We start from the raw sequence: 72089 nt of genomic DNA, 5'->3' as shown, positions 1-72089 counted from the left end.
TTAAAAATTTCGCTCAAATTTGTGTATGAAAATTATACTATGAAATATGTATATCTTGCTCAAAGCTTAGAATTCTCACATTTTTCGTGTATGAAAATTGTATAAAAATGATATGAAATATGTATATAATTGTACAAATTTTGTATAAAGTTCATGTTAGGTTTTTGGCAATTTAATACAAATACAACAATATTTTATACAACTTTCATACAAATTTAATACAATTTTGTATCTCGCTTCAAATTCGGATGAAATTTTTACCCCTTCGAGTACACTTATAGACAGTTGAGTTAATTGCCCTTCGTGAAATTTTTGTTAGCTAATGAGAAAGTTGGATTTTCAGAATTATGGGTGGAACTGATATACAAATACATATCCAGTAACTGATATTCTCTAATAGTAAATGGAGACCCAATATCTCCTTCACTCTTTGTGCTTAGTGCGGAGCTACTCCCGGTAATACTAAATAGCTTACACAATACAAGAAGGTTTAGTAGCTTTTAGATGAATAAGGTCCGGCCTCAAGTGAATCCCTTAGCATTTGCGGATGATCGAATCGTGTTTTCTAGTGAAGGATTTCATAATTAGGGCGGGGCTTTGCCGAAAAGCATGGATGAAAAAGAGAGCTGTTTTTTTTTCCATATCTAAGCAGATTGTGAGAGAGAATGGGAAGGGAAGGGTTGGTTTTTTTTTATTCCCGTATCCGGGCGATTAGAGAGGGAAGGGAAGGACGGAGTTTTTAATTTTTCAAATCCGTTATGTTTTGTAATTAAGTTGGTATGTTTTGTAAATAAGGAAAAGTATCCTTATATTTTGTAATATAGAGTCTTAAGTAGTATTATTAGGTCATTTTCCCATAAAGAAACTGCTGCGAATTGCCCGATTTTGTTTAGCCCACTTTAAATTGAGATTTTCCTGCCCGACTCTAATCGGCCCGCTGGCCTAGCCCATGTGGTTGAACATAAAAGAAAGGGAAAAGGACATATATGGCCGGTCGGCCATAAATAATCCCACCCTCTAGCCCAATTTTTCCCAAATCCAAATTGTAGCAATTAAACTAATCCCATCCATTAGCCAAAACTTAAATAAGATAATTTTCAAATAAAAACCATAACACAAAAATGTTTGAGGCGATTTTTATATATAATATGTGTCATTTGTGTATAAAATATGTATCAGTACCTATCTGTAATGTATAGAAACTGTATGAAATATGAATCACTAAGGTATGTATCATTTTTGTATATAATATGTATCATTTGTGTATATAATGTGTATCGACACGGTGCAAGTAAATCGCCTGTAAAGAATAGAAAATTGTATCATTTTTGTGTATAATATGTATAATTTTTGTATAGAAAGTGTATATATAATTCCAGCATGTGTATATAAACTGTATCAGTCTTGTATAAAAAGTGTACCATACGTATAAAAAATATATAATAGAAACCGTATCATTGTGGTATATGATACGCCCAAATTACACCTTAAATAGTAGGAGTAAGCAGTTGTTGTCAAATATAGAACCCAACTAGGTTGGGGTCGAATCCCACAGAGAATACAGTGAAGAAATATACTTGTTGAGTGTAACGCTCGACTGTTAGTCTATATTTCAAGGGAGAGGGAAATATAATAGTAATTGATTTGATGTTTGTTCAGTAATAACTAAGAAGTGTTGTTACAAGATGTAAACTATTGGAGAAAGGGACTAAGGTTGCGGTTTCAATGGAAAGTAATGCAAGTGGGTATCAATTCAACCTCTTTAAATATCTAGATGCGATTAACGATGGATTACGTAATTTTATCAAAAGTCTTTCAACCAAATTGATAAATATCATTACTAAGCTTTCTCAAGCCTTAGAATGTGGAGAATGTAAACACCCAATATGCTAAAAGTTAGCTATTCTATCTCTAGCTCAAGCTATTAGTGGGTTTAACGACCCAAATCTTGCTATCTAACTCTTTTCCTAACTTCCACTTTCTTTCTCAAGAAAAGCGAAAGTAATTAGGTACAAATAATGTTTGCAACCATCAAGAGACGTTAAAGCATGAAGAGTTGATAGAATGCATCATTAACATATAAATGAAGTATAAATATGAAACCCAATCACATAACTAACACATTTGGTCCCACAGCCTTAGCTAATTGGTTTAGCTAAACGTTTCCATTAAGTAAAAGACAAAGATAAATAATGTAGTCATAATGCTTACAAAGCTTTTATGGAAGAAGACCACAAAATAAAGTGGAAGATTCCTCTTTAAAGCTCCAACAACCAATAATAAATGTTTCCTTCACAAAAAGACAATAATAAGTGCAGAGAGTCCCTTTTTCAAAACCCTAGGAGAGTATTTATATCCACCAAAAACATGCATAAACTTTAGACAAAAATAACCCTGCAGACGCAACATGCGTCTCGCATGTTGTGTCGCAAGACAAACATGCGAGACGCGAAGCATGCTCAACAGCGGCATGTTATGCTCTTGACTTCAGGCTTCCCAGATTTCGTACAAGGTTTGCGTTAACACTGTTGTATCGCAAGTTTAACATGCGAGTCACATGTTGATCTCGCAAATTGCGCAACCTTTCATCTCTCTTCTTCAGTGGCCTGTCATGCTATGCGGTGAAATTGTGGATCCGCAGACATGACATGCAGCTCGTAGGTAGTGCAAAGTGTGTCCTTGGCCTATTTTGCTCTGTTATGCTTTCCAAATATCTTTCCCTACAAAATGACAAAAACATGCTAAAAGTAAAACCAAAAGTGCTTGAAGAGTCACAAAAGCCTAAGGAATCAGTATTGAATGTGCCGTAATTTCACGGCTCATCACCACCCCCAACTTAAACTTTTGCTTGTCCTCAAGCAACTAAGACACAACCGAAACACATGACAGGTGTTCAAGTATTTCAAACATAACACTGGCTACGATGGTGATAGTGATCAGTTACAAGCATGCATTCAAGATATGATTACCCTTCATTCTACTTTTTGCAAAAACAGTGCACATTTTCAGAAGTTGAGCATTAACCAAACGTTTCACTCGGTGGTGCAATGTCATTTGCTTTAAGGAAATGGCCTCGAATGCTAAGTCAAGAAGCAATTCTTTCATCAAGCTTTGTAATCCACATGCCCTCACAAAAGACCAAAGAAAGTCCCAGAACACACATATTCACAACAATGAATGGGACAATAGACGAAAGAGAAGAGAACAACTCACACTCCAAGAATATGTACAAGTACACAAATACGATGCCATAGGCTTGCCCTTTAAGTATTTCTTCACTAATGTAAACACACCTCAATCAAAATCAATTAGGAATTGCGGGTAGCAATAAAGGCTCAAGGTCAAGGTTGGGTTGATTTTGGATAAGAGTGACTTGAGACCTCCCTAAGCAATACCAAAACGCTTCCTTCCCAAAATTTTGCTTATTTTTTTATCTGTTCATGCCACCCATCAGTAATAACCAATTTTTTTTTACAGCAAAGGAGAACTACTACTTACAAATAGACACGCTAATTAATATATATTTTTTTACCTCTTAATCACTTCCACTTCACCAATTTCCATCCGCCACCCCAACTTATGCCTTTTGGCCAACGTTTGCATTTCCGAATCACTTAGGGAGAATTGGTGTCAAATGACGAGTCAATGTGAACCCCGACTTAGGCCTTTTGGCCGACGTTTGTGTTTCCGAATCACTTAGGGAGAATTGGTGTCAAATGACGAGTCAATGTGAACAAAAGGGTAGGACTTGTGATATAGTTGTTACCGAAAGAAAAGGAGTTAAGGTTCAAAGGTTGAATAGGGGAGAACATGCAATGGGTAGGCAATTTAAGGTTTAGTGACGATCCAAGGAAAGCCTAATATCCTCTTTCAAGCAAGGTGTAGTTTAGGATTTCGCCTTGATACACTTTCCGGGCAAGTTCTAGATCACAATTATGTACAAGACTAGAATGATAAAACCTCACACACATAACACATGGATTACTACACTATTTTCTAATTACTTCTCAACCAGGCCTTCGCGGCGAATAGATACTTGTCAGCAAATACTATGTCACCAAGTGAATCATGTCAGCTATGCTATTAGGGGTATATATTATCACACCAAATGAAAATATATATGCTATAAAACTGATCAAACCATCACTATACAAGTCAAGTTGCTTTGCAATACTTTAAACAAAAGCTATAAAATCCTGATTTTCAAAACCCCATAACGACAAAAGCATGAGCTACCGCACCCCCAACAAAAATATATACAATGTCCTCATATGCATCTAATGCAAAAAAAAGGAGGTGAGGATCTTCCTGGGACGCCTTGAGCTTTCGGACGAGCAGCATCAGGAGCATGAATCTAGACAGCAAGGATCACCTCCAATGGTGGAGTGAGGTCAGGCGACCCACTCAATGGCTCCTGAAGGGGATCGGACGTACCAGTCCCACTGGACTGTGCAGGATCATTATCCGTGCCTAGGATCCTAATCTGTTCCTCTATCGACCTCTGCACCCCCACTATTGTGTCTATATCATCTCTATCAACTCCGGCCGCCAAGGCCTCCTTGCGAGCTCTATCTAACCTCCGATTCTCATCATCATCATCACGCTCATGCTCCTCCTCTTTTTCTTCTTCTTCCTCCTCTTCGACTTCCTCAGAAGCAAGGTCTTCCTCTGGCTCAATGGGCTTTTTAGCGAAAAACTCTGCCACTGATGGTAAGATAGGGCCAATATGGGATGGGTCAAACTCCTGACTCGTTGCACGGGCCTATGCCAAATAAGCTCGTATGGAGGGCAGGTCCTCCCCACTACCATCTTCGACTCACTCCGATTGGAGTTCAAGTGACTTCAACCGATCATTCAGTTTATTCTGTTCATTTTTTGCCTCTTCAAGTCTCTTGCAGCCTGTGGTGCCAATGCCAGCTCAATTGCATCCTTGATAAACACAGGCAGCTCAGTCACCAGCTTGTTCACTTTGGCATCCACAAGGCGGATCAATCGCATGCCCTCCCTTGGGATATTGGACCCCGATGCTGAAGCTGAGGGGGTGGCCCTGGAAGTGGAAGGGGCTGTGTCCGTAGCTGCTGCCGGAGCGCCTAAAAGCTCGGGACCCGAGTGGGGGGCAGGAATAGTCGTGCTCTGACTCTGAGTGCCCATAATGTGTGGGTTTAGCTCAGCAACTGATCCCCTCGGTTGCTCAGCCTCTTTTCTCCTTTTGACCCCGGGTTCAAGTATGGTGATGTCAATTGTTTGATCTGCTATTAGAGGTATATCAATCCTTTCTAACTGGGGAACCCCAACTTTCCGACAAAGGGCAGCGATCATGCAAGGAAAGGGCAATGATGTATTTTTATGTTGAGCCCGTTCCTTTATCTCCTACTGGATAATCTCCTCCAAATTCACCGGATACCCTGACATAAGCGAGGCGATTAGGACTGCCTTCTCAATGGAAATCCCAGTGTCATTCTTGAATGGCAGGATTCTGGAGGACACGATGGATAGCCACAACTTAGCTTGAAGGCTGAGGTTACTCTTGTGGATGACAACTGCCGGATCTATCCAGTTTGGTGTCCCAGTAGAAATAACTGACGCTGGCCACTCACGATATTCTGTTGGAACTTCCTTTCATCGAGTATACTCAGAATAAGCAGGTGGCCATTGCCCTCTCAATTCATTTTCCCGGCGCCCACATATGTACAAATTTATTTTCTCGGCTGAACATTCCACCGCAACACCCCGGCCGGCACCCAATTAATGTGGTCAATTGATTTTTTGGATTGAAGACGCCCTCGTTTGCTGTTCAACAAGGCCCCATAATTGCATAGAATTCCCGAACTAATGTTTGGCAGTACTCTCCTGGAGGGTTCAGGAAAGACTCCCACCGCTGGGCTTCCAACTTTTGTACTAATCCGGGATATAACTCCCTTAGCCCATTGCGGCTCACCTGTTTCTCCTCATGGAATCCCCGTGTGAGGTTACCATCCTTCTTAACCTTGCACCACGAGTAGTACAGTGCTTTGGAACCCGCAACAGCAAACCGGATATCATGCTCAGCCTTTCTTTGCCTCCTCGCTGCATCAATATCACTCTCCGGCACCCCCGTTGTTACTCTAGCAGGTTGATGTGCCTGTGGTGCAACCTGAGCTGTAAACGCCCCCGCTTCAGACTGAGGGACGTCGGTCATTGGAGCCTTTCGCTTTCGCGAACTAGCTGCCTACTTATCCGCAGCAGGGGGGTGTCCTTTGATCGGGTGGTTCTCGCCATCCTGCAACCACAACTTCAAACTATCTTTATGATGTTCTGAATTGCAAAATATAAAACCAAAACAGCGGATGTAAAACCAAGCAATGACTTTATGTTAGTGACACCATCTGCGAGCACAACATGCATGATGCATAGCATGACTTGCGTCTCGCATGTAATGTCGCAAAAGGTGACAATAGGATAAAAAATTAACATGCAGTGCTGTCACACTTTGCGGGACAACTGTGACTCCGCATGTCTAACATGCAAGTCGCATGTTGTGTCACAAAGTGTGACAACAAAGTCTCAATCTTATGAAGCTCCTATCACACTTTGCGGAACAACTGGGACTCAGCATGTTGGACATGCGAGTCGCATGTTAGACATACGAGTCGCATGTTGTGACGCAAAGTGTGACAACCATTGTCATCCCCTCTAACTCACGCTATCCAATCCTCTACACACCCATACACAGGACTTGTTCCCTTAAGAGGGTCGTCACACCGTCTATCATTGGGAGAAGCGACGAATTCAAGCGGAAAGAACAACACGGAACAAGTCGACTATTTCCTAAGCAAAAAGGGTCTTTGTGGCATTTCATCGAGCATGAAGTAGGAGACATCAACGCAAGTGAAAATTCAGACACACTAGGTACTCAGACTTCCCCATAACTCCTACCAAGCAAGTAGGCAGGAACAACGCCCATTCTTGGTAGCAACACCAAATATATATCTTTTTTTTTTTTTTTTTTTTACACAACCTCCAGTCAATGATTTCACATGATCATCAAGGTGTCCTTAGCATTCATAACCAATTAACAGGAAGTTTTAGAGTATAACCCATTTTCTTGCCATCTACCATAAGAGTAAAAAAATGTATACCTGAATTTCACAGAGGATGAAAGGATGAAGGCCTTGTTCTACTGACAATCTTTGGGAACACTCACTAAGGACGATTTACAGTGGTGCAGAGGCGAAATCAGTAAATGGAAGAGAGAGGAGAGGAGATGGAACGGCTAAGGGCCTTTTTGAAAATGATCGGATAGCCGTAAGATTTCTTTTTGTTTTAGCCCTTTTAAAAGAAAACTAGCGGGTCGGGTCGGGTCAGTTGACCCGCGTCTCACTTACCTGGTGGCACACTTTGCGACATAGGATGCGTCATGCACATCATGTTTGCGTGACTACAGTTCAAACGCACACCTTGTCAGAGTGTGGCTGGTTCTTTACTCTGGTGGCAACACTTGTGACTTCACATGCGGCTTAGCAGGTTGAATATGCGAAGCTGCAGTGATACCGCATAGTGTGCTCAAGCTGTTTTTAAATCCTTGACTCTTTTCACCCTCCCAACACTTAGGCATATTCTCTTTGTCATTCCTTATGCAACTCCAGTTTACTCCCAAACACTGAAACAACAAAACACACACATAACAAAACACACGCACAAAACAAAACAACAAAATAACAACTTGGGTTGCCTCCCAAGAAGCGCTTGATTTTACGTCACGGCACGACGTTGTTACTTTTCTTTCATGGTTCATTGAGGTAGATCTCCTCAATACTCTTTGTCTCCAACTCATTTAGGAGGCCCAAGTATTGTTTAACTCGCTGCCCATTCACTTTGATACGATTTCCATTTGGACAAGCAATTTCAATCGCTCCATGCGGGAACACTTGTGTTACTTCGAAGGGACCGGACTATTTGGATTTCAATTTTTCGGGAAACAACCGGAGCCTTGAATTGAACAACAATACGCGATCCCCTGGGCTAAATTCTCTTTGCAAGATCTTCTTATCATGGAAGTGTTTCATGCGGACCTTGTAGAGTGAAGAGCTAACATGCACTCTAAATCGAAATTCATCAAGCTCATTAAGTTGTTCCAACCTCAAGTTTGAGGCATCACCCTAATTTAGATTCAACTTTATCAAGGCTCACAATGCCTTATGTTTAAGTTCCATCGGAAAATGACAAGCTTTGCCAAACACCAATTGATATGGAGACATGCCAATTGGTGTCTTGTAAGCCGTTTGGTACGCCCATAGAGCATCATCCAATTTTTTTGACCAATAGGTCCCGTTAGCATTCATTGTTTTGGAAAGTATGCTCTTTATCTCCCTATTTGAAACTTCAACTTGACCACTTGTTTGGGGATGATATGAGGTGAAAACTTTATGCTTGACTCCATACTTCTCAAGAAGAGTCTTGAATAACCGGTTGCAAAAAATGAGAGCTCCCGTCACTAATGATTGCTCTTAGAGTTCCAAACCTTGAGAAAATATACCTCTTTAAGAATGCAGTGAAAATTCTTCCTTCATTGTTAGGGAGTGCGGCGGCTTCCACCCATTTGGACACATAGTCTACCGCCACAAAAATGTACTTTTTATTGTAGGAACTTACAAATGGACCCATAAAATCAATGCCCCAAACATCAAACAATTCAACTTCAAGGATCGGTGTCATTGGTAGCTCATGCCTTCTTGATATGCCCCCATGCCTTTGACATTGATCACACGCTTTTACAAAGTCATGGGCATCTTGATAGATTGTTATCCAATAAAAGCCACTTTGAAGAACCTTAGCCGCCATTCTTGAGCTACTATGATGTCCCCCTCCACAGGTGATGAATGACAAGCCTCAATGATAGGAATCATCTCCACTTCGGGAATGCACCTCCTTATGATATTGTCGGCGCAAACCCGAAATAGATATGGCTCATCCCAATAATATTTCCGGACATCACTCAAGAATTTCTTCTTTTGATGGAAGTTCAAATCATCCGGCATAATGTCACTTGCGTGAAAGTTAGAAAAATCGGCATACCAAGGGATCATGAGCCCGTTTGGATTGGCTTATAAGTTGGCTTATAAGTAAAAGCTGTTTGTTTTTTTTCCGGCTGTACTTAAAGTCATTTTGTGCTTAAAATAAGCTCAAAAAAATAATTGGACCCATTTAACTTAGTTTATCTAAAGATAAGTATACCAAAAAAAAATTGGCACTCCAACTTACCAAGGGATCGTAAGCCAATCCGCTCCATGTCACCCCCGCCATTACTTGCTCATCCGGAAATGACTCATTGATTTCTAGGCCATCTAATGGACGCCCATCTTCTTCAAGACGAGACAAATGGTCTGCGACTTGATTTTCACAACCCTTTCTATCTTTGACTTCAAAGTCAAACTCTTGCAAGAGAAGGACCCAACGTATCAACCTCGGTTTTGCATCTTTCTTTGTCATGAGGTAACGTAGAGTCGCATGATCGGTGTGAACAATCACATGGGTTCCCAACAAGTAAGCCCGAAACTTCTCGAAAGCAAACACAATAGCAAGCAACTCTTGTTCTAGTGTAATTCATTTGGCCACCATTTCGAGTCTTGCTTGCATAGTAAATTGGGTGGAAGATCTTATCACGCTTTTGGCCAAGAACAGCCTCCATGGCAAATCCACTTGCATCACATATCAACTCAAAGGGTTGGAACCAATCCGGAGCAATGATGATAGGAGCCGACGTGAGTCTCTCTTTCAAGCCCTCAAATGCCTTCAAACAAGCATCATCAAATACAAACTTCAACTCTTTCTCTAACAATTTGCATAGAGGATTGGCTATTTTGGAGAAATTCTTGATGAATCTTCTATAAAACCCGGCATGCCCAAGAAAGCTATGAACACCTTTGACAGAGATTGGGGGGGAAGCTTGACAATAACCTCAATTTTAGCTTGATCAACCTCAAGCCCCTTTTTCGAAATCTTGTGTCCCAAGACAATGCCTTCTTTAACCATGAAGTGACACTTCTCCCAGTTTAGAATCAAGTTCGTCTCTTCACATCTTTTCAACACTTGGGCAAGATTCTCCAAGCATTCATCAAAGGAATCCCCTACTACGGAAAAGTCTTCCATGAAGATTTCAATGGACTCCTCAACCATGTCGAAGAAGATAGACATCATGCAACGTTGAAAAGTTGCGGGTATATTACATAACCCAAAGGGCATTCTCTTGAAAGCAAAGGTCCCATAAGGACAAGTGAAAGTGATCTTCTCTTGATCCTCGGGAGCAATGGTGATTTGGTTGTACCCGAAATAGCCATTAAGAAAGCAATAATAGTCCTTTCCCGCAAGCCTACCCAGCATTTGATCCATGAATGGCATTGGGAAATGGTCCATTTTGGTCCACTTGTTCAACTTTCGATAATCCATGCACACCTGCCATCCGGTGACCGTACAAGTGGGAATTAATTCATTTTTAGCATTTGCAACAACAGTGATTCCACCCTTTTTTGGCACGCATTAAACCGGACTAACCCAAGAGCTATCCGATATCGGGTACACAACACCGGCATGTAACCACTTGAGGATTTCGACCTTCACAACAACTTGCATGGGAGGATTTAATGTCCTTTGGTGTTCGACGCTTGGCTCACACTCTTCATCAAGTTAAATTTTATGAGTACAAATACCGGACGGAATCCCTTGGATATCCGCAATACACCACCCATTAGCTTTTTTGTATCTGCTCAAGATCACTAACAACCTTTCTCTTTGCTCCTTCGTCAATCGGGCGGAAATAATCACGGGCAATGTGTTGTTAGGACCAAGAAATTCATACTTCAAGTGTGAAGGAAGCGGTTTGATTTCCAACGTGGGAGGCTCAATAATGGAGGGCTTTACGGAAGGAGTTGCTCGGTTTTCTAAATCAAGATCAAGCTTCTTTGGATTGGAGTGATGTTGACACCCAATTTTGTCCCGCTTTCCCTAGATATTTATTTACTTTTCTAGTATTTTCGGCATTTTTAAACTTTATTATTTATATTTACTATAATTATTAACTCTTATTAATACCGGCATGTCATTATCCTGTCATGGCCACTACGGTCATCATCTTTATTTTGTTACTATTATTACCACTTTATCATTATTATTATTATTATTATTATTATTATTATTATTATTATTATTATTATTGTTATTATTATTAGTATTTGTTATTACTATTACTACCAGTATTATTATTATTCGCATTTTTATCAATTCATCATTTTACCAGCTCATGAACACGCATCGCATTTATCTTCGTGTAATTTAATAATAGCGTTTATTTACTGTTGACTTTCAAAATATTATTGCACGACCATTATGACGTCATATAATTCTATTAGCTAATATTTCAACACGCGCTAGTATATAATTAATTGAAAATAGGTCTTCACTTAAATTCAGAAGCCCAAATTATTTCTTTCATTCATTAACCTCAAATCTAGACCCAATTAGCAGCAATATTTTTGGACCAGCCCATATTTCAGTCCATACCCGGATGAACCGACCCATCCTATTATCTAAACCTACCCAGCCCACCACCCTCACCCGACCTGGCTCGTTTCAAAAAAGAAATGAAACCAGTAGGGTTTCATTCTCTTTACACCGCCGCACCTCACCCCGCTCTCCTCTCTCCTCACTCCTCTCTCTCTCTCTCTCTCTCTCTCTCTCGTCTTTTTCAACGCCAAGAACGGCAAAATCTCAGACGCCTTTCACCTTCCCCAGGCCTTGCATGGCCATTTCGGGGAAGGCAATTAGTGTTTGTACCCTCCTCGCCAATTTTTCAACCGTGAAGAGGTAAGAGTTTTGTTTTCTTCTTCTTTCTTTCTCGCGTGCTTCTGAGAAATCTTAATGGATTTTGTTTGTTTTGAACGCAAATCATTTTTTTATTATGCGTTCCTTTGACTTCGGGTACAAAAATCTTTATGAATATTGTCTCTTCTTCTGATTTTCTGATCGATGACAGAAGGGTTTTTAGCGTTTTGTGTTTGAAAAGGGTTCAATCCCGCCCATTTTTATAAAACCCTAGCAAACCCTAGATTTCCCCCTATAAATAATCGTCTCTGGGTTCGTTTTGAGGGAAGTTTTTTTTTCGGATCGGAAAACCCCCTAAAAAAAGTTAAGAAGTCTGTTTAACCGAGAAATTCCCCTCAAAATTAAAACAAGTTTTTTTTCTTTCAACCGCAAAATCCCCCCTAAACAAAGCACAAGTTTAAGCCACCTGAAAATTCCCTAGAAAGATTAGTTTATTTTAGCAGTGGTAGCATTGTTCGATATCAAAAAAAAAATCTAAATCATATCCTTTGTTTCCGCACTTGGTTCTATTTGGGTTTCGAAGTGTTTCGAGGTATATCGGAAGCTCGTGCCTCAGTTCGCTGCACTCGAAGAAGGTAAATAATTTTCCTTTAGTTTGTTTAATTTCAGTTTTTCTAGTAGTTGAATAGCATTCGTGAGTGCATGTATGTTTTTTTGTTTAGTTACCATGTTTCTGTTTGTTTTCTAGTTAATCCAGTGGCATTTTATAGCTTAATATGTTTGTATCTTGATTAATTTAGCTACAGTTTAGTAGTCAACAGTGTGTGTGTGTGTATGTGCGTGTGTCTATATACATATATATTCATGTTCTGTTTCAGTTTTTTTTTTCTGGTCAATAGTATGCATACCTTAGCGTAATTTAGTGTAAGCTTTAGTAGTACCTATATGCTCATATTTGGATGATTATGTTGATGATGTTTTGGCTTTAATCCATTGGTATGCTTATAATAAAGGCCTGTCTCATTTAGTCATATGACATTATAAGCATGATAGGTTAGATTCCTGTCTATCTTTGAGCATGAATGATAGTCTAAATATAAATGCGTTAAGATGAACAACCAACCTATAAACTACCACTATTTGTTTAGAGCCTAGAAAATTATTAGTATGTGTATTATGTTGGTTGCTTATTTAAAACTAGTATGTGTTAGCATGTGCATCTATGAACATGTGAAGTATGGTGTCATTTCCCTTTTAATGCTAGTAACACTAGTTGGGATCAGTCCCTTGTATCACAAAATGATCTTAGGTCAGTTTTCCAACCTGTTGATCTCTTAACTGTAAAAAAAAAAAATACATATCCATGTTTCATATCAGTGCCTTGTCTTGTTCTTGTCCCGGATATGGTGATATCCATATTGGTTTCTAGTGGGCTTTACTATGTATGGACAGTGCAATATGGTTCTATTTGAAGATCAAATTGAGGTTTAGATATGCATATAGGGATTTCGGATCTGAAATAATTATTCAAATTCTAGGTGGTTTAGTTTGTGTCTCATCTCATTTGTGTTAAGGAAGATTATCCAGCCATCTATTTGTTTGTTTTGTTTGTCGTTAATGCCCCTATGAACATTAGAATACGGCTAGGATTAGTTTTTTAGTCTGGTACAAGTTTATTCATTTGTTGTGACGCGGCATATGATCCTGTCGTGTGTCTCATTTAGCTTTAATTGCAATCTTGTATCGTATCTATACAGTTTGAACCTATCTATGTGAAAGCTTACACTTGGCATGGTTTAGATGGCTAGCTAGCATGATTAATGACATTAAATGATAAAGATTGTCCAACCTGGCCTAATATGGTGTTATTAATGTTTTTGGTTAGTTTATAAACTGTTCCCGAAAAGTCTTGGTATGGGTATGAGTCTATCTTGTTCACTGAGTTTCCAGCATGAATAAAGTGAGGGTCAAATGGTATTAACAAGCCGAAATAGGACTAACAGGAATCTGAATTCAACCTTAGTTAACTTTTTCTGATTAAATATCCTCTCTGCTTAAGAATGATTGAAATGACTATTATGTTGCAACTAGTTGGGATTTAGACTCATTCGTTAACCATAGTCGGCAGAAATGGGCCTGCGGTGCACTGTTTTTTCTCTTAAGGCTCAATCTAAATTCAGCAATGTTACTGCCTAGTCTGTTTGCCAGTTCTCGTGTAGAAACCATCCCTCTCTTTTATCTTTCTGCACTTTCTCTTCTGTTAAGTGTCAATTTGATCATTTTGGTTGCTGTTTATTTATAGGCTAAGTAAGTAGTTCATTTATTAGTCTTGTGACTTCGTTAATATGCTTATTTAGGTATCTGAATCTTATTTAGCTAAGCATGCTTAGATATTTTGGTTTTTGCTCGTCACTGGCTGTTTATACGATTAGTTGTGATTAGTCGCCGTGCTAAGTAAGTTCGTTGTTTCATTTGTTGAGAACTGTATCATGTTTAGCCTGGTTTGCTTTAACAAGATGATATACAATTATTTTAGCTTGGTTCTTGCAACTGTGATCATAGTTAAAAGAGAAAGATCCCCCTCTCTCTATTTCATTTTTTTTATATACATGGCATATATGCAACCTACTGATCTATTTTGAGTTTACATTTGTATGTTTAACTTTATTCCTTGATTATATACTAACCCTTTTCTTTTGTTTTTTGCGCATGACCATCGCACACGAGTCCAAGGGACTCGTTTTCCTCCGCATCCGGTGTTGGGCTAAAAGCCTAACGTATCCTCTCTGTCCAGCCCCCTTCCAGTCCGCAGCAAAAGATAAAAACATAAATTTTGGGGGCCAAAGCCCACCACTGATGAACCGGCTGCAGCAGTGTTAAAAAATCTGGGCCAAAGCCCCCAAAGAATGAAACAAAGCCGCATCAGTAGGGCCTAGAATGGGCCAGATCCGATATTTTTCCTCCATCCTATTTCGTTGTGTACTTTTAATTCGCCTTGCACGACTAACTCTTTATTTCGTCTTATTTTCTTGATTTGGATGAACCTTAGCGAGTTAGTGGGGTTTAGTTTAGTAATGGGTAGTTAACTTGACGAAATTAGCAATTAATTCCATAGGTTGCATTCTTATTTTACAACAAATTATTTATAATATTCGTCTTTCTTAGATTAATTGATTTTTCAAAATAACGTGATTACATGTTTTGCGTCAAAGGAATTATGTTTCATTTTACTATCTTAAAATTTTGAAACGTTCCTCATCTGTAAATATTAATTCAAATATATTTTATGAACGTTTCATCTGATTATCCATGTTTTTAGCCAAATGTAGTTTAAATAAAATTAATAAAAGAGAAGAAAGAAACTCATGCCCTTTTCATCCTATCAAAATTGATCTAAGCTTTTCTACATTGCAATATTGATAAAGTTCGCATTTACTAAAAAGCTATTATTTATAGGCATATTATTATATTTTCTGCGAGTCCCCATTGCAATAGCATTATTATGTCTTCATTAAAAGCTTTAGCCATGTTTTTAGGATTCATTTAGCCTTTAAAATCTTCTCTTGTGCAAGTCATTATACTTTCTACAAGTATTATGTTTAATAGCATTATATTTTTCTTTAAAACCTTAACATATTTATAAATCTTATTTTAAAAATAGCATTTAGAGCCTTCTTACATGCAAATCATTATATTTTGCAAGTCTCATTTTTAAATAACGTTATTATTTAAAGCTTAGCAATATTTGTAGCTTATTTTAAATAGCATTTGAAGTCTCTTTTGTGTAAATTATCCTACAAACCTTGTTTTAAATAGCATTTATCTTAGCATATTTCTAAGCCTTATTTTAAACGGCGTTATTATATTTTCCTTTAAAACTTTAATAACATTTGCAACTTATTTCCTTAAGATTTGAGCATTATATTTAATCTAAATTAATTAACCTAAGTTTGGCCGGTAAACCGTAGTTAACGGACCCTAGAGGATTTCTAACCCTTCCCTTTAGGATAATTAGAACCCCTACCTAGAATTAAAAATTAAGCAGACCATTAACGGAGGTTTAGTTAGCTTTACCATAGTGAATACTTAGGTGCCCTAATTCACCTTAAAATCAATTAGGTGGCGACTCCTAAAATAAAGCAAAAAATAGGAATCTCCAATATGTTGTACCTAATTTAACTCGTTTAAATGGGGTATAACAAGTGATATAAACCCAACCCACTCAATGCATTAAATGTCTCCTCGAACTCTTCTTTATTTTCCCCTACATAGTTCATTATCACCGCCGTCAACATATCACCCACATGTTCATGCTCAACGGTTGTCTCTATGGCTTCATCAATTATATCAATAACCGATACAACACTTATATTCGTTGGTTGTTTCATTGACTTGCAAATATGGAAAGTGACCTCTTCATCATTCATTCTAAATTTTAGATCACCCCTCTCCACATCTACAAGAGCATGTCCCGTGGCCAAGAAAGGTCTTCCCAATATTATGGGTACCTTGAAATCAACTTCACAATCAAAGATCACAAAGTCGGCCGAAAAAATGAATCGATCAACTCTCACTTGCACATCATAGAGGATAGCAATTGGTTTCTTCATGGTTCTATCTGCCATTAGCAATCTCATTGTTGTGGGTCGGGGAGTGCCCAAACCCAACTTGTTGAAAATAGCGAACAGCATCAAGTTAATGCTTGCTCCAAGATCACATAGTGCTTTGGCAAATTTATACATCCCAATTGCACAAGGAATGGTGAAAGCTCCCGGATCTTCCTTCTTTTGAACCAAGGCCTTCTTCACAATAGAGCTACAATGATGTGTAACTCCCACCATTTCAAAACTAACATGTCTCCTCTTGGTTACAAGATCTTTCATGCATTTGGCATAACCGGGCATTTGTTCAGCTGCTTCCACTAAGGGAATGTTAATTAAAAGCCCTTTCAATCTCTCGATAAACTTGAAAAATTTTCCATCATCCGCTTTCTTTGCTAATCGTTGAGGAAATGGAGGAAGAGGCTTTGGAACGGGCGGTAAAGCCCTTGGCATCTTCTCTACCGCTTTCTCGCCTTTCAAAGCTGCATCAATTTCCGGACCATCTTCAACAATTATGGGTTTTTCAATACTAGCGCGCTTTTTCTTTGAAGTCACTTCTTCCTCAACACCGATGGGTTCTTCAACTATTTTCTCTTCATCGACCACCACATTATTTTTCACCAACATCTCTCCCCCAATTGTCTTGCCACTCCTAGTAGTGATTGCATGGCACTTATGGTCACCATAATTCTTTGGATTTGCCACCGTGTCACTAGGGAGTGTGCCCTTTTGTCTTTGGTTGAGAGTGGCCGAGATTTGGCCAAGTTGCGACTCTAATTGCTTGATGGATATTGAATGAGAACCTACAATTTTCCCCAAGCTTTTCATTTAATCCATTGTTTCTTTGTAAAAGGAATCGGTTGACTCCACCTTTTTCAACACTCTTGATAGCATATCTTCCATTTTAGAACTATCAGGGTCGCTAATGGATGGTTGACTTGAAATAATTTGGTTTCCCTTTTATGGGACATAAGGATTTGAGCTCCGGTGGTTGTTGTAATTGTTGTTATAACTCCCTTGATTGTTGTTATAACCACCTTGATTATTGTGGTAACCACCTTGTTTTTTGTCCCGCCAATGAGAATTTCCACTATCTTTGCTCCACCCTTGATTTTCGCTATCCTTATTCCAATCTTGATTCCCTTGACCTTGCCGCCAAGATCCTTGATTAGGACCTTGGTAGTTCGGACGGGAACCCCCCGCTTGATTGTTGATAAAATTGGCTTCCTCCTCACACACTTGGAAGCAATGCTCATCCATAGAATCCCCTTCACAAGATCCTACCACATTTACTCGCTTAGAGCCTCCACCCAACACATGTTTCGTGAGGAGATCCATTTGGGTAACCAATTTTGCCATGGTCTCATCTCTCTCTTCTTCCTTCTTTATCGTCTCCCTAGACAAGACAATCTTGGAAGGACCTCCTCCATCCACTTCCATCTCCCTAGTATGCCAAGCTTCATTGGTCTCTGTTAATATATCTAGGAGAGCACTCATCACCGCATAAGAGTTTTCCATCACAAACCCACCCACAATATTATTTGCTACCGACTTGTTGACCGTATCAAGTGATCGGTAGAATGTTTGGAGAAGAACACTATCGGGCAACCCATGCTTTGGACAACTATTGACTTTCTTTTTTAAATGAGTCCAAGCCTCATGTAGAGCCTCGGTTGGAAGTTGACGAAAGTTGTTGATTTCGTCACGGAGTTGTAACATCCGGGAAGGAGGGAAGAATTTCTTGAGGAATGCTTGAGTCAACTCCGCCCAAGTAGTAATAAAACCAGCTGGAAGATCATCCAACCATGCAGTGGCTTCACCCGTGAGATAGAACGGGAAGAGCTTCAACTTAACCGTCTCGGCGGAGACATTTGGATGCACATTAGTGGTGCACACCACAAGAAAATTCATTAAGTGCCTATTCGGGTCATCCGTTGGTAGACCCCCAAATAAGCCCTTGGTGTTGAGCAGGTGCAACATAGTATTGTTAACAAGGAAACTGCCATTTCCTTGCACTGGAGGTGGGCGAATAGCGGCTGCATCTTTGGTTCCAAAATCATTTCATCTTCATCCGTATTATCACCCATTGCACCTGAGCCAACACAACAACAACAAACAAAATAAGAAGAGAAATAGAGACTAAAAGTAGAGTTTTACACTAATTGGTAAATTTCTAGACCGTATTCCCCGGCAACGGCGCCAAAATTTGATACGCCCAAATTACACCTTAAATATCAGGAGTAAGCGGTTGTTGTGAAATATAGAACCCAACTAGGTTGGGGTCGAATCCCACAGAGAATACAGTGAAGAAATATAGTTGTTGAGTGTAACGCTTTACTGTTAGTCTATATTTCAAGGGAGAGGGGAATATAATAGTAATTGATTTGATGTTTGTTCAGTAATAACTAAAAGGTGTTGTTATAAGATGTAAACTATTGGAGAAAGGGACTAAGGTTGCGGTTCCAATGGAAAGTAATGCAAGTGGGCATCAATTCAACCTCTTTAAATGTCTAGATGCGATTAACGATGGATTACGTAATTTTATCAAAAGTCTTTCAACCAAATTGATAAATATCATTACTAAGCTTTCTCAAGCCTTAGAATGTGGAGAATGTAAACACCCAATATGTTACAAGTTAGCTATCCTATCTCTAGCTCAAGCTATTAGATGGGTTTAAAGACCCAAATCCTTGCTATCTAACTCTTTTCCTAACTTCCACTTTCTTTCTCAAGCAAAACGAAAGTACTTAGGCACAAATAATGGTTGCAACCATCAAGAGACGTTAAAGCATGAAGAGTTGATAGAATGCATCATTAACATATAAATGAAGTATAAATATGAAACCCAATCACATAACTAACACATTTGGTCCCACAACCTTAGCTAATGGGTTTAGCTAAACATTTCCATTAAGTAGAAGACAAAGATAAATAATGTAGTCATAATGCTTACAAAGCTTTTATGGAAGAAGACCACAAAATAAAGTGGAAGATTTCTCTTTAAAGCTCCAACAACTAATAATAAATGTTTCCTTCACAAAAAGACAATAATAAGTGCAGAGAGTCCCTTTTTCAGAACCCTAGGAGAGTATTTATATCCACAAAAAACGTGCATAAACTTTAGACAAAAATAACCCTGCAGACGCAACATGCGTCTCGCATATTGTATCGCAAGACAAACATGCGAGACGCGAAGAATGCTCAACAGCCGCATGTTATGCTCTTGACTTCAGGCTTCCCAAATTTCGGACAAGGTTTGCGTTAACACTGTTGTATCGCAAGTTTAACATGCAAGTCGCATGTTGATCTCGCAAATTGCACAACCTTTCATCTCTATTCTTCAGTGGCCTGTTATGCTATGCGGTGAAATTGTGGATCCGCAGACATGACATGCGGCTCGCAGGTTGTGCAAAGTGTGTCCTTGGCCTATTTTGCTCCGTTATGCTTTCCGAATATCTTTCCCTACAAAATGACAAAAACATGCTAAAAGTAAAACCAAAAGTGCTTGAAGAGTCACAAAAGCCTAAGGAATCAGTATTGAATATGCCGTAATTTCACGGCTCATCAGTATATAATATGTATCACTATTGTATATGTTAAAAATAAATATCATATCATTATTGTATAATATGTGTATAATAAATGTATAATTAACGTATAATTTATATATAATAAATGTATGATTAATTCCAGCATATGTATATAAAATGTATAATTCTTGTATATAAAGTGTATATATAATTCCAACATATGTATATATGATGTAGCAGCCCTTTAGTGGCGACGTTTTTGTGGCGACTAAGAAGTCTTTTTTTTTTTTAAAGCGACTGGGCTGTTGGGCCGGTCAGCCTTGTCATTATTTTGGGCCAACCGGCCATTTTTTGGCATTAATTTGGGCCAACCGGACACCTAGTGGGATTAAGCCCAAACAGTAATAAATGTGGTATTAGTTTGGCTGAGTGGACACACAGTGTCCTTTTCCCTAAAAGAAATTTATGGAAAAATTAATAAGCTAAATAAAATGAAACATATAAAAATTAGAATCCGAGCAAAATTAAAGGGAAACAAAAGAGTTGCTTTACGTGTATTTTTATTATCTCATTACTTTTTTTCTGGAGAAATCCTCTTTTTTTCTTTTTTCTTTTTTCCTTTTTTTTTTTTTTTTTTTTTTTTTTTGTGATAGCTGATGTTAATTGTTTGCTTCCTCCATCTCATTTTCATTGTTGATTTAGCTCGTTTCACGCCCATTAAGAAACAACGTACTCCCTCCTTTCCAAAATAAATGAATATTTAGGGGTTTGGCACATCCCTTAAAAAAGTTAATTCATTAAAACCATCAAAGCGTCATTTTACAATATTATCCTTTAGCAATTAGGGCAATTCATGCCTTGAAAAATCACTCCTTCTTTAATACCATACTCCTAGAAAATGCAAAAAAGTTGAAAAATGAAGGGTAATTTTAGAAGAAAACAATTAATACCTCTTTGGAATTTGAACAATTCATTTATGTTGAACCAAAGAAAAAATCTCAAAAATTAATTTATTGTGGACCAGAGGGAGTATAGTTTACTAAGTTATCCCTATTAGATGCTTTTTAAGAATTGAGCAATATGAAAAAGAATTACTTCTTTGATGTAAAGGGTATAGTTGAAAACAACTCTAAACTTTAATCTAGAATTCTTAAAGTAATAATTATTTTGAGACAATTTATTTTAGCTAAAGCAGTTAAAATGGGATTTTTCTTTAGTGGTTCTACAAAAGCCGCAAGTTCGTATGAACTATGAAGCGATTATGTCTAAATTTTTGGGTTGAGGTCCCTTAACTAACGCTATTTATTATCTCAAAAAGTCATCTTTCTTCTTAATTTCAACTTTCTTCAACAAAAAAAGTAACTTTCTAAAATAATATCTAATTAATTGAGTGATCATTTGAGAAATCAACTCCCAAATTCTTAAATTTTCTTCCGTGTTAATTGACTATATTCCTGGTTAATATTAGTTTGTGTTTGATGGACTAGTATTTGAATAGAGGAAATTCGTCACCTTTTGAATAATATAAATATTTATTTAATATTTTTTAAAGTTAAAGCTAATTTTTAAATTCAAATAGATGAATGTTAATAGGTATCTATTGGAAGCTGAGTATGTGATGTGTGGGAACAGATAAACCCGTTAACACTACACTTAAAAGGTATCTTAAATATTTGTTCCTCCTCAAAGGATCAAGAGTTAAGTAGTCTATTTAATTCATTCTCCCTTAATGCTCTTTACAAATCATAAGTTGTGCTCTTGTGGGAATTTTTTCATAGATTTAGATTTGTTGACTTCCTAAAATTCTAGTGGAATTCTGCTATGGCCTATGAAACCCATACAATAAAATAATGGGGATTTAAATTCCTTAAGGTTAGATTACTTTATCAAAACCGTTAATTTTCTATCCCTGATAAATTTGAGCCACTTTTATAACACCAAAGATATACATGAACCGATTATATTATGTTAAGGACATATATAAATCGATAGCTTAATAGAGGGCAACACTAAATTGTTAAATTAACTTCATGTCTAGTCAAATAAGGTAACAATAAAATGAGATTGAGGGAGTATTTTATTTTAATTTTGGCATAATTTCAATAATATACAATCCAACATAAAATATTACATCCACATAGCCATATTTTTAATATACATCCGCATAGCCAACTTTTCTTTTGCAACAGCATTTATACACACGATATGCAACATTATATAACATTATACACTTACCGTAGATAGTGTATCAACCTTGTATAAAAGTATATAATAGTGTATAACGGGTAATATTAGAAATATAAGTCATTTCGGATAAATATTTTCTCCAAATAAACATAGTGTTATTTTCCTTTAATTTATGTGATGGTATTAGATTTGACGCATAATTTAATACTCTCTCCGTCCCATATTACTTGGCCACATTACTAAAAATATATGTCCCAAATTACTTGTTCATTTACAAAACCAAGATAAAATTAATTAAATCTTTCCCATCTTACCATTAGTATTGATGTTCTTGAAAAGAGTTAATATTGATTAGAATGTATTTATTGGAGAGAGATAGGGCTAAGATAGTAAAATACATCTTTTATTTATGATTTTTTACGGGACGTGCAAAAGGAAAAGTGGTCAGGTAATATGGGATGGAGAGAGTAAAAACATAAAAATATACTTTTAAACCTTGTGATTTATGGTTACAAGTTACAACCACTTTTGGAAAAACAAGAAAGAAGCCGCGTATACCAATAACTCATGGCGTTTCAACTTTCAAGTAAGCTATAATGGAAGTATTTAACAAGTATACAGCGTAGGCAAAAGGAAAAGCAAACACTAGTTCCCCTCTCTTTCAATTGTAGTAGAAACTGGAAAACTATGGAGGTTACTCGATGCAAAGATCATAACTGTGAACAACACAAAAAGGTACTGATCACTCTTGTTGAACAACTTCAATTCCTTCTCTTTTGAGCCATAATTTTTCATCAGTTTGATACAATTAATCTAAGTATTCAGGGTGTGTTTGGTATGAAGGAAAGTGTTTTCTTATAAAATGTTTTTCATGAAAATAAGTGTTTCTTACTTATTTTCTAATGTTTGGTAAGACAGACAAACTTCTTATCCAAGAACATTTATATGTAATCTAGCAAAATATGATAGGGATGAGAAGGGGTGGAGAGTTGGGGGTCTAGGGTGTCGGGGTTGGGGGCATTGAGTGAGTGGATAAGGAGGAAACAATGAACCTGGAATTTTACACATAAAGCTTGTTTTTCCTACTTTCCTAAATTAGGAAAGTAATTTTCTTTATTTTAAAAAATCTGTTTTTCTAGAAAAAAAATATTTTTCAATATATTTTAACCAACCAAACCTTGAAAAATAAGTACTAAGTTATAGTAGTAAATGGTACTCCCTCCGTCACTTTTCGAGAGTAAAATGAGTTGTTCTTTGACCGTAATTTTTTCATGTCTTTTAAATATTGTAAATCATTAATTATGGTGACTTATAGTATCTTTTACGTAGTTTTCAAATATGTAAATCTTATTTTGAAAAAATTAAAGATCCTATAAACGCATGGTCAAAATTAAAAGTTTGACTCTCGAAAAGCGAAAAGTGTCAATCTTTTTGGGACGGAGGGAGTACTAGTTAGTAGCATTTAAATTTTCATAGAGTGAAGTGGGTTGGTGAATGATATTTCCCTTGATTTGATTTTAATCTAGTTTATATGTGTATATGGGTTTGGACCAAAGTTAGAAGGTCCTGTTGAACCTGCAGTGTCAATGAAGCTCTGCCTCTATAGGTAGAGATACTGAGGGTTCGGTATGAAGGAAAATATTTTCCATGGATTCTTGCAAAATGATTTCAGAAAAATAAGTGAGTTTCTTACTTATTTTTTGTGTACGGTACATAAGCAAAAAAATATTATTCTAAAAGTATTTGTATTTAATCTTAGACAAAACCTAAGGGAGGTGGGGGTGTGGGGTGGTGGGCAGATCTATGTGTTGTCGAGGGTGCATATAGGGTAAATTTTCTGTGTTTATGTGCATATATTAACTTTTGAACACCCTCGGTAAAAAATTAAAGTGTATATTTAGCTTCTTCTTTTTTTTTTTCCGAACACCCTGAATGAAAATCCTGGATCCGCCACTGGCTGGGGATGGTGGCTACTGGGGGTGGGGGTGAAGATGAGGTGTGTTGGAGGGTGGGAGAACACTACAATGTGGAATACCACATGTGGAACTTGTTTTCCCAACTTCCACCAGGGAAGTCATTTTCCTCATTTTTAATGAACTCGTTTTCCAAAAGTTTTGACCAACCAAACATGGGAAAAAAGCTTTACTCCATACCGAGCACATCCTAAGTTGTGCCATTTTAATTGGAATTAGTCATTCCCTTGTCACTGAATTTGCTTCATGAATTAACATTTGCATCAGACAATTTTGAGAATGGTAACAATATTATATGTAAATATATTAAAGTTAAACACAAAGGCTGTGTTGAAACCAAACAACAACAACAACATACACAAAGGCTGTGTTGAAACCAAACAACAACAACAACATACACAAAGGCTGTGTTGAAACCAATTACAAAAAAAATGACTGATTGTCTCTGTTGCTTTTCCACATAGAAAACATTTGCACCAGACAATAGATTTTGAAGTAGTTTGGAGCTAGACTCATTACATCCCTAAATCTATATGTATATTTTAAAGTTATCAGTTTGAATTCAAGTCTTCCTATAGTTGGATGTTTTCAAGGAATTATACTTTTCACTTAAATTAGACACTGGTCGTGGAATAATGTGGTTGAAAAAATTTACAAATCTCGCCTTAAATTCATCCTATGTTGTGATGCCAATATCTCCTCTTGCGCCTGATATTTTTGTGTCAAGATGATATTGCAGCCTGACAAGGAGAGGGATTGTGCAGAGGAGAAAGGGAATATTGCAAATAGTGAGTTTGATAAGTTAACTATTGATGTTATAACCTCTATTTTTGTTAGATGCGCGAGGAAGGCTTTATCCATGTTAAGGTGTGTATCCAAGTAGTGGAATAACCTTATTATTAGTCCTTTGTTCCTCCGTTCTCATCAGAAAAATTCAATGGAAAGTTCCCCCCAACTTCTTTTTATGGAATGCAAGTTTTTGCAGTCACAATGGTACAGCCTCCGATTTTTTTCAGTAGACACGGAAGTACTAGAGGAGGGAAAAAGGATTACTGAATTATACAGAGCCACAATCCCTGATCTCGGTTTTCTCCATTGGCTTGTGTGCTCTGGTTTAGTTTGCCTTTCAACGGATAGTCGTACTTACTTGTGTAATCCTGCAATGCGTCAAGTGTGTAAATTGCCAAAATGTTGACGTACTGCTTTCCCTGCACCTAGAGGTGAGCATTTTGGGTTAGGATATTTACATTCAAAGAAGGAATATAAAGTGGTGCATTTTTTCTATAAGCATGCACAGCGAAGATGCGAGGTGTTTACCATAAATGAGGACGTTGGTGGCATTTCTAATAGTACATGGAGAGAAATCGCTGTGATGCCTCCATATCATCCGTACATGCGTTAATAAATGAATGTATGTATTGGTTGGGTCAAATGCTTCTTGATGTCGAACCCGATAGAATCTTTTGATTTGACTTTGAAAATGAAAAGTTTCTAACTATATCCCACCCATCAGCTTTTGAGACTCCTCCTCTCCTGAGCATGTTCGATTTGAAAGGGATGCTTTGCCTGCCAGACATGGATCGTTTTTGGGGGTGTTCAATTCTAGACCTGTGGATACTCAAGAATAAAAAAAGTTGTGTTTGGGTGAAGCAGTATAGCATCAATTTGGTCAACTTTGGGTCCGAGAATATCGTATCTACATTCAGGAGATGGAATGAAGAGATAATACTTACACTTTTGGATGAAGTCGTCTTCTATGACTTGAAAAGAAACTGCTTTAGAAGAGTGAAAGATATTCCGATATATGAGTTTGGACTTTACCGAGAAAACTTGTTTTCTTTAGGAAGCACATAGGTCGGCGTTCCTTCTGTAAGTATATATTCTTTTATGTTACAGGGATAAACGACTCTTGTTCCTTGTGTTAGAAGATATTACTCCCATATCTTATTGCATATGAATCATCCTTGGTGAGCATTATAAGGGGGTTTTTGTTTTTTTGATGATCGAAAAATGCTCCTTATCAATACTATTAATATTATTCTAGTATTATATTATTTGTCAATTTTTTTTTTATCCTGCTATTTTTGCTTTAGATACCTTCCTTTTACTAAGTATTATCATCATTGTTTCGTCCCTCTTGTATTTCTCAAACTTGTTTTTGAAATTGCTTTTCTTGAACCAAGGGTCTATCAGAAACAACATCTCTTCCTCACACAAGGTAGGGATGGGCTCTGCATACACTCTACCCTCCCAGACCCCACTGGGTATGTTGTTGTTATTGATGATGATCGAAAAATGAAATGATGATTGATAACTCTTTAGCAGTAGTCATTAGCAATTAATTGCGATTGAGCTTACTAGTTGAATACTGGTGGATTCAGTTTCATGGTTAAAACTCCCTTCCCTTCCATACCCGCAAAAAGTAGAAAGCAGCAGTTCTTGTTGTCCTGATCTCGAGTCGCTTGACTTGAGACACGTGCTAATTTCGTGCTAATTTCTCAGATGGTCACACAAGTAATAGTTATTAATATCTCATAAAGTCACCATTCTTCTTGATTCCAATTTCCTTCAACAATGAAAGTGACTTTATGAGATAATAATTATTAGTTGAGTGACCATTTGAGAAATCAACTCCTCGGAGGAATATATAGCAGAGAGATGTTCCGAGCAGATTGAGGCTCTTTGAGACCATAGTACTTTAATAGAAACAAAAAATCTTCCATCAAATTTTGTGGACTAGGAAGATCATTAATCTGCTTCAAGGTCAAGATTAAAGCATTGTCTCAACTCAGGCGACTCGAGGTTAGGACAACTATCGTTAACCACTTCTAGGCCACTATTTCTCAATGAATCTCCAAAAAGTTGATGGTGACACAATGGAGGTAGGTATTGCAGTTCTTTTTGTTGCATCCATATTTCGAGTATGTGTAGTTTTTTGGATATATAACCGACTAGGGGCTTGAAGTTCTTTGCTAACAGAATCCTGCTATAGGTGGTTATGTTCTTGAGAGAAAAACGGTATCCACCTTGTTGTGTAAATGTTGTATCATCCACTATAATTCTATAATTATTTAGGAGTATACATTAAGCTAAAAGATGTCAATCCTTTCTTTGGGTGCTTAAATTCAGCTATAATGTGCAGGTTAAAAGTTACCAAATGTAAGTTGAGAATGGTTCAACTCTCACCAAGGAATTTCCCCTCTTTCTGCTTCTTATTCCCTCTATTCTTGGGCCCCTAGCCTCTCCAAAATTTTCTTCTTTAATAAAGAATGAATAAAAGTAAAACTTTAAATCTTGAATCCATAATACAGAGTCTCTTTTTAGGATTATCAGGTTTGCCATCTAGTGGTACCAATAATAGTCTCCTAGACATTAAGTGTCAACATAATTGTACCCCTTCTCTCTCTTTGTTGATTCCCTCTTGATCAAAGACGGTTCCATGATTTTGAATTTATGCATTCTAAAATTCTAGGACATGATGTATTAGGTTCGAAATAGATTGTTCATGTATTTCAAGTCAGTTCCTTAACACAGATACATAGTTTGAATCAAAACTACTGATTTTGTTGAACCCATAGTAGGCTTGTGGATCCGCCCCTCCTCGTGATAGAAGAAAAAAATTAAAACAAAAGGAAGAAAAGGTACACTCCTAGGCAAATTTCACTGATTTTTTACATTCTTGTAATTGGATGGGTGCATAGACAGGGCAGGGAGTAGGACAAAGTGAGACAAGAAAAAGATTAGAACAAAAGTGGGAAAGAAGTCTAAACATCGTGATATTCATGAAATGTTGTGCTTAAATCATTATAACTTTTTCTTTTGGTTGGATCAGTTGGTATCTGACATCGAATGGGAACTCAAAAACCTCTTTATCCGTATATAGCTTTTTCACATGAAGGTAAATTCATGGCTTCTTCAAGTAGTACCATTTCTTCTAATAATTTGGTACCTTGTTTAAAATGTTTCCAATTTAATTTACTTAAAATAGGCTTCTTTTTTCTTTTTTTTTTGGAAAATGCAGTACATGGTGATTGGGGGATCAATGATCTGCTCAAAAGTTATTTGAGTTGCAATAAATTGAACTAAAAGCGAGTCATAACTCAATCGGTCAGTTTTTACAAAATTTTAATTTTTTTTTTATTTATATTTTTTAAGTATCTAATAAAACTTTTTTTCTGTATTATTACTATATACCTTTTTCTGTATTATAACTATGTATAATAATCAAACGAAAAAAATATATTTTTTGAAATATTTTGTCAAGGTCAAAATGTTCTGAGGCAATGAATGGGCAGATCGTTGACCTATCCAAACTTGAGAGGGTTGGACGGATCATATTTTCATGAGCTAATTTTGCAATGTCTAGCCACAAGTATGCATTATTTCTCATCAACAAAATGACCCGAACAGTAAAGAAATTTCGGTATTCGTTATGTTTAAATAGCGTCCACTCTCCACTTTTCATCCTTTGAAAAATAATCAACGTTATGGAGTTTCAATTTACACAAGTGAAACCTCATGACAATGTTTTTCAATTTCACATGTGATACTTGAAATTCAATAGCGATGACAATTTTTAAATTACAGGGGCAGAAAAATGACAAGCACGTATAGTGGGGGTTCATCGGAACCCAATAATTTTTGTACAGACTTTGTATATGTATGTTAAGAAATCAAGTAAATGTCTATAAATATTGTATTGTGAACTCAATTTTTATTGTATATATATTAACTTGAGATGGCTGTAAGAACCCATAAATTTCAAAAAGCCACGTGTAACTCACCAGAGTTACATGTATGATGATTATTACACAAGATACAACAGTACAAAAAAACAGAAAAACTATCATGCTGACTAATTAATTAACAAAGATACATAATACTATACCTTTAGCAAGAGTTGCATTCCATTTGCAATAAAGTAGTAGACTAGTAGTACTACCAAAGATATTCCTCAAGTTTAACCCAGTCTAAATTCAGTTGCTATCATGTTAAAGATTTAGATTATACAGTGTTATTTGAGATCATGACAATGGTGTTACAGCCAAGTACTCATTGGCAGACGGTAGAATTTCAAAGAAAAGCAACATATATTGGGAATTACCTTAAATATTGGTCGACATGTAAGTTGTTTTATTTTTTTGAAACATATGGTCCACAAAGGATGCTATAAGTTTTGGCCCGGGGCCTAAGTCTGGTGGTAAGATTCATTGATGTGTTGGTTAGATGCACGGACTCGAACTTCAATTTTTTTACCAAAAAACTACGACAGTATGAACCTTATTAACCATATTTTTTCAACAACAGAGGTGAGATAATGGAGTGATTAACAATTCAAAGTGGAAGTATTAATGGTACTTTTTGTAGTTTAGTTGATGTTTTACATGCTTAAAACATGCCAATACATTGGTTGATTAGGCATACACATGCCGAATATCATCAACTAAATATTCAATTATAAGCGGTTACAATCAGCGGCAAAGCCAGAATTCTAACAATGGAACTAAAAAAAAGCGCTAGAATTCAACATTTATCACTTGACAAAGGGGTACAGTAATGAATCGATATACAAAAATAATTATTTTTACGTAATATAATTTTTTAATGAACGGAAATTTAATTGAATCATCTTGCTAATAGTAACTTTGTCACTGGTTATAATAGTTAAATCTAGAAAAGTAGTATGTACTCAAATGCGGATAAGACGAAAACTACAGGTTCAATTGAACTTACTATTTACGTGTCAAACTATATATTTATAAATGAAAAAAAAAAAATACACATGTAATATGATTAATTTACTTTAAATTCATCGACTCAATATTCTCAATTTGCCTTTGGTACTACTGTAATTGTAATGATATTCTGTGAGATAAACCTTTTATGATTTTTTCCCACAATAATTCCATCTTACTTAATTTTGTCGTTTGTAGAGATACCAATAGTTGTTCCTTTCCACTCTAAAAGACGTCTCCCAAGTTGGATAATATATCCAACCAAAAACATTAATGTCCAACCAATCATCTTCTCTCGGTCTAACATATTCTAGCTATTTTCAGAAACCCTACCTTGTACTACAACACAGCATCATCATATAAATTAAGTCAACTAAACAATTGTTGATACATATTCAACCCCTCCTCCCCTTTCAACAACCAAAAATAACAACTTTGTGAAACTAGCCCTTTTGTCTATGTGAAAATGGGGAGAAAATGTTCACATTGTGGTTTCATTGGTCACAATTCAAGAACTTGTAGCACTTTGAAATGTGCTAGTGCTAGTAATTTTATTGGTGGATTAAGGCTTTTTGGAGTGCAACTTGATATCTCCCATTCTACATCTAATTCTTCTACTATTCATAATTTGAAGAAAAGTTTTAGTTTTGATTGTTTGGCTTTAACAAATAGCCACTCATCATCTCTTAATGAAAGCTGTGAAAAAAGTACTAATTCCATTAATAATGGTTATCTCTCGATGGTACTCTCGTAGGTTGTGTTGGTGAAAGAAAGAAAGGTATGTAATAATTCATATATATTTTTAGTAGACAAGTTTTACGCTGGCTATCAGCCAACTGTAGCCCTCCCTCCCCTCTTTAGTCTAGCCTGGAAATGATTATGAACTACTAAATATACATGAATTATTAGTGACAGACAAATTTTATAGCTAAACAACAAAATTTTGTTAGCTACGAACTATTTAGTGATATATTATAACAACGAAGTTTATAGTTCATTCCAATATTTTTTGTGTAGTGAGCATGTTCACATTAAACTGAGATGCGCTCAAATGAAGGTATATAGACAATGAAAATTCATATAATCGACCTAAGCGCTTGCACACAACTATATTGGCCTAATTGCAACTTATATGAAGGGGTTAATTATGCCATTTCAAGATTAATATATCTAATAGAAATATTCTCTTAGTTTATACTGATATATATTTATATTGGATCAACGGGAGTTCCATGGACAGAAGAGGAACACAGAAGATTCTTAGTTGGACTTGAAAAGTTAGGCAAAGGAGACTCGAGAGGAATTTCAAGAAACTTTGTGACAACAAGGACTCCAACTCAAGTTGCAAGTCATGCTCAAAAATATTTCTTAAGACAATCAAGTCTCAACAAAAAGAAAAGACGTTCAAGCCTCTTTGACATGGTAAATGTATGTTTTTGGATTGAAACCATCTATTTTTAGCCACAATTTCACAATTTTTTAAGTAGAAATTTTGAGATATTATATCCATATGATGTAAGCTATTTTTTTCGATCTTCCTAAACACCATCACACATTAATGGTGGAGTCAACTTTGTTCAAGTTCAAGGGGTATCAATTGACACCCCTTTTTTTAGAAAATTACACTGTGTGAAGTATATGTACTCTATGTTGATTTGCTTGACATTTTTCGTGTGTTTTCTTATCTATATTTTAACTCCTTAGTGAAAATTCTGGCTCTGCCGCTATTACACACGTGTCACACCACTATAAAAAAGTGAATTTTTGACAACTCGTCAAAAATCGCTTAACGACCACCCAACTTCCGATGTACACACATTTTTTAGTAGTTTCGTGTCACGTCCTCAGTCTTCAGCTAAGCGCACGTGCGACACTTGACAACTTGCTCACGATCTTGCACAACTTGCTCACGATCTTGCTATGCAAAGTCAGCCTAGATTAATACACTTAAGATCGCTAAGAGAATGGTAGATAAGCAAGACAAGAGAAATTTGTTAAGAAAGCTTTGTATTAGAGAGAACTTGAATTGTTTTGCTTGATGATTTACAAATGAATGACCCTCCAATTTATACTACTCACCTAGGGACTAGTATGTAAATAATAATTATTGTACCTGATCACATATTTATAAATAAGCCGCTATTCTAAGAAATTTCTACACAGCCTAGAATATTCCAAGGACTTTCCAGCAGCAATTTAAGGTTCTAAAGTCTTCCCGAGAAAACTCCATATTTCTCTAGAACCTTCTCACATAAGCTAGCCTCCTTTCCATGTGAGCATCCACATAAGCTTCCTACATGGCAAAAATAGTTCCATGTGGTGCCTAGGTGGCATGATGACATGGCGGGTCATAACACTCTCCCCCATCTGATGTTGCGGCGATCGCGCCTCACTGCTGCTGCTTAAACTCTCGACTCTTGTTTTTAAACTGCCACAAGTCTTCGTATCACTCACATGTGGCCTCTTCCGGTGATTTCCCCTTCCAATGGACGGGGAAAATGGCGGTGGCTTTTTGCCCTGTTTCCGCTGGCTTTGGTAGTCAATGACAGCTTCAATCTCTCTGTCGTGCGAGGCGGTGATGGTAATCGGTGCATGACTGGCCCCTTCCCATTCATGCTCCAACTCAATCTTGTGAACCCTCACGCCAAGAGGCCGCTTATCTTCGAAATTACCATCTTTGTCGAGCAAATTATCTATCCAAGGCGGCGGTGTCTCTTGGGTACCATTATCTTCCTCCAAACTTATAATGAATGCCATGAATGTTGGCTCTTCTTTCTTGAGCCCCTTGACAAGCTGCATAGCTGAAAGTTGTGCATGGCCCTATCCATGCGACATAGCGCCAAGCGCCCTTTTCGCTCCATGACCAAAGACGTTTGAGGTAAGGATCGATCATCGCGTGGCAATGTGTAAAGAATTCTTGCCCAAAACAATGTCAAAGATATCCATAGTAGTGGTGGTAAAGTTTGTCGTACCTTTCCGATCTCTAATTTGACACAACTCCATTGGCTACGCCACGAGCATTTTAATTACAAGCATTCACGATCTTGACGAGTGCGTTAATTGGAGCGAGGTTCAACTCTAGTCTCTTCGCTGCGGCCCCGGTCACAAAATTATGAGTCGCCCCAGTGTCTACCAATGCACGGGCGAGCTTGTTATGGTGAGATCCACGTACTGTTTTCATTCTCATTAGTTTGACTATCTTGCTTTGTGACAGTGCCACACAATCTAATATGTGCGATTCCGTACTGCAGTAGCCAAGGTCACTCATTTCTTTCATGCACGCATAGCGCTAAGGCTCTTCGGTGTCGGGGCAAAGTTGTGCGGCCTTCCACATAAGTAGCATCCCTTCTTCTCGTTCTGTGCCTTCTTTTCGGCATAGCCCTGATGACCACTTGACTTCTTGCTGTCGAACCTGTTCTTATTTTGAGTCTTGGAGTATTGTTGATGCGACTTCTTGCTCTCGCCACGGTCTTCCCCACCTTTGGCATCGCTACCCCTTGACTCATTTCCTTAGTTTTTGTCGTGTTTGTCATACCTGAAGTCTATCAAAGTAGCCTCTACTATTACCTATATGCAACTAGCAATTTTGTAATGCGTCTATAAAGTGAAACAATAAATCATTGGTGAGGTTAGGAATTTGAAGTGTAAGGGTGGTGAACTCCTTGACATAGTCTCGTATGCTCCCCGTTTGGTTCAACTCCCTAAGTTTACGCCTTGCTTCGTACAAGACATTACTTGGCAAGAATTGTCTCTTGAACTCATTCTTAAACTGATCCCATATGTTGATTGTGCATAGACCTGCGCAAAGATCGGTGACCTTTCTTCTCCACCATGATCGTTAGGTACAACATATTTGTTGGCCTCATCAGCTTTGCCATGCCTAAAATAGTTCTCCAAGTGCCAAAGAAAGTTCTCCACCTCTTGTGCATCACGAACCCTTTTGAACATGATAGGCCTCGAAGGAGACAACATTGTTGGCCGCCCTCGGTCACACCAACGTTGACCTGCTCTCAAGTGCCACTATCTTTGCCTTCATGGCATCGATAATCAACGCTCCACAGTCTACACTCTAAGGCTGATGGTTTACTTTACCTCAATCTCAACCTCGCATACGCCCTCCAAGTCATTTGGGAGGCTTTCAATTTCTTCAAGAGTATGCTCCCCTGCCAACGCTAAGAGTGCCCTCTACCTTGCCCAAATGTTGGCCAAAGATGTCGATGACGTCCATCCCCACATTAACCTTCATAACCCACTCTTTGCCTAGCGAGGCGTCCTCGGACAGGACCTCCACGTCATCCTCGCCGGGAGAAGAGTAAGCCCTTCATTGACACAAACCTCGATGGCACCTCTTGGCCTGCGGTTGGCGGCAATCCTCTTTTTGTTATGGCCTTTCTTGAATCCGGATGACGTTGGCTTGGGTTTTCATTGATTTCTCCTCGTTGTCATTCCCTTAGTCGTAACCTTTGCTCTGATATCACGTTGTCACGTCCTTAATCTTCAACTAAGCGCACGTGCGGCACTTGACAACTTGCTCACGATCTTGCACAACTTGCTCACGATCTTGCTATGCCAAGTTAGCCTAGATTACTACACTTAAGATCGCTAAGAGAATGGTAGATAAGCAAGATGAGAGAAATTTGCTAAGAAAGCTTTGTATTAGAGAGAACTTGAATTGTTTTGCTTGATGGTTTACAAATGAATGACCCTCCAATTTATGCTACTCACCTAGGGACTAGTATGTAAATAATAATTATTGTACAAGTCCCTACATATTTATAAATAACCCACTATTCTAGAAATCTCTACACAACTAGAATATTCCAAGGACTTTCCATGCAATTCCATAAGGTTCTAAAGTCTTGGAAATCTCCAAACCTTCTCACATAAGTTAGCCTCCTTTCCATGTAAGCATCCACATAAGCTTCCTACATGGCAAAAATAGTTCCATGTGGTGCCTAGGTGGCATGATGACATGGCGGGTCATCACATTCGGATCCTAAAAAATGAATGCATTTGGAGGATCAGACGGATGCGGCTTCATTTTTGGAGGACCCAAATAACTTAGAATTTGAGTTATACGCATTGATAAAGATTTTCTTACATAATCAAAGTAGTTTACCTATATATAGCAAGCAAGTTACTATTTATATTCGCTAATTAATGCGGATCATAGAGATTTACTTATAATTGTCTTAGAAGCGATCGTTTAAATATTTGTTGCATCAATGCATAGAATTGATTATTAACTCTTATTTGTAAACATGATAGGCAAGGAGCAACAACAAACATGCAGATTTTGCTCATAATTGTCAAGAAGCTTGTCAAGATATTACCAGACTATCTTCACTAGACCTAAATTCATTGGGAGAAGAGAGTGAAAATTCTCAACAACTTGAAGAGATTTATTCAGTTCCTCTTTGGAGTTATGGATCACATAATTCTCATCATAATAAAGTGCCAAATAAGTCCATTTCTTCAAATGGAGCTCTTGATTTGGAGCTTAGTCTCTCAGCTCCAAGAAATAATATTGTGGATAAAAATAAGTCATCATCCACAGATGTTAATTTCATGAATATTGAGCCAATTACAGTTACCTAACTTGTAGTACTAATTAATTTCCCTGTTTAAAGTAACTTTATTTTTAATTAGTTTTTTTAAGTGATTAGAGCACAATGGATGTATTGTTTCCTACTTTGTTTTCCAAGGTACATAATGAATGATTACTATATTATAAGCTCATTTTTAATATTTTACATTCCAGCCTTTCTAAAACATCGTCATTTGTCGGATATTATTTGACTAATGTAGCGAGATATTGTTATATAGAATATATATAATATGACATTACGTAAAATTGATTCCAAAAATATACTTACCATTATGGTGAAATATTATTAATTCTAGAGAGGTCTGACTCGCCATACACGTTTATTCTCCATCTCTAACTTCAAATTTTTTTTCTAATTAGACCAAATTATTTTATGAAGATTTCACATAACCAGATTTTATTCTTCTTCTTATTCTTCTGGCTTTTATTTAACTCTCTTTTTATTCCTTCAAACATGTAGGTGGTTTTCCTAATAACTCTTAGTGCTATACCTTTCAATGTTTTCATGCTTCACTAAATTCATGGACGTATAATGACATATGAGCTTTTACCATCAAGGGATGTGTTTAGTTGTGGAGCCAAAAATTCAAAAAAAATTATAATAAACTTTTTAATATATAAAAGGGATTCAACGAATTATATATATACATATATATATACACAAAGACAAGTTTCCAGCGATGGAGTTCAATTGAACCCTCTTCACCATACATAGCTCCGTTGTTGGATGACATGTAGAATGACCGGAACTCTTTCGCTCTTTATTAGAGGTCTCGATTTGAATTCCTAGAATTAAAAACTCTTGGAAGGAATCTTCCTACCTTCGTTAGTAGACCTAGGTGGCTTGAATCCGCATTAATGTAATCAGCAGTTTAGACTACCAAATGCTTAAATTTTAAAAAATAGATATACAAGCATTTGAAGCTTTAAGGAAAGGATTTGTGTAAAAAACTTACTTGCATTCGGTATTTACACCAAAACAATAAGTACATGACACACGTCTTCACATGCAACTTATTGTTAAACTATAGTTAATTAATACATACTCTAACCTTTGTTTTTCTTTAACAATGATGAAATAATATGGTCCGATGTAAACACCGAATATAAATAAGTTTTTACTGTTGTACCGTCATAATATAGGTTGAAACAGCTAGCATCTCATACTTTCAAGTCTGGGATTATGTGATAACTACAAGTAATACATACTTGGATTTTATGGGGTCAACTTTTACCTACAACAAGGGTCCATCATCACTATTACTCCAGAATTAATAGGATAAAAGCAGTGGAGATAGAACAAAAAAAAATCACATTCTTGAAACGTGTATAAATTGGAAACAATCAATAATTGTACCTTCATATATACACCTAAAAATACAGACAAATAATTTGACATTACTTGACAATGGTCAGTGGACCACTATAATAACTTTCCAAAATTCTGGATCGTGAATCTTACGTATTAACTAGCTAGTGGAAACAACATATGAACCACATTCAAAGACTTGTCGGTCGTAGCTCATGGCTTGTAATTGTTTTTGCTCTCTCTCTCTCTCTCTCTACACTTGTTTTTTTTTTTTTTTTTCTTGCTGCTTTGAAATTCGTATATACCCCAACATAAGCATTATATGTACTAGTAGTTTTGAGAAATCTTTAGGTATTTAGAGAGTTAATGTTGGTTAAAAACAACCACCTAGGCATGTGGTGAGATAGTTACGTTGGAGTTCCTCCGTTCGGAGATTGATATACCAAATATATTTACAATGAATTCAACTAAACACATTAATTCGAAAATGAATAAACTTTTGATAAGAAACATTTTATCTCTTAGTAGGCCTATTCAATACGAATCCGGATAGAGAAATGGCAGGAAATTGGCTTAGTCAGCACTAATTTTTATATTTATTTTCTTCTGGACCAGCATTTTATCTCTTAGTAGGCCTATTCGATACGAATCCGGATAAGTGCTGGCCTAGAAGAAAATAAGTTCAGTATAAAAATTAGTGCTGACTTAGAATATTTCATGCTATTTCAATGTCAAAATTCATCCACTATAACAGAGTGAAGACAAAGCATCAGATAAAAGATGGCCTATTGGCTGTCTAGTATCTATACTGAAATTCTTGATTATTTACCAACTTAGATTGGCAATTGTATGTGCTGTATATGACTATATTCCTTTTATCTATAGCCAATCCCAAATTGATTTGGTCTTTTAATTAGACTAGTGCGATGTAGGGCGTTAGTTAAAGATTCATCTAAACTAAATGATTTTTGTTCGAATTATGTATATAGATAAAATTAATTTCAAACTCAGTAAATAAAATGAATTTTGATAAAATTCAGAATTCGAACTCATAAAGTTCAAATTCTGAATACATTTATATTATTAAAGTGTTTCACCCATTGATAAAAAGGACGAGTCTGTTGTCAATCTCCTAATATGATCATAATTTTTACCTCGTGAGCTAACAAATTTTTTGCAATTGAAATATAAGACTCAAAGTAAATGGTGTCAAGATCCTCGAATTATGGCCCACCACCGCCCGCCCAAACCCACTAAAAGGTCTAAGGAAATGTTCCTAGGTGGGGCTCATGACGGACTCAGCTTGCGATACCACTTCAAATTAAAAAAAAAAAAGATAAGTACTACATTTATTACTAATAATAAGTATTTTAAAAGCATTATATCCCAATAAATTAGGAGTCTCTTTTTACTTGAAAGACTTTAGTTTTCTTTAAAATTGTATTTTAAAGCTAGACAATCTTGTTTTCTCAACAAATATACCTTTGATACATTTCAAGATGTATGTATTAGATTGTGGTAGTACTTATCTCAACAAATATACCTTTGATAAATCTCAATTGCATGCCTTTTCACAAGTGTCTACGCAACACATTCCCCCCCCCCTCCACCCCCCACCCCCTAATAGGATAATACCCGACGCTCCGTACTTGTGAGATATATGTCACCACAATGTCGACATTTAACATGTTCCTCATTTACTCGCTCAAAATGCATCCACACCGCACTTGAAGTTGATCTTCGAACTCGAGGAGAAGGTGGAGGTGAAGTAATGTACACTAGTTGAATAACAAATTTAGATAAAGAGAGAATTGTGGAAAAATTGTGTGAAAATGAAGAAGAATGGAGGGTATTTATAGTTTGAAAATATGACCAAAGTGAAGTTATTCATAAATTTAGGGGTTCAAATAAAATTAGCAACGACTAGTTTTTAAATTTACAACTCGCTAGCTTTTTGAATTTGACGACGACTAAACTTTTTTTTAATTTAGCAATTTTATCATTAGATGTAAATGTTAATTTTATTATTATTAGTAAATGTAAATGTCTATTTTTGTATTAGAACAGGCGTTAGCTGCTGCCTCTAACCACCAGCCCCTTGTGGCCCACAAGCACGCACTCGACACCCTTAACTCAAAGATCCATTATCTTCTCATGACATATTCCTACTGAAACTCAGCTTGCGGATACCTTCATCAGAAACATTAATCAATTATAAGTTTTTTTCTTGGTTTCTACTTTCTACTATGGATCTCTTGATTGGCTACTTTAATTCGAGTAGAATCAATCAGTAATATCTTGTTTTATAACTGTAAAGTGGAAATTTAGTGCACAAAAACCTAGAACTCGCCACACGCGCACGCCGCAAATACTCTAGCAGGGCTGCTGCCCTAACCACCAACAAGCACGCAAAAATGCACCAGATCACCATCGCCACCACCGGCAACCAACAACAACCACCACCACAAATCACACCACACACCGTAGCGGGTAACGAAGCCTCATATTATCTGTTGTGGAAGGATATGCTACTGGAAGGAAGACTATCAGGCTCCAACACAGACCTTTTGAGTTTGTGGATGGAAAGGCAAAGTTGTTTTTGACAAGGCGGAAGATGGTCTACTAGCAGAGAAATGCAAATTTACCATGGTTGGGAAATGCCTCCGAACCAGACCCCAAATTGACAAATTGAGAGAGGATTTCAAAAAAAACTTTTCCTCTGAAAGTTGCGATTAAAATTAGGCTTTTGGTTGGAGACATATTTTCATTGATTTCATGGAGGAAGAGGATTTCAAACGTTACAATGACAAGAGAACCATGTATCTATGTGGTATGCACATATGAATTGAGCGATGGACTAGAAATTTCAAAGCGGACATGGAATCATCACTCACCCCTGTCTGGGTAACTCTGCCTGAATTTCCATGGCATTACCACGACTGGGCTGCAATGGAGAGGATCCTTGAACCGATAGGACCACTCATAGCACTAGACAAAGCTACGGTGGCCAGGACTAGACCAACCATGGCAAAAGCGAGAGTGGAGATTGATCTAACTCGTCCGAGACTAAAGGAAGTGGAAGTGGCTTTGGTCGACTGATCTGGTGAAGTGGATACTTTCACCTAGTCGATTGAGTATGAAAACATTCCGGATTTTTGTTCCCACTGTAAGATACAAGGGCACTCGGAGCAACATTGCAGATTTTTACTACCGAAAGGAGATCTTGCTAGGAAAAATAACGTTGGAAATGGAAACAAACCATCCACTGTGAGCAATGAAGAAGGAGAGGGATGGACTGAAGTGAGGAACAACAAGAAGGATAGAAGAAACCCAAATGGTCGGGCGGGACAGGCTCTGATTTTTGTTGAAAAGGGAACAAAAGCACCCCCTACACCGTCGACTCAGATTAATAAAGAAATAATGGTGTCTCCAAAACTTGATGATAGTCCGATGGATATGGTCAGGGGGCAAAGAGAGGAAAAGTCGGTTAAAGACGGAGGAGACATTCAGGTGGAAAGAGCAACACCACAGGAGGAAAAAGTGTGCAGAAGAAAGAAAAGCAAACAGGGCAAGAAAAAAAAAAACAAACAAATTGCCCAGAAGAAGATGAAGAAACCAAGGAAAGAAAAAGTTACAGTCCCTGATCAGGAGATAGAGACTATAGCTATTGAAGCAGAGAAAACTCTAATAAATGTCACTGTCGATCAGCAAAAGATGGTAGGACTAGGAAGAAAGAGGAAGTTCAAGTCCAAAATTCTTCCCCAAAATCTTCCTGAGCTAGGTGATGAAATAACTCACAATGTTTTTCCCACTCTAAACTTGAGCCATGTTGAAATAGTAGGAGAGAAAGGAGCTCAGGGATTGAATACAACTTTAGAAATTGATGTTTTAGAATTAACACCTGGAAAATCCCATACCCAGATGTTAATGACCCCCATTAACCAAAAGTCAAAAGGTTTGGGAGTATAGAGTCAGGATATGGAGATAGTACCAGAAACGCAAGATGAATAAATGCAAAACATCATGGAGGATGGGGGACGTGTTTTCTCTAATGATGAAAATGCAAGAAGACCGCATAGAGCTCTGGTTTTTGACAAAGAAGGAGATCTCGAGGCAGGATTTAGAAACAATGATCCTTCAATAAGAATTTCTCAAAGCCTTGGTGGAGCCTCTAAGGGGCAATCTGACAGAGGTACGAGGAACATCAAGAAAGACTCAAAAATCCCACCCAATAATGTTTCCGATGTTTGACACACTTTTATGGAACATTAGGGGCATGAATTACCAACAAACTTTTGAGAGGCTTATATCTCTTAAAAACCAATACAAACTTTCCTTCATTGCATTACAAGGACCAAAAGCTAAAGCAACAAAGATTGTGAGCTATAGTCTACAGCTTGGTCTACAAAACAATTTCTTCAATTGCAATAACAAAATTTGGCTTTTTTGGTCATCAGAGCTAAACCTGCAGGTTTTGGATAATACTGAACAGCAGGTCACTTGTAAAATAATTGTACCAAGGCAACAGGATCCACTCTTCATTTCAGTGGTATATGCCAAATGCAAAATTCAAGAGAGAAGACCTATTTGGGAAGAATTAAGATATTGGGAAAATAGGATTCAAGGACCCTGGGGTGTCATGGGTGATTTTCTTGTCATACTGTGTTCTATAGAAGTCCGGGGAAAGGCCATACAGAATAAGCAAAAGCATTGATTTTCTTAACTGTCTAGAGGATTGTGGGCTAGTGGATGCAGGATACTTTGGAACCAAATATACATGGTGTAACGACAGGGGTTTTCCCAAAACAATATGGAAGAGGCTTGATAGAGTACTCATCAACACAGAATGGGCTAATGAACTAAGAGAAACGACTGTGCAACACCTTGCAAGGGTAAGCTTAGATCACGCACCACTCTTTATTACTCTCAGCAAGCCGAAAATCAGTGGCCCAAGATATTTCAAGTTTTTGGAGTTTTGGGTTGAACATCAGGATTTTAAAACAATTGTTGCAGAAACTTGGTAAGAAGGTGTAGTAGGCAATCCAATGTAGGTTCTACATTAGAAATTGAAAAGAGTGTGTAATAGACTGAGTAGTTGGTCAAGGCAAGCATTTGGTGATATCTATGAAGAACCAAAGAGGCTTGAAAAACAAATAGAAGACATTGAGATTCAACTCATTGCTGACAATAATCCTGCGAAGAGGTCGGAGTTGAATCTGCTGAAAGCTAAATATCACCAATTCCTGAAGCTGCAAGACTCAATACTAAAACAGAAGGCAAAGGCTAAATGGCTAGAGAAGGGTGACAGAAACACAGCTTTTTTTCATAGTGTGATTAAAGGGAGAAGGAAGAGGCTAAACCTGCAGAGAATACAAGATAATGATGAGGTTTGGAGAGAGGGTAGCCAAGACATAGCAAATACGGCAATCCACCATTTCCACAAGATTTTCAATCATAGTGACGCAGTGGAGGATCTATCCTTATTAAATTGCCTCCAACCAAGAGTAACTCAAGAAGAGAATGACATGCTAACAACTTTGCCAACAATGGAGGAAGTAAAAGCCAGTATTTTTTCAATTAATCCTGATAGCTCACTAGGACCCGAAGGCCTCGACAGCACTTCTTACCTGTGATCTTGGGAAATCATCAAGGAAGATGTGTTTGAAGTTGTTCTAGCATTCTTCAGAGGAGCATCCCCACCAAAGTTCTTCACTCACACCTATCTAGTGATGATACCAAAGGTAGAATTCCCACAACAGTTAACAGATCTCAGACCAATCAGTTTGTGTAATGTGTGTAGCAAGATCCTGGCAAAAATCCTCAATGCTAGACTAGTCACTATATTGCCCAGAATAATTTCCAGCATCCAGTCCGATTTTATAAAAGGGAGATCGATTTTGGAAAACATACTCTTAGCACAAGAAATCATAAGAGACATCAAGAAGCCATAGAAAGGTAGGAATGTGGTAATGAAGCTAGATATGGCACAAGCTTACGACAGAGTTGCTTGGCCATATTTATTCAACATTATGAGCAAAGTTGGTATCTCTGAGCAGTTGGTGGATATGATTCGTAGACACATCTCAAACAACTGGTCCTCACTGATAGTAAATGGGCTGAGACATGGCTTCTTCAATTCAAGAAATGGATTGAGACAAGGAGATCCGTTATCTTCTTCACTGTTTGTACTAAGTGCTAAACTTCTTTCAGTGATGTTGAATGATATACATAGAAGGATAACTGGCTTTTCTATGAGACAGAGAGGGACCCAGATTAATCATTTGGCATTCGCAGATGACATAATCATTTTTACTAGTGGACACAAGCGATCTCTGAAGCTAGTGATAAAGACCCTACAGAAGTATGAGAGCTATTCAGGGCAGAGAATAAATAAACAGAAGAGTTGTCTAATGTTTTCCCCTAAAGCTTCATTGAGCTCGATGAACGAATGTGGTAACAAGGATAACTAGGGATGCAAATAAAATAGTTTTGGTGAAATATTTAGGGTGCCCACTCATAGTTGGGAAGCAGAAAATTGCATACTTCTAGGAGATGATTAGCAGATTGACAGGTAGAATGAAAGGATGGCAGACTAGATTTCTTTCAGCTGGGGGCAAGGAAATTTTAATTAAACATATCCTACAGGCAATCCCCACCCACTTGTTGGCAATAGTGCAACCTCATAACGGAGTACTAAAGCAAATAGAGACGATTTTTGCAAACTTCTTTTGGAGGGGAGTAGATGGTAATCATAGACATCATTGGATAGCATGGAAATCACTATGCTACCTATTTAAAGAAGGGGGTGCTCAATTTTGAAAAATTCATGATGTATGTAAAGCTTTCACTGCAAAAGCTTGGTGGAATCTAAGAACAGGTAGCTCACTTTAGAGGGATTTTATGAAGGCTAAATATTGCAAAGCAGAACTCGATAACGGCAAATTGGTACTGTGTCATTCAACACTGGAAAGAATTCCCTAGAATCAAAGAAGTTGTGGAAGATAATATACTTTGGAGACCAGGCGAAAGAAGTGTGTCCTTTTGGTATGACAATTGGATAGGAAATGGGGCACTGATAAGACACATAGAAGAAGGAATAAGGCCAAGAAATGTTACCTTAGCTTCTATGTACAGAGAAGAAGAATGGCAATTTGCAGCTCTAGACATAGAAATCCCTATTGCAGCTTAAGAAGAAGTGTTGTTACAAATAGTAAATCTCAACACAGGGAGAGGTGACAAGGCCATATGGACGGTAACAACAAGTGGGAAATTCGCGGTTTCTTCAGCGTGGGAGATATTAAGGCAAAAGAGAGAACAAAAGCAAGTTTACTCCAACATATGGCAGAAACATTTTCCATTTAAAATAGCTTTCGTGACATGGAGTGTAGCCATCAACAGGTTGCCTACAGATAACAAAGTAAGCAAGCTTGGGATCAGCGTGAATCCAGCTTGTTATCACCTCCTATCACAAGAATTGAGAACACAGAACATGTTTTTAGCTCGGAAGTATTTGTACAGGCCATCTGGTCGAGTTTTGCAGGCTTATTTGGGATGCAGACAACATGACTCTGTTTCATACAGATCTTGATGCAATGGTGGAATCACAGACCTCTAAATGTTGTAGCAGCTTAGATAGTAAATGTGTTACCTGATATAATTACATGGGAGCTATGAAGATCAAGAAATTCAGCTAAGTATGAGGCAGAGAAGTCTTCTACAAACAGATTAGGTATCTTCATGATACAAACTCTATGCGGCTTGGTGAGTCGGAGATTCGATAGAGTTCAGATGCAGAGATCATGAGAGCAACTGCAGAACGTGATGGATAGATCTATGAACACAAGAATCTACAAGATGATAAGATGGAGGAAACCCACACAGGGATCTTACAAGCTAAATACGGATAGAAGTTCCAGATGGGAAATTGTGGAGCTGGGGGAATCATTAGGGACAGTAGGGGAAATACAATAGTAGCCTTCTCGATCTACTTGGGCCCTGGAACCAATAATTGGGCCAAAAGCCAGGCTATGTTAATTGGGCTCCAACTCAGTTTGGACTATAGCATTAATGAATTGGTGGCGAGCGGACTCGAAAGTTCGCTAACAATGCGTCAAAAATTGAAGCTACGATGCTACGTGAGTATCTCAAATAGTGTAGGATATACAAAGGAGAGTTGAGGAGAATGGGATACAAATCCAGCACTGTTTTCGTGAAGCAAATCGAGTAGCAGACAAGTTGGAAACAATTAGTCAAATACATAAGAGGAGGCTAATCTTTACAAGCTTTGAGAGGTTGCCCAGAATAGTCAGAGGTTTAACACAACTGGACAAAATGGAGATGGTTTCCTTTCGAGTCCGCCAACTGAAGGAAAAGGAAATATGTTACAACCCACCGTAGGCTATGTGGTAGCATTAGTCAGCATTTGTTTCGTTTGTAGTTTTCTTTTGTCGCAACAAACAAGTAAAGGGGTTGGCCTGTCGATCCCTCAAAGCTGAAAGGAGGACGCTTCCTCCTCAAACTCTGTTCTCACTCTCTTTCAATGAATAACATGGTGACTTGAATTTTAAAAAAAAAACAATCCTGTAAATTAGAAATAGTTTACGTCTACTTTGATTAATTTTACAAAATATCCCATTATTTTTCATCATATACAGATATTGAGTAGCTTTATCCGACAAAAACATCCTCGATCCACAAATAACACGCACATTTTTAATTTTTTGGCATTTTCTTGGTGGGCGTGGGGAGAGGGATATCTTTTAGAATTTGCAATAAATCTGTCAGCTTAAATACCTGTTATTTGTCAGTTGGTCCTATATTCACTTTTTAGAGATAGTGACTTTGGAACGAATTACAAGGATCGATATGTTAAATGCTCACCCGTTTCAATTTATGCAGCGTTGTTTAGTTAGATATGAATTTAAGAAGGCATCGACACATAAACACGCTTTTAAACTCGCTTCAAATTTGGCAAAGATGTCCCTCCAATTTTACAGGTGTGCGTTAAGAAAAGACTTCCAACTTGTCTCCACTTTGTCAGCATGGAACACTTCAACTTATAAAGTGATCATCTAGATACCTCCGAAATTTGTGTGTCACGTCAGTATTTGTGTTTACGTGTTCAACTTTATATAAATTGAGGTGCCTACTTGTGCACACCTAAAATTGAAGGGCATACTTGCATGCTGAGGTTAAGTTTGAGGGTTTGTTTATGTATTATGCCATTTAAGAAAGATTTTTTTTTTTTTTAATAACTGTGGTGTTTTGAGCTAATTTATGCGTTTCTCGATAATTTTTGGGGGGTATCTACTATCTCTCACGAGTATAGATATCGAGTAATTCTGTCCATCGCACTTGAATAAATATGAAAAAATCACATAAATTTTATTTCTACTACAATTTGAACTTTAAACGTCATGCTTCAAGGCTTTTGAAGCTTATAATCTAAAACAAGTTTTAGACACTTCACTGATCATCTCCCTAAAGCTAGATGGAAAGCTTAAAGTTAAATCATTTCTGTATATACAGTTAAATATGTCATATAAACTAAGATGAAGAGAGTACGTATATATTACCAGTAGGGGTGAAACCACATACGGCTAAGGGAATTCATCCAAACCCCCTCCGACGGAAATTTACACTGTTTATACATGGTTGAAATTATTTTTTACGTATAAAGAGTAGATGTTGAACCCCCTTACACTTTTTCGTGTGTTTACTTCTTTATATTTTGAACCCCTTATCGCAAATCCTAGCTCCGCCACTGTATAATACCATCAATGAGTTGTCAAGAGATGAACGTTGGTCCATCTGGTCACCCTTATATTAATGTGACATGTGATAATACGTACGTAAAGTTGAGACTACTAAGAAAGAATATTCGATAGAATGTGACATGTGATAATACGTATGTAAAGTTGAGACTACTAAGAAAGAATATTCGATAGAAGGAAGGAGTCATAAACCTTCCAGTTATATGAGTTTGTTGATTTAAACTTTATAGGGCAGATAAGATATATTGTTTTTCCGCAAATATTTGCATGTGAATATTCTTCAGTGGATTTTCTTCTATCTTCATCAATGCATTTATAAACCATCCCTTTGTCGCTTGTGATTTGGACCATTAATAGAGCAGGACGATAGAGGAAACTAGAAACTTTCTAAAGAGCCCAGATACCCACCCCCCCACCCCACCCCACCCTAAGAGGGCATAGGGTGAGGAATTTGTCTTGGGGCTATGCATTTGCTTTTCTTTATGTTTCCATTGGGTGTCCAATACTCATTTCAGAGATCCGCCTAATCTAAATTTGCGTTGCATATGACCCATTAAAGAAAGAAGTGTTACCTATAAAAGAAAAAAATCATTCTCAAACAGGAGACCTGTGGTTAAGGGTGAAGAGATCATATCCTTCACACTAGCATTTCGAATTTGGTGTCTAGTATTAGTTTTGGGACTCCGACTAATGGTATTAATGTCATGTAAGACCTATTAAAGGAGGAAGTGTTCCCTTACCAGGATTTTTTGCATTCCCAAGGCTATAACCTGAAATCTCGGGTTAAGGGTTGCGGGGTCCTATTCTTCCTGTCACCAATTCGCACCCGTTGTCCGATTTCGCATTTGAATTACAAGACCCATTAAAGAAGGAAGCATTTCATATCAAGATCTTTTCCATTTCCAGGGCTCAAACTCAAAATAGTTAAGAGTAGAGGAATCTGATCCTTCCTACCACAATCCATGGCGGGACTTATGCATTTTGTGAGCAAGAAACTCACACATATCCAAGTTTTCTGCAAAAAAACATTCACTGCTTTTGCTGAAGGACCACTGATTTTAATTAGCTAGACAGGTCAATTCCTCATTTGAGAAACCATTATAGCAGTGCAAGTTGTATCACTACCATGACTAGGTCGTATCTTTTATATGAAAAACATATGCATTACTAGTTTTGGATAGTACTATGGAAAAGATTATAGTTCCTATTCCGTTGAATGTGATGGTATTTTCAATACTTATTGAGTTTTAAGAAAAAAAAAATTTTAAAAAGGAGTAATTCAGTGTGATTCCTAGCTATGTAATTTTATTTCAGTAGATGAAAGATCTAACCTACAAGTTTAAAATTCAAAGCGCAAATTGGAAATTTGTGATTTGTTGAAATCTGAAAGTTAATACTTAAGTAATGCTTAACGTTCCGTTTTCAAATTCTTGTGTCCAAGTCCAACACTTTAGTTTTTGTATTGAAATTTTAACTTTATACTAATCGTAATAATTAATTGGGAAATTAATTAAGGGAAATTTGCACGATTGTTCTTATTCGGGGGTGGTCTTTAATTTTTGCCACTCAAATTCTTTGCAGCCTTTAATTTTTTCGCTTTTCATGTCAAAAACCTCGAGTTTCTGGTTCGAACCCTATCAATCAAAAAAAAAAAAAAAAAAAAAGCAGCGTAGCCCGAAGAAAGAGCCTATTCGGCCAAAAGTTAGGCCTTAAGGCCTATGGCCTAACTTTTGCCTTGCAAAGTAATTAAAAGAAAATTTTTTAAAAAAAAATCTGCCTTAAGGCAAATTCTGCATTAAGGCAGACTTTTGCTCGAATAGGCCTCTTTTCTTCTGAAACTCGCCTCGCGATTTTTATTTTTTTTGAGCGGTTCGAACCGTAAGCTCGAATATTTTCGATCACTATTTTAAGCGAAGGACGAAAATTAAAGACCAACGCCTTTGAAGGAAAATCCGTGCAAACAAATGATTAACTACACAACAACTAAAACCCAATTAAACCTGACATGGCCCATGGGTCATGGAGAACCCAGGGGCTGAAGCCTTAAAGCATGTTAAGAGTTGTCCCCTCTGTGGTTGGGCCATTTCAATGATCTCCCAAGCAATTGTAAAGCGAGCCATTTCTTCTTCCGACTTTTTCTCAAACAAACACGACCTAATAATACTACTTCTAAGACAATATAATAAAACATCGAATATTTTTCCTTATTTACAAAAATATAAGAATTTAAGTACAAAACATACCAAATGCTAAAAATTAAAAGTTCTACTCCTTCCCTTCCCCTTTTCTCCCTTCTCTATTTCATCGGAAACAAAGCCGCCCCACTCAATATCATTCCTTCTTCCACCAACTCCATTTTTCTATCATCTCTTCACTGTAATAAACTATCTCCACCATCACCGTTTTCGATTCATGTATCAGAAATATAAAAATAGAAATATAAAAATAGAAATATAAAGTGAAAAAGACAAAAGCAGCAAAATTAATTCACAAATACGTAGTTTGAACAGGGAAAACCATATGGGTACAATTCAACATATTTCCGGACTCCAACCAAAATTAAGTACACTAAAAATTCAACTTTATAGGAAGATCAGCAACTCAATTTGAGAATTTTAAAAAAAAAAAAAAAAAACTTATTTTGATAATTGGGATCTCATGACCGATTCTTCTACAAGGTTGATCTATCATCTAGCAATTTGATAATTGGGTCTTCTGAAATTGCCCCAACTTCTGTAAATATAAAAGATGGGTTTGAAGGGTCGATGTGATTAGTGCAACAGAAAGCATCGTTGTTGAATGGAGGTGTAGTCGAGTAGAGGACGAGCAGGGGTGGTGAATGTTGGAGGCAGAGTTGTTGGTACCAATATGGTGGATGGAGTTGAAACTTGTTAAACCGTCCGTGGTCATCCTCTCACGCTGCTCCGCCGATCAAGTGGCTTTTTTGCAGGCGGCCCTCAGAACTCTGCCACCCCAAAAATTTCTCTCTCCTGTACGTTTTAACAAGAAGAAAATTTTGTATTAATATTGTATGAAAGTTGTATACAGTGTTGTTGTTGTAGTTGTATTAAATTTCATCCGAAATTCGAAGCCAGATTCAAATTGTATTAAACTTGTATACAATGTTGTTGTAGTTGTATTAAATTTTCAAAAACCTAACATGAACTTTATATAAAGTTTATACAATTATATACATATTTCATACCCTTTTTATACAATTTTCATATATGAAAAATGTGAATTCGAAGCCTTGAGCGTAATATACATATTTATAAATCCTTGAGCAAGATATACACATTTCGTACACAAAATTTTAAGCGAAACTTTTAAGCCTTGAGCGAAAATTTTGAATATATTTTGTAAGATATCTATCGTATGTTTTTGGCGAAAAGTATAGTCACATTTTGTAAATATATTCTATTCTTATGTATATGTACGTCATTCGGATAAATATTGATTGATTATAGTTTTATGATTCGTACATTTGTTTACTCTGCATTAACTCAAACTGATTCATGTAACTAACGATTAATATAGCATGATAACCATGACTATCTCATATTTTGGAGGATTACGCTGGGTATGTTTTTGATCCATATTCGAAGTCATGATCAGATTCATTCATTAAAAAGAATCAATTCATTACATTTCTTATGTAGCCATTGATACTATATTGTATTTGAATCAGATTTCGGATCAAAGCACTCCGGTGAAGTACTCTTTGTCCTTTGGATAACATTTTCAGACATTAATGGGGAAAAGTTCTACAAATTATCCTCTGTTTAGTTTGGAATTCATGCTTTTGGTTTTCTATAGACATCAAACTATATACATCCCGTAAAATCAAGCCCTGTAAACAATTGGTTTTGAAGCTTCAGTGTGCAAGTGAATGAATAGGGAAGAAAAAATCTTTTTTCTAGTTGCACTGTCCCACAAGCGTCTATTTCTTAAGGGCTCGAAGCCAGTATTTTATACAAACACAAATATGAAACCAGAAATGAAATAAAGTTGATCTTGAAAAGAACACGACCAAAGGGAAAGATGGGGAAAGGACCACAATAGATCAGAGAAATTGGAATCAATAGAGATGGCAATTTATTCGACGATATTATAACCGATCTTGTTGCTGTTTGTATCGGTCAATGCGAAATCTTGCTAAAGTCACTTCTCATTGCTTTCGATATTGAAGTACTAAGTCATATTCATAATGCATCTATCTCTAAAACACAACGAAAAAGGGTAGTCGATGTCTGAAAGCATCCCACGTTCACGTAGGGTCGGGAACACCACGCAGGGGTACGATGTAAATGACCTCACGGATGCAAGCATTAGTAGTTGATTCCGCGGCTCAAAAACGTAACCTATAGTTCAAACAGAGACAACTTTATTGTTGCTCCAAAACTCCTCGCCACAACCCAATAAGCAAATAAATTATAATCTTTACAAGAGAAGATAGATCGAGTATAATGGCACAACAGATTTTAAAATAATGGAAACTTTCCTTTTCTTAAGAACCAGTTCCGAAATTTGGTAGATAATAGGCTTGCACTTCTACTCTTTCTCCACTTATATAGAGTTGGTTCCAATTGTAAGAGTCGAACTAGTGTGCGCCTACCACACATCCTGCTTGTACTACCTTTGCTATTGAACCAAAGACTAAGGTGGTACCTTTCCTTCTCCTAGAGCTTACATTGGATACCTAATAACAATCCAACTTACGCAGCTCGAGTTCGAACTTTCCCATAGGAGGAACATGGCCTCTCATTACTCTCCAAGGGCCACCATAAAACATTGGTTTCATTAGAGGCATAACTGCTTGCCCGGTGTTCTTCCCGGATTTTTCTGTCATTTCGGAAGAAAGAACTCTTATATTAAGACAAGAATTTGGCCCGACGGTGTAAACTAAAGAGTGAACAAAAAGAATCTGATTCATAATGCACAAGGGGAAGTCCTTCTGTTGAACAGATGGGTACTAATATATAAGGTATAAAAACCAAAAGTCAAGAATTAGATCAGAGAGATGAGCTAAAAACAGAAGCAATGTGAGTACATAAATTCATATAATCCTCTTACTTTGAATGCTTCAATCATTCCAGACAGAACAAACAATGTAACTCTTTCAATCCATTGTATACAAAGGTCGAGCAATTAAGTAGCTAACTTAATTTTACATTGTATTTATAGCTTTAGAAAAACTGAGTTTTGGGCCAAAAACATCCTTCTAAGTATGACCACAAATTAAACAACATCCTTAGAATATTTTTGTGAACAAAAACCATCCTTGTTGTTTGCAGAATATTTTGTGAACAAAAACCATCCTTGTTGTTTGCTAAAGTAAGCAATTTTCATCCCTCTGTTATTCAACGTTACTAAACTACAACAACCCAGTGGTAATCGCAGTGGGGAGGGTAGAGTGTACGCAAACCTTACCCCTACCTCCTAGAGATAGAGTCTGTTTCCGATAGATCCTCGGATTAAGTAAAGCATCAACGTTACTGAACTAACAGAACTAAATATTCATGTGAGTCCCACATGACTTCCCAAGCCTCCCCAAATGCTTCTTTTTCATTACTGTTCGACTGTTGCCATTGGAATTTGAAACGAACAGACCCAGTCCAAACTCCATTCCAAGTTAAGAAACTGAATTCTCTTCTTTCTTTGGCCAATATACAATGTTTGCTAATTCCCCTACTCCTTTCCTTTCGTTGCTGTCAATTCATTTATTTGGATTAGAGCTCAGAGGGTTAACTTTGGAGGTAGAAGCTTTACTAAGAACCCTTCAAGAACAACATTGAGATAGACTGCATATCATATCTAAAAACAAATAAGTATATATGTGCTTCATATACTGCTTAACAACATGAGCTTCTGGTGATGATGGAGTGCTTTATTCATTTGAAATACAAAATTCTTGCAAGATTTGGACCAAAATTATCACAAAAATAATATTTAGTACTCTCTCTGTCCCAAAAAGATTGTCACATTTCTATCTTTAAACAATTTAAACTTTTATGAGATGATTTACGTCACACAAATATTCTAAAACTTGTTTGGACCACACATTTCAAAAGTCTTCCTTTATTTCTTAAACTTTGTCATGAGATTAAAAGAGAATAATCTTTTTAGGACGGAGGAGTACTTCATACACTAAGCCACCTACACCACGTAAAGTAAAAGGTAACCAGCTTCAGCTTGGCAGTAAGATTTGCATCCATACAGAGTTTGCACCCCATAATGTAAATAATCTCTTAAAATAACCACATTTTAATTTAACCTATGCACAAATTTCCTCTGCTCAAACACACCCAGCAGACAACATATTCTAGATATATTGAGGAAGAAAAAGAAGGCTTTCGGCTAGATAACACAGAAATGTCATTCGATGAGGCGATCAGACTCCAATGACATCTATATATATATATATATATATATATATATATATATATATATATAATGCTTTAGATTTTAACGAAGAAAGCAAGCATCTTCAAACTGTTTACTTCGAAAATATTAAAAAACGATGATATCTCAGTTCTCAACAAGAATTTGTGGCTGGAGAAAAGAATATTCCAAATATTCTGTTAGTTCTGTAATAACGTGAGATAGCTTAAGGACAAAACTTGTTCATTTTTGCAAATAATGAGGACGTCTTTTATTTACCAGAATACTTTAAGGATGTAGTAAGTTGTGGGTATAGTTCAGGGATATTTTTCGCCAAAAACTCGATTCCATTGAATTAATTAATAACGTAGTTTATGATTAGAAACTGATAATAATACCTTAGGGAATTATTAAGTAATCAAATTCCTGCAACTTTTGAATGATGTGTGGAACTCTCATTCTTTGTAGTCACACTTGTCAAGTAACTGTTCTAAAGGTAATTTTACAGGTAAAACATTACCAAAGAGGTACTGATATTGTAAACTGGATGGCTCCTTTACCATGTCTAAAATGAGAGGGGGCAAGGTGCATTTCCAATAAGCCCTGCACTTGAATTATCTATAATTGGGCATTCATAATCCTACCTATACCCGTCCAACCAAGAAACCGTTGGTGCTTTCAACTTCCAAAAGTAACTTCACAAAGCTGCTATTCCCCAAATATGTCAAAAGAAGCAGTAAGTGCTCCAAAAATAAGAAAGGCTCTAAAGCACCATACCTTGTAGAGTTGCTCAGTGATGGCTGCGCCAATAACCCCTGTATAAAATGCACAAACATAGATTGTAACAAGAGGAGTAAATGATTTTGGCCTCCTAAATGGTTCTACCATATCTCAGAGGAGCGTCTTTTCCCATTTTGTGTACACATAATCTGCATATTTCCTCCACATATACGTTGCCATTTCCACAAGATCCTTAAATTATCAGCTGAACTGCATAGAGGAGAATTAGGATAATTGGCAGATGTAGCTATCAATATGCATAAAACAGTAAACACGATTTATTAAGGGATAGTTTTTCACTGCACAGGCTACTCAATTTAAGGTAGTTGATATTAACATAATTTTGTGGCATAAAAGCAAACTTACAATTCATTGCCAGAAAAAACATAATATGCAAATAGTAAATACTATAAGTTAGGACTACTAAAAGAACGAATATTAACTACAGGAACACTTGCAAAAGAAAAGTACAATAGTAATTTGATAACACAGGGAGTTATACTGAGAAGGACGTAATAAAACATAAATCTCTGCCGTTTGGAGATCTCTATTTTTCATCAGCAATCCACAAGCTGAGAATCTATTTCCATTTTTTATCTCCATTAACGACTGTTATGTTTATAATGTCAAATGACCTATGTGCATAAAATGGTCTTATCAAGAATCTCATTTAAGGATTTGCATTATATCAGCAGAATAATGTCATGAGGAGCAGTCCATACTACAAATCTGCTACAAATACCATATAGTTATACATTCTTTTTTACAATCGAGAAATCCCCGAGCACTAGTGGGGCATGGTACGAAACTCGATATATAATGAGCCCACTGCTCTACCCATCTCCATGGAAATACTAGGCTTTTGTCTGTGATACTATTCAAACCTGTGACATGTGCCTAACCGGGGGCGGAGCTAGAAGCAAGGATGTACAAATATTGAATTTAGAACCAGTTGTTTTTTTTATGATAAGGGAACCCGCAGCCGCTAACCTTCTGGTGCGCACAGGGTGAACCCCGTTCTTGTGTAATATCTCGCAAACCACACAAAAGAGATAACCCACACTAAGCAAGCCCCGTGCAACGAGCTCGACCCAAAAGGCGATTCCCCTACTGTTGTAGGTAGGGGGTTTCAAACCAGAGACCTCCATTATGGAAGCCCCACGCTCAACCGACTGAGCCACCCTTGCGGGACATAGAACCGGTTATTAGCACTAGAAGTCATCGTTCTAAAATTCAGAACCCACAAAGTTGAAATCCTGGGTTTGGCCAAACCCAACAGCTTTTGGCTTAGATTGTTAAAAAATCTACTAAATATATACAAATATTAAATTCCGAACTCAGTAATTGAAATAGTCAGTGCGTTTAGTGGCAGTTTGAACCCATAAACTTCAAATCCTCACTCCACCTTTGTGCCTAACCGCGCATCAAGCGTTGTGCAACTACCACTATACCAAAACCCTCAGAGCTACATATAGTTATACAATAAGGAAAATTATAATTTAAAAATTGATTCTGTTAGCATTCATATTTAGCTGGATTATTGAATAATTTCACTAAGTAATTGAATTAGACTGCTGCATATACAATTATACACTAATTTTCACGATTAGCAAATGGATTTCAGTTTTTTTTTTTTTTTCTGTTACCGGAAATTAAAATAGAAATACAGAATCGACACACACACAATTAGCTCCATAAACAAAAAAGCAAAAACTAACTAAAAAACATTCAAAATCATAGCAAAGAAGGAAAATACCTAAGAACCGGGTCGAATTTATGACCCGCGAGAGAATCTGAGAGAGAGAGAGACGAGTTTGATTACAGAAACTCAGAATGGAAGTCGGGGGTGAAAAACGGAAGCCGGGTCAAATTTTGGGTCAGAATGATTTGATCCAAGTTCATTCAAATGGCCCAATATTTGTTTCTTTTTGGACTTTTTCTTCATTCAGGACTTTTTCTTCATTCACTATATGAATGTGGGTCATTTGCACTTTCGTCCCTGTTTTGTTTGCACGGATTTCCATCAAAGGCGTTGGTCTTTTAATTTCTGTCCCTAAATTGCTGGTCTTTAATTTTGGTCATTCGCTTAAAAAAGTGGCCGAAAATATCCCAAGATTCTGGGTTCGAACTTAATTCAGTAAAAAAAAAAAAAAAATCGCAAGGCAAGGGTTTGCGAAGCAAATCGAGTAGCAGATAAGCTGGCAACAATTAGTCAAATACATAAGAGGAGGCTAATCTTTACAAGCTTTGAGAGGTTGCCCAAAATAGTTAAAGGTTTAACACAACTGGACAAAATGGAGATGGTTTCCTTTCGAGTCCGGCAACTGAAGGCAAAGGAAATATGTTACAACCCACCGTAGGCTATGTAGTAGCATTAGTCAGCATTTGTTTCGTTTGCAGTTTTCTTTTGTTGCAACAAACATGTAAAGGGGTTGGCCGTCGATCCCTCAAAGCTGAAAGGAGGACGCTTCCTCCTCAAACTCTGTTCCCACTCTCTTTCAATGAATAACATGGTGACTTGAATTTAAAAAAAAAAAAAACTGTAAAGTTAGAAATAGTTTACATCTACTTTGATTAATTTTACAAAATATCCCATTATTTTTCATCATATACAGATATTGAGTAACTTTACCCGACAAAAACATCCCCGATCACAAATAACACACACATTTTTAATTTTTTGGCATTTTCTTGGTGAGGGTGGGGAGAGGGATATCTTTTTAGAATTTACAATAAATCTGTCAGCTTAAATACCTGTTATTTGTCAGTTGGTCCTATATTCACTTTTTAGAGATAGTGACTTTGGAACGAATTACAAGGATCGATATGTTAAATGCTCACCCGTTTCAATTTATGCGGCAGTGTTTAGTTAGATATGAATTTAAGAAGGCATCGACACATAAACACGCTTTTAAACTTGGCTTCAGCTGGCAAGTATGTCCTCCAATTTTGGGTGTGCATAAGTAGGCACCTCAACTTGTCTCCACTTTGTCAGCATGGAACACTTCAACTTATAAAGTGATCATCTAGATACCTCAAAAATTTATGTGTCACGTCAGTATTTGTGTTTACGTGTTCAACTTTATATAAATTGAGGTGCCTACTTGTGTACACCCAAAATTGAAGGGCATACTTGCGTGCTGAGGTTAAGTTTGAGGGTTTGTTTATGTATTATGCCATTTAAGAAAGATTTTTTTTTTTTTAATAATCGTGGTGTTTTGAGCTAATTTATGCGTATCTCGACAAATTTTAGGGGGTATCTACTATCTCTCACGAGCATAGATATCTGGTAATTCTGTTAATCAAGACTTGAATAAATAAGAAAAAATCACATAAATTTTATTTTACTACAATTTGAACTTGAAACGTCATGCTTCAAGGCTTTTGAAGCTTATAATCTAAAACAAGTTTTAGACACTTCACTGATCATCTCACTAAAGCTAGATGAAAAGCTTAAAGTTAAATCATTTATGTATATAAAGTTAAATATGTCATATAAACTGAGATGAAGAGAGTACGTATATATTACTAGTAGGTGCGGAACCACATACGATATATCCAAACCCTCCGACGGAAATTTACACCGTCTATACGGTTGAAATTATTTTTTACGTATAAATAGTAGATGTTAACCCCCTTAAACTTTTTTACGTATGCTTTTACTTCTTTATATTTTTTAACCCCTAAGCCTAAATCCCGCTCCGCCATATCAGATATTACCATCAATGAGTTGTCAAGAGATGAACGTTGGTCCATCTGGTCACCCTTGTATTAATGTGACATGTGATAATACGTACGTAAAGTTGAGACTACTAAAGAAAGAATATTCGATAGAAGGAAGGAGTTATAAACCTTCCAGTTATATGAGTTTGTTGATTTAAACTTTATAGGGCAGATAAGATATATTGTGTTTCCGCAAATTTTCGTCCTGTCTTAAATCACAATATCATTCACATTGTCGATCAATCTGTCTATTCTAAACCTTTTTCAAGAGTGGGGGTAGGGGTAGGGTGTTAGTTAGTAGTTCATTCAAATTCAGTAATTTTAACTCAGACATCTATATGCATCAAAAAATTTACTAAATTGAGTATAAATAATTGATTTCGAATTCAGTAAATTAAATGAGTTATCATAGAATTACGGACCCGAACGCATAAAGTTGAAATTATGAAATTATCCCAAGCCCCTTTTTTGGGAGAATTAGTCACACTCGGCGATTTACACAAATATTTGCCTCTATATTTAAAAGTTATGTAAATACAGCCTTGAGGATATTACTCTTCCGAACAACGTTAGACTCCAATATGTAAATATGTTTGTTCATATGTTTCTCAATCTTACAGTAAAAAATTTAAACCGTCCTCTATTATCTGCAATAACTTACAAAAGTTTAGATTGTGATCTAACATTTTTTTCATAATATTTTCAGTTTGCTCAAAAAGAATCTAGAAATCATGGTTTAAAAGGTTCATAAATTGCAAGAGAAATAAAAGTGGGTCATTTACTAAATAAACGTCAAAAAAAGATGGTGAAAGTTTCTGTTATTAGCATCAATTCATTATTGAATAAAACATCTAGTTTCTTTTTCAATTTTGGTCAATGAATGTTCAATATCCAATAACCTATACTGTAAGTAGTAACTTCATCTTCAAACTCCATAGAGCAATTTCCTCTTGTTGTAGAATTTCTTGATTAGTAATAGATGGATATAGTAATATGTGCTACAGACAAAACAAATTATTTTTTCATTGGATTTTCTTCTATCTTCATCAATAAATTTATAAACCATCCCTTTGTCGCTTGTGATTTGGACCATTAATAGAGCAGGACCATAGAGGAAACTAGAAACTTTCTAAAGCGCCCAGATAACCCTCCCCACCCCCCCTACCCACTCCCCCACCCCACCCTAAGAGGGCATAGGGTGAGGAATTTGTGTTGGAGCTATGCATTTGCTTTTCTTTTTGTTTCCATTGGGTGTCCAATACTCATTTCAGAGATCCGCCTAATCTAAATTTGCGTTGCATATGACCCATTAAAGAAAGAAGTGTTACCTATAAAAGAAAAAAATCATTCTCGAACAGGAAACCTGTGGTTAAGGGTGAAGAGATCACATCCTTCGCACTAGCATTTCGAATTTGGTGTCTAGTACAGTCAGACATCTCTATAATCTTAAGATCCGCGTATGTGGTTAAGATTTTGAACCGATTTCGATGTTATATTTACTTCTTTATAACAGCATTTTACCTATAACAACAACAATCAACTTTATAACAATAGCTCTTTGTAGAATCATCCCCCATATAACAACTATCTTTTTTGGTAATATAATTATTAACCATCTTTATAAAAATAAAATATCTATAATTACTAATAATAAGTAGTATAGGTTCTGACCAAATATTTAATTTGATACCTTAATATACCATATTTATGACAGAATATTACATATGTATATATATGTGGAGTTTGATGCAACACTTCCTATCATTGAGGCTTTCCCTGATGAAGAGATTATTGCCCATGCTACTTGTGAGTGGAAGAACAAGAGAATATGGAAGCCGAAGATGATAATGAAAGCGTTGACGAAGAACCTCGTGTTCAAGTTGTTAGGTTAGCAAGATTTGCTCAACCGACGGAAAGGATATGATTTAATTTGAAAGTTTAAACGCAAATCTTCATAAATTCAAGCGTTATATCACCACTAACAGATTGATTCTACGAAACAAGCTAATAAAATTTCTCGCATCAATCTTGAAGGAATTTAATTTTCAAGTATTGTAGATTTAAAATGTGTGCTTTAGAGATTAAAACTTTATACATTCAATTATGAATTTATTGAAATTGTATTAACTTTCTTGAATGTTTAGTTAGTGAAGCATTCATATCTTTGAGATTTAAAATTTAAATAATTTGTTATTTTTTTGCAACATTAAAAAATAAATAAAATAGAGTTTATGCATCTTTTTTGCCTATAACAACCAACTATTATTTAAATGGCAAATGATGTTATAGGTGTATAATAGCAAATCCCTATAACAACCAAAAAATTTCGGACCCAACAATGTTGTTATAGATAGAAATGACTGTGTTAGCTTTGGGATCCGACTAATCGCATTAATGTCATGTAAGACCTATTAAAGGCGAAAGCGTTCCCTTACCAGGATTTTTTGCATTCCCAAGGCTATAACTTGAAATCTGTGGTTAAGGGATCATATTCTTCTTGTCACCAATTCGCATGCCTACATTTCAGATTAAGGTGTAGCTAACCCATTAAAGAAGGAAGCATTTCATATCTAGATTTTTTCCATTTCTAGGGTACCAAACTCGAAATAGTTAAGAGTAGAGGAATCCGATCCTTCCTACCACAATCCATGGCGGGACTTATGCATTTTGTGAGCAAGAAACTCACATATATCCAAGTTTTCTAATTCCAACCTCAGGCTAGAAGAAAATTAGTAAATTTTTCTGCAAAAAACATACACTGCTTTTGCGGAAGGACCACTGATTTTAATTAGCTAGACAGGTCAATTCCTCATTTGAGAAACCACTATAGCAGTGCAAGTTGTATCACTGCTATGACTAGGTCGTATCTTATATATGAAAAACATATGCATTACTAGTTTTGGATAGTACTATGGAAGAGATTATAGTTCCTGTTCAGTTTAATGTGATGGTATTTTCAATACTTATTGAGTTTTAAGAAAAAAAAATTAAAAAAAAGGAGTAATTCAGTGTGATTCCTAGCTATGTAATTTTATTTCAGTAGATGAAAGATCTAACCTAGCAAATTGGAAATTTGTGATTTGTTGAAATCTGAAAGTTAATACTTAAGTAATGCTTAACGTTCCGTTTTCAAATTCTTGTGTCCAAGTCCAACACTTTATTTTTTGTATTGAAATTTTAACTTTAAACTAATCGTAATAATTAGTTGGAAAATTAATTAAGGGCAATTTGCACGATTGTTCTTATTCGGGGGTGGTCTTTAATTTTTTCCACTCAAATTGCTGGTCATTAGTTTTTGCCCTTCGCCTAAAATACCCCGAGGTTCTAGGTTCGAACCCCGGCTCAATAAAAAAAAAAAAAAAAAAAAACCCAAGGCAGAGTTTCGTAGCAAAGTAGGTCTATTCGGCTAAAAGTTAGGCCTTAAGGCCTATGGCCTAACTTTTGCCTTGCAAAGTAATTAAAAAAAAAAAAAATTAAAAAATCTGCCTTAAGGCAAATTCTGCATTAAGGCAGACTTTTGCTCGAACAGGCCTACTTTGCTACGAAACTCTGCCTTGCGATTTTTATTTTTTTTACTGAGCGGAGGTTCGAACCCAGAACCTCAGAATATTTTCGATCACTTTTTTAAGCGAAGGACGAAAATTAAAGACCAACGCCTTTGAAGGAAAATCCGTGCAAACAAATGATTAATTACACAACAACTAAAACCCTATTAAACCTGACATGGCCCATGGGTCATGGAGAACCCATGGGCTGAAGCCTTAAAGCATGTTAAGAGTTGTCCCCTCTGTGGTTGGGCCATTTCAATGATCTCCCAAGCAATTGTAAAGCGAGCCATTTCTTCTTCCGACTCTTTCTCAAATGGAAACATGACCTAATAATACTACTTAAGACAATATAATACAAAACATCAGAATATTTTTCCTTATTTACAAAATATAATAATTTAAGTACAAAACATACTAAATTCGAAAAAATTAAAAGCCTACCCTTCCCTTCCCCTTTTCTCCGTTCTCTATTTCATCCGAAACAGAGCCGCCCCACTCGATCTCCTTCCTCCTTCCACCATCTCCATTTTTCTATTGTTTCTTCACTGTAATAAACTATCTCCACCATCACCATTTTCAATTCAAGTATCTGAAATATAAAATGAAAAAGACAAAAACAGCAAATTAATTCACAAATACGTAGTTTGATCAGGGAAAACCATATGTGTACAATTCAACATATTTTCGCACTCCAACCAAAATTAAATACACTAAAAATTCAACTTTATAGGAAGATCAGCAACTCAATTTGAGAATTGGAAAAAAAAAAAAAAAACTTATTTTGAGAATTGAGATCTCATAACCGATTCTTCTACAAGGTTGATCTATCATCTAGCAATTTGATAATTGGGTCTTCTGAAATTGCCCCAACTTCTGTAAATATAAAATATGGGTTTGAAGGGTCTATGTGATTAGTGCAACAGAAAGCATCGTTGTTGAATGGAGGTGTAGTCGAGTAGAGGACGAGCAGGGGTGGTGAATGTTGGAGGCAGAGTTGTTGGTACCAATATGGTGGATGGAGTTGAAACTTGTTAAAGTGTCTGGTGGTCATCCTCTCACGCTGCTCCGCCGATCAAGTGGCTTTTTTGCAGGCGGCCCTTAGACTCTGCCACCCCAAAAATTTCTCTCTCCTGTACATTTTAACAAGAAGAAAATTTTGTATTAATATTGTATGAAAGTTGTATACAGTGTTGTTGTTGTAGTTGTATTAACTTTCATCCGAAATTCGAAGCCAGATTCAAATTGTATTAAACTTGTATATAATGTTGTTGTAGTTGCATTAAATTTTCAAGAACCTAACATGAACTTTATATAAAGTTTACAATTATATACATATTTCATACCCTTTTTATACAATTTTCATATCTGAAAAATGTGAGAATTCTAAGCCCTGAGCGATATACATATTTTATACAATTTTCATACACAAAATATTGAACGAAATTTTTAAGCCTTGAGCACAATATACACATTTCATACACAAAATTTTGAGCAAAAAATTTGTAAGATATCTATTGACATGCTTTGAACTGAAAAGTATCGTCATATTTTGTAAATATACTCTATGCTTATGCATATATACGTAATTCGGATAAATATTGGTTGATCGTATGTTTTATTATAGTTTTATGATTCGTGCATTTTTTTTACTCTGCATTAACTCAGAGTGATTCATGTAACTAACGATTAATATAGCATGATAACTATGACTATCTCATATCTTGTGAGATTACACTGGGCATGTTGTTGATCCATATTCAAAGTTATGATCAGATCCATTCATTAAAAAGAATCAATTCATTACATTTCTTATGCAGCCATTGATACCATATTGTATTTGAATCAGATTTCAGATCAAAGCACTCCAATAAAGTACTATTTGTCCTCTGGATAACATTTTCAGACATTGATGGCGAAAAATGCTACAAATCACTACTAAAAAAATGCTGACAACCGACCAAAAAAATTTGATTTTTCCAACCTCACGAGGTCAATTTCTAAAAAAAGCGACCTCCAAACCCACCACAAAAGTAGGTCGGGTGTGGGCAGGTTGCAAATAATTAGCGACCTCATGAGGTCGAAAAAAAGCGACCACACATGATCGGTACATGATTCGTCCCCCAAAAAAAAAAAAAAAAAAAAGGAAAATCAACATACCGACCATGTGGTCGGTATATTAAATTATTACTTTTTCAGCAAAAGCATTAACGACCACGAGGTCGATAAATTATATTAGTTTTTATTTATTTTTTCAATTACCGACCTCGTGTGGTCGGTATATTGAAATTTTATTTATTTATTTTTGTGTTACGGACACGTAATTACACGGTAACTATAAATTTATGAATAATGACAGTCATGAACCAACCTCATAAGGCCGATTTCTGCAAAATGCAATTTATTTACCGACCTCATGTGGTCGGATTTTTTAAAATCTGGATAATAAAAATCTGGAAAATGAAACTATGATAACCAACTGTCGGTTTTAAGAAAAAATTGGCAAAGATTTTCCGCTTTGCTGTCGCCCGCCTACCAAAAATGAAAACCAATTCTATATTTAGCTCAAATAGCTGCCAACAATCTAACACGCACATAATAACAAGCTGCAACCCGCACTACATCAAATTCAACTCGAAACTACTTTAAAGCTGAATCAAAACGTAATTCAACATTCACAAAAAACATTAAACTACTTCAACCTTTGCAAACATCCACAAAACATTAAACTAGTCTACATTAAGCCAGTCTACATTAAGTTAGTCTACAACATTAAAAATTACTTCAACATTCAAAAACATCCACCAAACACTTCTACATTTTAACAAATCCACCAAAAAATTCATAAGTTGGTAAAATACTTAAAATTCAACCAACGATCTTATGCACCATGGCCACAACACTCGCTCTATCAAACGACCCGACATCATTGTAAATGTAGGCATACAAAGTGAGCATGTTTATACAGAAATAAAGTAAGAAAAAGGAAATCTAGCTTTGTGGTCTTGGCCCAAGTTCTTTAGCAATCTTATGCTCTTCTAATTCTTTTCGTCCATAGCTCTAAGTTCGTCTTCGCAGAATCTCATCTTGTATACCCTTATTAGTCAAATGTACCTCGCAAAGGATGAAATAAAATGGTTAGTCAAAATGATACGTCACCCCATAGGGTGACGTTTATAAACATAAATATAATATCCTGGCCTCGCATCAAACTTTGGAAGCTTTGATTACGAGAGGCTCAAACTCACGGTTCCGAATATGGCAAAGGATCCTGAATCATGCGTGGCTGCAAACTAGTGGCCAATCTAGTTGCCTTGCCAGGCGCAGCATGTTGGTTCCTACCTCGTGACACCAATGAGAAATCATCCTGGCCCAAACCGAGGGATGAAAGCCTTTTCCGACTAGGCATGGCCTCAAGTTAAAAACTTTTTCGTCGGCCTAAGCGTAGTATCAAGTTCAAATCAGTTCGGTCATCAAAAGGTAGCATCACTGTAGCATCTGTTCTTTTTAACATAAAATAGTAGCTCATCAAATAGGACAACAAAGAACCATTTTTAACGGGAAGATGGGGCCGAGAACACAAAGAATCAACCCATTCAAAAGCAAGAGGGAATCAAGCCTCAAAGGCAAAGAACGAAGACCCTTATATAGTGTAGCAACACCGCCTTAGGAAAAGTAACTACGGTGGGCCAATAACATAGCCAAACATTCCATCGAAACAAAGAACTAAGTGCAAAATAGTAATTTTTTGGCCCAAAACGTAGCACAGCTTGATTAGAAATGCTAAAGAAGAAAGGACTTAAAAGACACAAGAACAAATGGCCCGAAAATTCCATAGTGGCCGCCTCAAAGAATTGATCATCGCTCAAATAAGAACAAAGGGCCTAAAGAACGTGGCCGGCTCTATAGTCCAAACTTAGCAAAAGCGGCCAAAAGGCAAAAAGAACTTAGCTCGTGCATACGACAAGTATGGCAACGAGCTTAAGCCTCAATGCCGAATCGTTTGCCTTGAGGTGCACCAGTTCATCGCAAAGAAACAATGACAAAGCAAGATATTCTCATGAATACATCAGCTAGTTGGTCGAGTCATCTCGAGGATATTTGGGATTTGAAATTCCTGTTCATGCAAAGAAGGAAAAAAAAAATTAGCATATGTATACTTAACACGACCAGATCTAAAACTAAAATACATTCATTTAGAGGTCCCGCCCAACATATCCAACTAACAGAATTGGTTTCCTTAAACTGAAGTTAATGGTTATACCAAATTTTATACGTCACTAAGTAAGCTTACAATCAAACATATCAAAAGAAATGGGATTTCATCTACTTTCAAAGATACAAGATCAAATAGCATTCTAATTTTGTAAAGATTTGATCTGCTGCCTGCACAACCTAGCCTCAACTATTTTCATATAGGCGAGTCCGGAGCCAAAATGGCTTGTTTTTGGAGCTAATAGCCCAAAATAGAATGCGTTTTTTTTTATACCAAAATGGGTATTTCGTTGGTTATCCAACGAAATACCCATGACATTGTTCCGATTCGGTTGCATTTCGCTATGTAACAAATAATTTTTTTTTTTTTTTTTTTGTATTTCGTTGGACGACCATTTCGTTGGACTACCAACAAAATAGGATAATTTTTTATTTTTTTTTTTGTATTTCGTTGGTAAAAAAATGAATAAAATATTTTTTTTATTTCGTTCATACAAAAACGAAATATGAAAATATAATTGTTTTTTTTTTTTTTTTTTTTGTATTGGACTATAAAAAAAGAAATAATTTTTTTTTTTTTTTTTTTTGTATTTTTTTTTTTTTATATTTCATTTATAAAAAAACGAAATAGGAAAATAATTTTTTTTTTTTTTCATTTATCTACCAACGAAATGTTTTGTTCCATTTGCAGTATATAACGAAAACCCTTTTTTTTTTTTTTTCTTTTTTTTTAATCGATTTTTTCTCCATATCGCTATGGTTTTTTTTGTTTTTTGTTCATTTCGTTGGTTCAATCGATTTCAAACGAGCATTGAATAGTTATTAAAATAATATCTTTTACATTTCGTGACTTAATTTGCGAAATTTTTTACTTTTCTCCGTTTATAAATATTGTCCTATCTTTACCTATGGTATATCCTTCGTCTTTCAATTTTCTTTTATCCATCTCATATCTTTCATCTATTGTTTTTCTCTTATCTGTTTCATATCCTTCAACTTTTATTTTTTCTCTCATATATTTCATAAAAGATGACTTTAAAACTCATGTTAAAGTGTATTTATTTTAGGGCCACAGAGGGTGTATGAAGCGAGGTTCGGTTAGATACGGCCGTGGTCCCGAAATAGGGCAAAGGTTTCCAATTTCCTAAAATATGATCGTCCGCAACGCGTCTTAAGGAGTGAAATGTTCGTAAATGATCCTAAACTATCGGTAGTTATAGCCGGACGATGTCCAAGTTCATTTACAGTATGATGGTTCACCAATTTATGTGAGATGCCAATTACGTACGATGAATCTTTATCGTCATTTCTTCGTTGTTTTGAGATTTTTAAAAATCACATACGCATAGCGGCGCTTGACATGTATGCTATAGTTCAACGCTACCCAGTCGGAAAATGACCGACAATGAGTTCGATTTTAAGGGTACTACCTATCTCCCAAGTTTGAATATTGATTTTTCAAAGGGTGTAGTTCAACAACAAACAATTGTAGGATTTGGTAGTCGGTCAAATAATACAACTAATTATAGTACAGTATGATGGCATGGCTTACGATCATAACTTTGATGGTATGGCTTCAAGTAATGCTACTACTGCGATTCATAATTTGAATTGTAATGTACGACACCCTTCACATCCTAGTCCAAGTGAACTGGACAGTGATAGATAAATATAATCATATTTTATTCACTTTATTCATGGATTGTATAATTGTGTTTGACTTGTAAATTCTATAAATTTTTCTTATTTATAAAAGTACAACGATTTTGAAGATAACTTTACTATTTCCCAAATTTCACACAAATTGCGAGCAATAATGATTTAGTTAATGATATAATAAATTCTGATAGCGATAGTCCGTAATGTACGTTAAAACCAAAACCAAACCGAAAAATTTAACCAAACCGAATAAAAAAATCGACATTTGGTTTGGTTTGGTCCGTTTTAAAGTGAATTGGAGTTTATATATTAAAAAATAACCGAATAAATAACCGAACCAAACCGATAATTATATACATAAAATTTATAATTATTTATATATAATATTAACTTTTCATAAATAATTAAAGATATTTTATACCTTTTAATTATTAATTTAATTTTGGTCTACTTATTTTTAAGGCCCATGTCTTATGCCCAAATCCAACAATTTTTTATTAATAAGTCGTAAAGATTTTGAAGATACTATCTCTTTTCATTTTACACATCGACGTTCCCTCAATACGCAAGAGCCGCCAAATATGCGAAAAATACAAGAAATTCGTTAACGTAGAGAGAATAACGATTAAATCAAAACCGAACCAAACCGAACCAAACCGATATAACCGGTGGTTATTATTTTACGTTTCCATATGGTTTTAGACATTTAAAAAGCGATAGTCCATAAATCCCACCCAAACCGAACCATGAACACCCCTAATCGTGGCGGTGACTACCTACGATCAATCGTCGCCGACGCGGACGATTCCGCGAAGATGTCGCGCCCCGCAATCTTAGTGTTAATTATCATTCAAACGTGATCCCATATTCGACAATACAAGAAGTGTAACCGTAAGATTTTGCATACATGAGAGATAACGGTTCCGTTCGGCCGCACTTTGAAATTCCAAGAATCCAAAGTTATCAAATCAAGTTAGTTTGGCGCGACTAATTTTTTTAATAATATATTATTTTTGAATTTTGTGATTTTAATTGTGTAATTAGGAGTTGATATTTTTTCTTGTACATGCAAATAGGTATGTTATTTCACAAAGAAAGAAGCAAATGAAAGGTGCAACAGACTCTATAATATAGCCCACAAAAAGAATTTAAAACAGATCAATCCAAAGGTACATTTTGGAAGGTTATTTGCAAGCGGTACGAGGGAAGGTCAGTAGTTGGATGATCCGTTTTCGTTGATCTAAGCTGGGAAAGCGGAAAATAATCGAGACATAATTGTGATGATACAGAGGATCATTTCAATTTGAATAGCAACATGATTGCTACTTCGTTGATACCATATGTTATGATCAATGCACAAATCAAGATTAAGTTTTGTTCAGGAAACTATAAAAGCGCATCCATCACTATACTCCTACATAAAAGCCGCAAAAAGCATGTGAAGAAAGCTTTTTGATATGGTGCATGGTGATTTCAAGGTTCTTTAGGGCATTGCCTCGATATATGGTCGCCTTAGAACATTTCAATCCGGCACTATTGTTGAGCGGACACACTAGTCAACTACAATGCAAGGCGAACACATCTTTCATATCTTTTTCGGGCCTTTAAACCAAGTATCGATGGATCTCGAAGCAGCCGGCCATCTCAATAGATGGCACCCATGTCTATGCAGAACATGTAGATGAAATTGTTTATCATTGCTTGGTATCGATGAACGAAATATTTTTCCACTTCGCATAGTTGCACGACGAGAGCTATAAGTCATGGACTTGGTTTCTCACTATTATGGAGACATGTTGTTTGTGATAGAAAAGACATTTGACTAATTTTCGACCGTCACCAAGGGATCTTGCAATGCGTAATGACACATTTAACGGTTACACCACCCACCACACATCATAGATTTTGTGTTCGACATTTAAAAAGAATCCTTTAACAAAAAAAAGTTTTTAACTTCGATCTTGAGAAGCTAACGTGGTTGGTCACAGCACAGAAAGCACCGTAAGAAGAAATACCAAATAAGGACGCAACAAATCAAAAAAACTTGTCACCGCAAAGCCGCATATGTGGTTAAGCGAGCTTTCGAAGGAAAACGGACATTGTATAAGGACTATGGTTATAAGTGGGGGGCTATGACGATAAATGTCTCTAAGTCTTACAACGGCTTATCAAGAAAGCCCGTGATCGGGCTCGTTACATCGCCATGGTTCGTTTGACCTTAAAAATCTCGTTGATCATTTTGTTAAAAGAAGTGCCTCGTCGCTCGCTAATGGTAAATAAGAAGACTTGGCCGCCCCGTTGTTAATAAGAAGTTCATGAATATTCAGACAGTAGTCCGCCTACGCACACCGATATGATGAACTATAACATCGTGATCGGGGTCTTCGAGATTCCGGTAACGTGGGTGGAAATGTCCATAAAGTCTTCCAACAATGGAAAAAAAATGTTCGTGTGGGAAGTGGAAAAACTACCACATGCCATGTTCCCACGCAATTAAATTTCGTCGGGATTCGTAAAATTCAAATTTTCAAGGGACACAAGTAGGCAAGTACAACAGAGGTATTACAAGCAAACATACAAGGGAAAGTTTACTCCCCTCGGGGATGAGGCACATTGTCCGCAAGTCCCTTTCCGTTTAATTGCAAACACGAGATACGAGTCGAATCCTAGAGCCCGCAGAACAACTGTAAGGAGGAATGAATGGATATTGTTCCCCGCTCGCACGCGGGCCAGGAGGTGTGGAACTTGCAGGCAAACCGGCCATAACAAAAATTGTTGCGCCAATCATACTCAGTAGTTGTTGTTACTTGTTTACTATTAAGTTTATTCGTGAGTTCTATGTTGTTATCTTATGTAACCTTCAATAATATGTTATCGTCATTTTTAAACATAAACCTGCCTCTCGTATTGGTGAGTTTAATTTTGTCTTTAATTTAACCGCTATTGTTTGATTTAACTTACACAACACTTTATCGAATGAACATTAAATTACATTATAATTGAAAATTAAAACACATAACACATAGTTGGTCTAAGGGCGTTCATAAGGCATATCATCATCCGATTTGTAAAGTTCGTGTGCTAAAACACTTGCTCTTTCATGTTCTCGTTATATATTGTTGCTGAGCCTGTTCTTCAAATGCCGAGCTTAAGGATATAGTACCTACAACGTCTCACCAACATCCTATTATTCTCCTTTCGAATTTGTTTCACAAACACCTCATATTCTACCATATCCCCGCGTTCCATCCACACAGAATCGACGCGGCTCGGGTGCCCCAAATTGCTCAAGCTCATTCACGAGCATATTTGACTCATGGTACCTATGCTCCCATTCACGCGTAATCCGTAGTAGTACCCACATGGATTCGATTTTTTCAACATCCGAAAATCATCCTCTCGTCCGTCAAGCATGTTGTTCGTACATGTCCATCTCAAAATCATATGAGATCCTATACCCCAAATACACACTGAACTCAGCCGAACACCCCGTTTTCCCATCAGTGCGCGATAAGAGCTCTAGAGTGTTCTCTTTATTCTTCCACATTTTTTGGATAGTAAATGGATTGTAAATGTCACAATCGAAGCTTTTGACAATTTTGCGAAATGCAAAAAATTGGCTCGTTGTAAACGCCGGCCTAAGACAATAATACCAAGCAGAGTTCTTTATAATGTACTTATTGCATTTCGTCGTATACACCCGAAATGTAAAATAAAAATTTGGAGAATTCAAAGCTTATAAATAGTTGCCGATTTGTCAAATATAAGATTTTTATATTTTGTCATTAATTGCTTAAATGCAAAGCTAAAAAATTGTCAAAAGCTTGTCAATAGCTTAATTTCTTTTGACTTGGAAATGAATTCTTTTTTTCTTTTACATTGACAAACAACCAATTTTTTTTTAAGAATCTTGTCAAAAAGATCATTTTTTTTTTTTTTTTAGCTAGGAAACGGATTCCATTGTTTATAGGGGTAATAGCAATTTTCAATCTTTTTTTAAGATTCTGTCGGAAGATTGTCATAGCTTATCCTTTCCAAGTCGTGCAAAAAAGAAGTTTTACTAATAGCTTTCAATTTTTTGGTTAATCTGTCAAGATTGCTTGCATCTTTTATATTTCGCCGCATACTTTGGCGTAAATGCAAAGCTAAAAATTAATAAACGGATCTCTTTATACGTGTATAATCGTGCCCAATTCACATGATCATGCCAAATCTAAGTTCCTTTATATTTTGTCATTGACTTATTAATGCAAAGATAAAAAATCATTGCCTACTAATGTAAGCATTTTCAATTTTTTTTTTACTTTAAATCTAATTCTTTTCTTTCACTTGACAAGTCAAATCTAAATTTTTTAAGACTTTCACAAGAAACATTCATTTTTTTTTACTAGAAATGATCTCCATTGTTTATAGGGACAATAGCTTTCAATTTTTTTTAAGAATCCACAAAGATTATTACAGTTATCCTTTCAAATGTTTCTAGCCTAAAGTTTCAACTACCAATTTTTTTTTTTTTTTTTAAGAATCTTTTACGTAAGCATTACTGCACTTTTATATTTCGTCGCATACTTTTGCGAAACGTGTTTCAAAATCGGGTGAAAACTATCTCTTTTTCTTTATACAGGGACAATTGAGTTCCAATTCGTCATGGACTTGTCAAATCTGCCTTTTATATTTTGTTGCTGACCTTCTCCATTCTCCATTCTCCATTCTCCCTTCTTCCTCTACCTCCATTCTTCCTCTTCTTCCGTTCTAATCTTCGTCAGTCTCAGGAACGACGCTAATGCTATCGTATTCATCTTCATCTTCATCTTCCTCTCCATCCCGTCCATCTTCATTATCGGCCGGTCGAGAGCTTACTTCCTCCCATCCGAGAGCGTCGAGTCTAAGCCCTGGCTCATGCTCGTCGTAGTCCAACTCCCCTCTCCTTTATGTTTTTTTAAAAACCATCCGTTGAAAGATTTTTAGACATTGAATGAAGTTAGTTAGTTCGAGATTCAGTATAATCGAATACGATGAATATTGCTGAAACTGTTATTTTTTTTTATTGCGATTCGATTATTTATAAATTGGATGAATGCAATGTAAGAAAATGTTAGCTCTTTTTCAATGTACTCAACCAAGGAATCCGTGTAAAAAAAAATTGAGATTTGGTTTTTGTCCATAAAAAAATGGATTCGATCGTCTCGCATTTCCAGCAGGAGAATCTCAAATATAAGTTAGAAGAAACCTATTGACCAGCCCAGCGTAAAAGTTAAAATAATCCGCTTTCCA

General features: G+C 36.4%; 3 protein-coding genes and 1 pseudogene across 3 annotated transcripts; 1 reads left to right on the top strand and 3 right to left on the bottom strand.

Moving 5' to 3' along the window:
- Positions 1-15980: 15980 nt before the first annotated feature.
- Positions 15981-17225, bottom strand: LOC132031978 (uncharacterized). The gene has a single exon (XM_059421816.1). The coding sequence runs from the start codon at positions 17223-17225 to the stop codon at positions 15981-15983; it is 1245 nt and encodes a 414-aa protein (XP_059277799.1).
- A 132-nt stretch (positions 17226-17357) lies between these two features.
- On the bottom strand, positions 17358-18308 carry LOC132031977 (uncharacterized). Its single transcript, XM_059421815.1, has one exon. It carries the CDS (start codon positions 18306-18308, stop codon positions 17358-17360), a length of 951 nt encoding a protein of 316 aa, XP_059277798.1.
- Positions 18309-40762: 22454 nt separating this feature from the next.
- LOC132031975 (uncharacterized) lies at positions 40763-42372 on the top strand. The gene is made up of 4 exons (XM_059421814.1): positions 40763-40931; positions 41092-41288; positions 41413-41759; positions 41835-42372. The coding sequence occupies exons 1-4, from the start codon at positions 40763-40765 to the stop codon at positions 42370-42372; spliced, it is 1251 nt and encodes a 416-aa protein (XP_059277797.1).
- Positions 42373-51076: 8704 nt separating this feature from the next.
- LOC132031974 (uncharacterized protein At4g29660-like) lies at positions 51077-53880 on the bottom strand (annotated as a pseudogene).
- Between the last annotated feature and the right edge of the window lie 18209 nt (positions 53881-72089).

The sequence above is a fragment of the Lycium ferocissimum genome, chromosome 9, assembly GCF_029784015.1.
Source record: "Lycium ferocissimum isolate CSIRO_LF1 chromosome 9, AGI_CSIRO_Lferr_CH_V1, whole genome shotgun sequence".
Classification (NCBI taxonomy): domain Eukaryota; kingdom Viridiplantae; phylum Streptophyta; class Magnoliopsida; order Solanales; family Solanaceae; genus Lycium; species Lycium ferocissimum.
This window is presented reverse-complemented; position numbering and strand designations above follow the sequence as displayed.

What these genes read in the sequence shown, in the direction of transcription:
- LOC132031977 (XM_059421815.1), bottom strand. Translation starts at nt 18,308, where the DNA reads ATGAATTTTCTTGTGGTGTGCACCACTAATGTGCATCCAAATGTCTCC.
- LOC132031978 (XM_059421816.1), bottom strand. Translation starts at nt 17,225, where the DNA reads ATGAAAAGCTTGGGGAAAATTGTAGGTTCTCATTCAATATCCATCAAG.
- LOC132031975 (XM_059421814.1), top strand. Translation starts at nt 40,763, where the DNA reads ATGGAGGATGGGGGACGTGTTTTCTCTAATGATGAAAATGCAAGAAGA. An exon ending in TAAGGGGCAATCTGACAGAG is followed by an intron (nt 40,932 to 41,091) that starts GTACGAGGAACA and finishes TTGCATTACAAG; the next exon opens with GACCAAAAGCTAAAGCAACA. An exon ending in ACAATTGTTGCAGAAACTTG is followed by an intron (nt 41,760 to 41,834) that starts GTAAGAAGGTGT and finishes TAGACTGAGTAG; the next exon opens with TTGGTCAAGGCAAGCATTTG.